The sequence below is a fragment of the Ziziphus jujuba genome, chromosome 1 (genome assembly GCF_031755915.1).
Source record: "Ziziphus jujuba cultivar Dongzao chromosome 1, ASM3175591v1".
NCBI lineage: Eukaryota > Viridiplantae > Streptophyta > Magnoliopsida > Rosales > Rhamnaceae > Ziziphus > Ziziphus jujuba.
This window is the reverse complement of record NC_083379.1, coordinates 33,240,122-33,312,210: the sequence shown is the minus strand read 5'-3', so window position 1 is coordinate 33,312,210 and position 72,089 is coordinate 33,240,122. Positions and strand designations below refer to the sequence as shown.

General features: G+C 31.6%; 4 protein-coding genes across 4 annotated transcripts; 2 read left to right on the top strand and 2 right to left on the bottom strand.

Moving 5' to 3' along the window:
* The first annotated feature begins 28,214 nt into the window (after positions 1-28,214).
* LOC107405023 (uncharacterized) lies at positions 28,215-29,949 on the top strand. The gene is made up of 3 exons (XM_016012031.4): positions 28,215-29,053; positions 29,208-29,380; positions 29,554-29,949. The coding sequence occupies exons 1-3, from the start codon at positions 28,427-28,429 to the stop codon at positions 29,738-29,740; spliced, it is 987 nt and encodes a 328-aa protein (XP_015867517.3). The 5' UTR covers positions 28,215-28,426; the 3' UTR covers positions 29,741-29,949.
* Positions 29,950-30,482: 533 nt separating this feature from the next.
* Positions 30,483-33,529, bottom strand: LOC107405022 (equilibrative nucleotide transporter 8). Its single transcript, XM_016012030.4, has 2 exons — positions 31,870-33,529; positions 30,483-31,363 (listed from the first exon to the last, which is right to left on the bottom strand). Exons 1-2 carry the CDS (start codon positions 32,384-32,386, stop codon positions 30,669-30,671), a joined length of 1,212 nt encoding a protein of 403 aa, XP_015867516.3. The 5' UTR covers positions 32,387-33,529; the 3' UTR covers positions 30,483-30,668.
* A 2,806-nt stretch (positions 33,530-36,335) lies between these two features.
* On the top strand, positions 36,336-43,837 carry LOC107405024 (nuclear pore complex protein NUP1). The gene is made up of 8 exons (XM_016012032.4): positions 36,336-36,843; positions 37,389-37,450; positions 38,115-38,278; positions 39,528-39,738; positions 40,391-40,702; positions 41,369-41,452; positions 42,460-43,095; positions 43,251-43,837. The coding sequence occupies exons 1-8, from the start codon at positions 36,555-36,557 to the stop codon at positions 43,671-43,673; spliced, it is 2,181 nt and encodes a 726-aa protein (XP_015867518.3). The 5' UTR covers positions 36,336-36,554; the 3' UTR covers positions 43,674-43,837.
* Positions 43,838-51,949: 8,112 nt separating this feature from the next.
* LOC107405020 (axial regulator YABBY 5) lies at positions 51,950-56,789 on the bottom strand. The gene is made up of 7 exons (XM_048470551.2): positions 56,105-56,789; positions 54,869-54,988; positions 53,814-53,943; positions 53,648-53,696; positions 53,393-53,468; positions 53,238-53,306; positions 51,950-52,311 (listed from the first exon to the last, which is right to left on the bottom strand). The coding sequence occupies exons 1-7, from the start codon at positions 56,177-56,179 to the stop codon at positions 52,264-52,266; spliced, it is 567 nt and encodes a 188-aa protein (XP_048326508.2). The 5' UTR covers positions 56,180-56,789; the 3' UTR covers positions 51,950-52,263.
* Positions 56,790-72,089: the final 15,300 nt, after the last annotated feature.

Sequence of the window (72,089 nt, the reverse complement as noted above, 5' to 3'; positions counted from 1 at the left end):
TATTAAATTTATTTATGAAATGATGTGATAAATGATATAATAATATTTAATTAATTTATTTTTTTAATTTACTTATCTATTTAAGAATTTATATTTTTATATTTATGTTATATTAATATGTTAATCAATAATATTTAAGATGTATCATTTATTTAATATTTTAGTATATATTATTTGATACATAAATTTAATAAATATTTTATTATATGTAGCATTATTGTTTATGGATAAGAAGTTGGATAAACAAATCGATAAACTTAATATTTAACTAGAATCCATACTACAAAATTGTAAGATTTTTAAAGTATTGTATATAACAAGGAAAATGATAATGTAACCAAAAGATAATTCATTGAAAAATTGTTATAATAGTTAAATTAGAGAATTTAATTTGCACAAAATTGAGTGGATATTGATGTAATTTATTTTCATGTTTGGGTAAAAATATGTACCTTCCATTGTCGATGCCTATAAGAGAGAAGCTGAATAAGGGGCTTACATTGGTGGGGCTTACATTGGTGTGGTGCCAATGCGAACAGTCAATTCATTTTCATTTTCATTTTCATATACTTAGTCAATGCGAAAAGTCATTTTTGCATATTTTTAAGAAAATAGGGAAGTTAAAAAATAATGGCATAGAATCGAATTTTTACTGAAGGGTAAAATAATTCCATGCCATTATCACAAATATATATAAATATATATATATATATATATACACACTAATTTCAATAAAAGGTAAAATGTGAAATAAATATCTGGATAAGATATGGGACGGCTTGGAATCTTTTATGCGGGAATAAACAATCAACCATTCCAGAGTTAAAGGCAAGTGGTCTTTTTCTATGGTCTAAGGATTACCCCTAATTTATCCTTTAGGTTAGAGAACTACTCTTCTTATTTTCATAGATAAGTCCAACGTCAATTATAGACCGTTCAATTATATTATATCATTTTATTAAATAAAATATGTTATTCATGTTATTTTTGAAAATTAATATAATTAAATTTTAAATTGGTAAATTACTTGTCCTCAAGTCAATTTTATTGTTTAATCCATTTATTAATATACTTAGTTTCCTTATAAAGAATAACTATATCATTTATTTTATTTAAATGTTATTTTAAAAATAACAAACTTTATATATATATATATAGAAATATATATTTCATCCAAAGAATAAACATCTCAAGCTCTCTCTGGAACTTAAACACTACTCTCAACATTTCTCACTTGGGTGATATTGAGGTTGCACCGCTTGGCTTGGCTTGCATGCAACGGGATGGAGCCTATTTATAGGCTCACAAATTTGGTGCATGTCCTCCATTTTCGACCTCTTCTAACGTTCAGCATCAGCCTTCTGACATTGCTCACAATTGTTGAGCAAGTTGGAGTTTGGTGTTAAATGCAGCAATGGCCATTGTCAAAAATGGTGAGCTGCTGGTTTCACACTGTCGGCCGGTGCAGTGTGGTACGGCTGGACTTCACAATTCTCCCCCTCCAACCGCATTTAAACTGATGGTCATCTGCCATCCATTCCAGCTATGTCTCTGCACAGCTTCAGCTTCTCTTGAGCAACAACTTTTGTTAACATGTCTGCTGGATTCTCCTTTGTGTGAATCTTCATTAGTTTCAGCAACTGTTGATCTATTACTTCGCATATCCAATGATAGTGGATATCAATGTGCTTTGTACGGGAATGATACATTGAGTTTTTGCTCAAATCCATGGCACTTTGGTTATCACAATGTATCTTGTAGTCTTCTTGCTTGATGCCCGAATCTGTGAGAAAACGCTTTAACCACAACATTTCCTTACCCGCTTCCGCTACGGCAATGTACTCTGCTTCACTAGTGGATAAAGCAACACACTTCTACAATCTTGACTGCCATAATACAGCTCCCCCCGCAAAAGTGTAGAGATAACCTGATGTAGACTTTCTATTATTAGGGTCTCCGGCCATATCTGCATTTGTATAGCATTCTAAGATTGGATCAACTCCCCCACAGCACAAACACAGCTTCGATGTACCTTTAAGATACCTGAGAATCCATTTGACTGCTTCCCAATGTTTCTTTCTAGGGTTTGAAAGAAATCTACTCATAACACCTACTGCGTGAGCAATGTCTGGTCTGGTACACACCATTGCATATATCAGACTTTCTACCGCTGAAGAATATGGTACTGAAGCCATCTCCTCTATCTCTTCTTTGGATGAGGGGCACAATCTCTTGCTCAACTTGAAATGATTTACAAGTGGAATGCTGATCGATTTGGCTTTATCCATGTTGAATCTCTTTATCACCCGTTCAACATACTTCCCTTGAGATAGCCATAACCTTCTATTCTTCCTGTCTCGGATTATTTGCATTCCCAAAATTTGTTGAGCTGATCCTAAGTTTTTCATATCAAAGGACTTAGATAATTCTTTCTTCAGCTGACTAATCTTCATTGTATCTTGTCCAACGATCAACATACTGTCTACATATAGCAAAAGTGCAATGAAATTTCCGCCTGAAAATTTTTGAATATAAACACACTAGTCTGCTGCAGTCCTTTTATAGCCTTGACTCACCATAAACGAGTCAAATTTCTTATACCATTGTCTTGGTGCTTGCTTGAGGCCATACAAGCTCTTCTTCAGCTTGCATACGAGGTTTTCTTTCCCTGAAACCTTAAATCCTTCTAGCTGCTCCATGTAGATTTCCTCATGTAAATCACTGTGAAGAAATGCTGTCTTCACATCCATCTGTTCAAGCTCTAGGTTTAGACTTGCTACTAAACCAAAAATGACTCGAATTGAAGTCATTTTTACCACTGGTGAAAAAATCTCATCAAAGTCAATTCCTTTCTTCTGAAGAAATCCTTTGACCACCAATCGGGCTTTGTGTTTCACCGCCCTTCCGTTGCCATCTTTCTTGAGCTTGAACACTCATTTATTCTTTAGTGCCTCCTTTCTTGTTGGAAGCTTAACCAACTCATAAATATGATTTTTTTGCAAGGATTTCATCTCATCTTGTATTGCTTACAGCCATTTTTCCTTGTCTTGATGAGAAATAGCTTATTGGAAACTCTCTGGCTCCCCTTCTTCAGTAAGCAAAATATACTCAGATTCTAGAAATCTCTTTGATGGAATTCGGCCTCGCTCAGATCTCCAAACTTATAAACCACTGGTTTCAGGAGGTGTACCATCATCTGACCGCTATGATGGCCCTGCAGCTGCTTGAGAGGATCGAGTCTCCCCCTGCTCAATATCCTCTTCTTCCTCCTGGTCTGCTTCTGGTATATCCTCATGCACCTCATTATCCTCTGTGACTATTTGTGCTGGTGCTGGATTAGAACCAAAATTCTCAACACTAGAACTACAATTAGGAGACATTCTGGGCTTTAAAATGTCTTTCATTGTCTGGTTTTCATGGAATACTACATCCCTGCTTCTAATAACCTTATTTATTTTCGGGTCCCATAACCTGTATTCGAATTCTTCATCTCCATATCCTATGAAGATGCATGGAGTAGATCTTGCATCGAACTTCTGTCTAAGCTCCTTGGATACATGCACATAAGTTAAACAACCAAACACTCTTAAATGAGAGTAGGAAGGAATCTTACCCGACCACACTTTCTCTGGAATTTCAAAATTCAACGGTACTGACGGTGATCTGTTGATTAAATAGCAAGCGGCACGAATACTTTCTCCCCAGAATGGCTTTGGCAGCTTAGCCATACTGATCATACTTCTGACCTTTTCCATAATGGTTCAGTTCATTCTTTCGGCTATTCCATTATGTTGTGGGGTGCGAGGGACCATCTTCTCATGTCGAATGCCGTGTCTTCTGCAGTAGGCATCGAACTCCTTGGAAGTATACTCTCCTCCATTATCTGAGCGGAGACATTTTAGTTTCTTTCCTGTTTCACGCTCTACCATTGTATGAAACAGTTTGAAGCAATCTAATACTTGGTCCTTTGTTTTTAAGAAATATACCCACACCTTTCGAGAAGCATCATGAATGAAGGTCAGGAAATAGTTATTGCCACCTAATGATTCCACCTCCATGGGACCACAAACATCAAAGTGCACCAGACTAAGCAACTCTGATCTTCTCGATGCAGAGGAACTGAAGAAGACTCTATGTTGCTTACCAAACAAGCAGTGACTACAAGGAGTTAGCGCAGCATCCTTACAAATAATGATAAGCTTCTTCCTTGCTAAAGTGGATAATCCTTTTTTACTCATGTGATCGAGTCTCTAGTGCCACAGATTTTGAGACGCCTCTCCTTCTACAATATTGAGGCTATCTTCACATGAGTCTTGTACAGCATTCCACAAATATGTCCTCGGACGACAACTATGGCACGTTTTCGTCATTTTCCATGTGCCTTTGCTGAGGTAGTTGTCATAGCCTTGCTTGTCTAGGGCTGCTCCCGAAAGTAGATTAAGCCGAAGATCTGGAACATGACGGACATCCTTCAAAGTGATTGTACAACCAACATTCGTTTTTACCTGAATATCATCAGTTCCCATAATCTTTGCAAAACTAGAATTTTCCATCTTTACAGTACCAAAGTCTCCTACTTTGTACGTTTTGAAGAAATCTCTGTGTGGAGTGACATGGTAGGATGCTGCAGTATCGACTACCCACTCAACATCTTGGGTTGATATATGAAGGCATGTCTTTTCTTCGGTGGAGCAAAGCGCCACTTCTCCTGTAACAGTGACTAGTGTCTCTCCATCCTTCTTCGGCTGATTACCTTGGAGTCTCTGCTCTCTCAACAACTTCCTGCAGTTCTTTTTCATGTGACCCTCCAAGCCACAATGATAGCACTTATATGATGATTTTTTGCCGTTTGTAGATCTGCCTCTGCTCTTGCTCCTGCCTCTCCCCCTATCTCGACCACCTCTTTGCTGTCTTCCTCTCTTTGTGACGAGGGCATGTGACTGATCCATGCCAATGTCCTTTCTCCTGGCCTCTTCATTAAATAGGACATCCTTAACCATAGACATAGTAAGTTTGCCATTCGGAGCCGAATTGCTGAGAGAAACTACCAATGTCTCCCAACTGTTTGGAAGAGAGCTTAGAAGTAAGAGGGCCTAATCCTCATTCCCTAGTTGGTAATCCACAGCAGATAGTTGATTTACCAAGCTCTGGAACTCACTGGTATGCTTGGCTACAGAAGTTCCACTCTGTAATTTTATATTTACCAATCGCTTAAGTACCAGGGCTTTGTTCCGAGCAGTCTTGGCCTGATACACATCCTCCAATTTTGTCCAGAGGGCATATGCATCTGTTTCCTTCTCTACATGATGGAAGACACTATGGTCGATTCATTGCCTGATCTGACCGATCGTTTTCTTGTTTAATTTCTTCCATTCTACTTCTTTGCTGGGATCGGAGTTTTCTCCTTTAGCTTCTATAGGATCAAACAGATCCTTACAATTGAGAAGATCTTCCAACCGAGGTCTCCAAAGTGTATAATTTGTGGCAGTGAGCTTAATCATAGCTCTCGAAGATGATTCTTCCATTGACATTATGGCTTGACCAAAAATGGAGCCGAATTTGGCAAAACGGAGTTAACCGTTGCGTCTGGAACGTCTGAAAATGGTGGACTTGACTCTTCTGGGGTCAAAATATAGTTACCAGAATTTTTAGAGCAAAAATGTAATTTTCTAAAAATTTTGGGTCAACCTGTAAATACAGAAACTACAGAGGCTAATCTGTAATTTCCAACAATTTAGGAGCTGTTCCGTAATTGCAGAAACTTCTGATGATATGGCAGATTGGGTTGACCTGTCAACACGTGGCAGATGATGTGGCGATTGCGTGGCTGAGTGCGATGACGTGTCTGCTTACGTGGTCGTCTTCAACCTCCAGACGGAGCGTGAGGCGTGTGATCTGCTGCAGAAAATTTTAGACGGCGCGTGCGGGCGCGTTAGGCTCGTCATTTCTCTCCAACAAACTTGGTTGTTCTCGTCTCGTCGAGTACTTTCACTTGGTATTGTCAAATTATTGATTTGAGCAACTTTTCGAAACACCAACTTGAAGAACAGAAGCTCTGTTTCTTCAAATTTTGAGCACAAGCTCTTGACTTGGAGCTCTGATACCACTTGTTGTGGTTTTTTGACCACTTTAGAGAAGAAATGTGAGAAGAAAAATAAAAATTAAATCTATTACTCACTTGGAAATAGATTACAAAAATAAAAACTTCTCTCGTGGAGGATTCTCACGTGAAACCTCTCTCTACACTATCAAATTCTCTTTGGAATTGCTCACTCTTCTCTCAAGCTCTCTTTGGAACTTAAACACTACTCTCAACATTCCTCACTTGGGTGATATTGAGGTTGCAATGGCTTGCATGTAACGGGATGAAACCTCTTTATAGGCTCACAAATTCTATGCATGTCCTCCATTTTCAACCTCTTCTGACGTTCAACATTGGCCTTCTGACATTGCCCACAATTGTTGAGCAAGTTGGAGTTCGGTGTTAATACAGCAATGGCCATTGTCAAAAATTGTGAGCTGCTGGTTTCACACTATCTGTGCAGTGTAGTGTGGCTGGACTTCACATCCATGCCATAAAGCTCCATGGTGATTCAGTATATAGTTGCGATGGAAACCTTTCATGAGACAAGGATGAAATGGTGGTTATCGATTTGAGGTGATAGTGTTAAAAAGACTAAATGATCCTTAATTTCAGGGAATGATTTTTTGAGTATGCAAACAAAGTTCAACATTAGCTAGAATTGATTATTTTAAAAGATATATATTAACCTTTAAGGGTGAAAATTCAAGTTCTAATAAGCTCAATAATGCAATATTTCAATCGATTGGGGATGTAATTACCAAAAAGAAAAAATAGTTGAAGCTTCAAAATGCTAATTAGCAAATTGCATCATAATTTATGGACCATTAGTATATAAATATTCTTTAATATTTTTTGGTGCATTAGGTTGGTGATGATGATAACCAATAATCAATAAATAGCATTTGCCTTTATTTTTTATGATAAATTTTAATTCATCAAATAAGAGTAATAAGGAATATATAACAAAGCGAATCTATATATATAAACTATTCTATTCCCTTTTGTTTTTTAACGTTTTTCAAACGCAAAGTAACCAATTTTTGTAGTGGATGCTAGTGTCAGTCAACAAGGAAAACAGGTATTTTGTCAAAAAAAAAAAAAAACAATTAAAAAAGGAAAAGAGGTCAAACATATTTTTGACTTTTTCTAGCTGAAGAAAAAGTGGAAAAAGGCATTTTGGATGGTTAATGAAGGATAAAAACAGGAAAAGCAAATTCTTGTGGTGTTGTACTCTCCATGAAGGCAACTTCCCTTCCATGTCTATTATCTGATGAAACAAAATGAGCAAAATAATACAAGTCAGCGGAAGTCGGACGCTCCGGTGCATGCGAAGCATTTCGTACCCTTTTACATCTCATGAACTCGTGCACGATAAGTAATTGTATTTTAATATTTGTTTCCTTGGTTGGTACAATTTTGTATCTATATTTGGTACATTAAAAATTTTATGAGGATAAGAAGTTTATCAATAACAGTGCAAATGAGTATTTATGTTTAATCGTAGATTATTTTAATAAGGCTTCTAAAATATATTTTATGAATTAATAATATTAAAATTATCAAAATATTCATTAAATTTATTTATCAAATAATATGATAAATAATATAATAATATTTAATTGATTTATTTTTTTAATTTATTTATCTATTTAAAAATTTACATTTTTATATTTATATTATATAAATATATTAATCAATAATATTTAACATGTATCATTTATTTAATATTTTAATATATATTATTTAATATATAAATTTAATAAATATTTTATTGTACGTAGCATTATTGTTTATAGATAAGAAGTTGGATAAACAAATCGATAAACTTAATATTTAACTAGAATCCATACCACAAAATTGTAAGATTTTTAAAATACTGTATATAAGAAGGAAAATGATCATGTAACCAAAAGATAATTCATTAAAAAATTGTTATAATAGTTACATTAGAGAATTTAATTTGTACAACATTGAGTGGATATTGATTAAATTTATCTTCATGTTTGGGTAAAAATATGTACCTTCCATTGTCGATGCCTATAAGAGAGAAGCTGCGAATTTTTACTGAAGGGTAAAATAATTCCATGCCATTATCACAAATATATATATATATATATATATATATATATATATATATACACATACACTAATTTCAATAAAAGGTCAAATGTGAAATAAATATCTGGATAAGATATGGGACGGCTTGGAATCTTTTATGCGGGAATAAACAATCAACCATTCGAGAGTTAAAGGTGAGTGGTCTTTTTCTATGGTCCAAGGATTACCCCTAATTTATCCTTTGGGTTAGAGAACTACTCTTCTTATTTTCATAGATAAGTCCAACGTCAATTATAGACCGTTCAATTATATTATATCATTTTATTAAATAAAATATGTTATTCATGTTATTTTTGAAAATTAATATAATTAAATTTTAAATTGGTAAATTATTTGTCCTCAAGTCAATTTTATTGTTTAATCCATTTATTAATATACTTAGTTTCCTTATAAAGAATAACTATATCATTTATTTTATTTAAATGTTATTTTAAAAATAACAAACTTTATATATATATATATATATATATATATATAGAAATATATATTTCATCCAAAGAATAAAAATTTCAAGCTTTCTCTGGAACTTAAACACTACTCTCAACATTCCTCACTTGGGTGATATTGAGGTTGCACCGCTTGGCTTGGCTTGCATGCAACGGGATGAAGCCTATTTATAGGCTCACAAATTCGGTGCATGTCCTCCATTTTCGACCTCTTCTGACGTTCAGCACCAGCCTTTTGACATTGCTCACAATTGTTGAGCAAGTTGGAGTTTGGTGTTAAATGCAGCAATGGCCATTGTCAAAAATGGTGAGCTGCTGGTTTCACACTGTCGGCCGGTGCAGTGTGGTACGGCTGGACTTCACAATTCTCCCCCTCCAGCCGCATTTAAACTGATGGTCATCTGCCATCCATTCCAGCTATGTCTCTGCACAGCTTCAGCTTCTCTTGAGCAACAACTTTTATTAACATGTCTGCTGGATTCTCCTTTGTGTGGATTTTCATCAGTTTCAGCAACTGTTGATCTATTACTTCGCATATCCAATGATAGCGGATATCAATGTGCTTTGTACGGGAATGATACATTGAGTTTTTGCTCAAATCCATGGCACTTTGGTTATCACAATGTATCATGTAGTCTTCTTGCTTGATGCCCGATTCTGTGAGAAAACGCTTTAGCCACAACATTTTCTTACCCGCTTCCACTACGACAATGTACTTTGCTTCACTAGTGGATAAAGCAACACACTTCTACAATCTTGACTGCCATGACACAGCTCCCCCCGCAAAAGTGTAGAGATAACCTGATGTAGACTTTCTATTATCAGGGTCTCCCGCCATATTTGCATTTGTATAGCATTCTAAGATTGGATCAACTCCCCCGCAGCACAAACACAGCTTCGATGTACCTTTAAGATACCTGAGAATCCATTTGACTGCTTCCCAATGTTTTTTTCTAGGGTTTGAAAGAAATCTGCTCACAACACCTACTGCGTGAGCAATGTCTGGTCTGGTACACACCATTGCATATATCAGATTTCCTACCGCTGAAGAATATGGTACTGAAGCCATCTCCTCTATCTCTTCTTTGGATGAGGGAACAATCTCTTGCTCAACTTGAAATGATTTGCAAGTGGAATGCTGACCGATTTGGCTTTATCCATGTTGAATCTCTTTATCACCCGTTCAACATACTTCTCTTGAGATAGCCATAACCTTCTATTCTTCTTGTCTCAGATTATTTGCATTCCCAAAATTTGTTGAGCTGATCGTAAGTCTTTCATATCAAAGGACTTAGATAATTCTTTCTTCAGCTGACTAATCTTCATTGTATCTTGTCCAACGATTAACGTACCGTCTACATATAGCAAAAGTGCAATGAAGTTTCCATCTGAAAATTTTTGAATATAAACACACTAGTCTGCTGCAGTCCTTTTATAGCCTTGACTCACCATAAACGAGTCAAACTTCTTATACCATTGTCTTGGTGCTTGCTTGAGGCCATACAAGCTCTTCTTCAGCTTGTATACGAGGTTTTCTTTCCCTGAAACCTTAAATCCTTCTAGCTGCTCCATGTAGATTTCCTCATGTAAATCACCGTGAAGAAATATTGTCTTCACATCCATCTATTCAAGCTCTAGGTTTAGACTTGCTACTAAACCAAAAATGACTCGAATTGAAGTTATTTTTACCACTGGTGAAAAAATCTCATCAAAGTCAATTCCTTTCTTCTGAAGAAATCCTTTGACCACCAATCGGGCTTTGTGTTTCACCACCCTTCCGTTGCCATCTTTCTTGAGCTTGAACACCCATTTATTCTTTAGTGCCTTCTTTCCTGTTGGAAGCTTAACCAACTCATAAGTATGATTTTTTTGCAAGGATTCCATCTCATCTTGTATTGCTTACAGCCACTTTTCCTTGTCTTGATGAGAAATAGCTTATTGGAAACTCTCTGGCTCCCCTTCTTCAGTAAGCAAAATATACTCAGATTCTAGAAATCTCTTTGATGGAATTCGGCCTCGCTCAGATCTCCGAACTTATAAACCACTGGTTTCAGGAGATGTACCATCATCTGACCGCTATGATGGCCCTGCAGCTACTTGAGAGGATTGAGTCTCCCCCTGCTCAATATCCCCTTCTTCCTCCTGGTCTGCTTCTGGTATATCCTCATGCACCTCATTATCCTCTGTGACTATTTATGCTGGTGCTGGATTATAACCAAAATTCTCGGCACTATAACTACAATTAGGAGACATTCTGGGTTTTTCAATATCTTCCATTGTCTGGTTTTCATGGAATACTACATCTCTGCTTCTAATAATCTTCTTTGTTTTCGGGTCCCATAACCTGTATTCGAATTCTTCATTTCCATATCCTATAAAGATGCATGGAGTAGATCTTGCATCGAACTTCTGTCTGAGCTCCTTGGATACATGTACATAAGCTAAACAACCAAACACTCTTAAATGAGAGTAGGAAGGAATCTTACCCGACCACATTTTCTCCGGAATTTCAAAATTCAACGGTACTGACGGTGATCTGTTGATTAAATAGCAAGCGGCACGAATAGTTTCTCCCCAGAATGGCTTTGGCAGCTTAGCCATACTGATCATACTTCTGACCTTTTTCATAATGGTTCGGTTCATTCTTTCAGCTATTCCATTATGTTATGGGGTGCGAGGGACCGTCTTCTCATGTCAAATGTCGTGTCTTCTGCAATAGGCATCGAACTCCTTGGAAGTATACTCTCCTCCATTATCTTAGCGGAGACATTTTAGTTTCTTTCCTGTTTCACGCTCTACCATGGTATGAAACAGTTTGAAGCAATCTCTCTAATACTTGGTCCTTTGTTTTTTAAGAAATATACCCACACCTTCCAAGAAGCATCATGAATGAAGGTTAGGAAATAGTTATTGCCACCTAATGATTCCACCTCCATGGGACCACAAACATCAGAGTGCACCAGACTAAGCAACTCTGATCTTCTCGATGCAGAGGAACTGAAGGAGACTCTATGTTGCTTACCAAACAAGCAGTGACTACAAGGAGCTAGCGCAGCATCCTTGCAAATAATGATAAGCTTCTTCCTTGCTAAAGTGGACAATCCTTTTTCACTCATGTGACCGAGTCTCTAGTGCCACAGATTTTGAGACGCCTCTCCTTCTGCAATATTGAGGCTATCTTCACATGAGTCTTGTACAGCATTCCACAAATATGTCCTCGGACGACAGCTATGGCACCTTTCATCATTTTTCATGTGCCTTTGCTGAAGTAGTTGTCATAGCCTTGCTTGTCTAGGGATGCTCCCGAAAGTAGATTAAGCCGAAGATCTGGAACATGACGGACATCCTTCAAAGTGATTGTACAACCAACATTCGTTTTTACCTGAATATCACCAGTTCCCATAATCTTTGCAAAACTAGAATTTTTCATCTTTACCGTACCATAGTCTCCTGCTTTGTACGTTTTGAAGAAATCTCTGTGTGGAGTGACATGGTAGGATGCTGCAGTATCGACTATCCACTCAACATCTTGGGTTGATATATGAAGGCATGTCTCTTCTTCAGTGGAGCAAAGCGCCACTTCTCCTGTAACAGTGACTAGTTTCTCTCCATCCTTCTTCGGCTAATTACCTTGGAGTCTCTGCTCTCTCAACAACTTCCTGCAGTTCTTCTTCATGTGACCCTCCAAGCCACAATGATAGCACTTATATGATGATTTTCTGCCGTTTGTAGATCTGCCTCTGCTTTTACTCCTGCCTCTCCCCCTATCTCGACCACCTCTTTGCTGTCTTCCTCTCTCTGTGACGAGGGCATGTGACTGATCCATGCCAATGTCCTTTCTCCTGGCCTCTTCATTAAATAGGACATCCTTAACCATAGACATAGTAAGTTTGCCATTCGGAGCCGAATTGCTAAGAGAGACTACCAATGTCTCCCAACTGTTTGGAAGAGAGCTTAGAAGAAGGAGGGCCTGATCCTCATCCCCTAGTTGGTAATGCACAGCAGATAGTTGATTTACCAAGCTCTGGAACTCACTGGTATGCTTGGCTACAGAAGTTCCACTCTGTAATTTTATATTTACCAATCGCTTAAGTAACAGGGCTTTGTTCCGAGCAGTCTTGGCCTGATACACGTCCTCCAATTTTGTCCAGAGGGCATATGCATCCGTTTCCCTCGCTACATGATGGAAGACACTATGGTCGATTCATTGCCTGATCTGACCGATTGTTTTCTTGTTTAATTTCTTCCATTCTGCTTTTTTGCTGGGATCAGAGTTTTCTCCTTTAGCTTCTATAGGATCAAACAGATCCTTACAATTGAGGAGATCTTCCATCCGAGGTCTCCAAAGTATATAATTTGTGGCAGTGAGCTTAATCATAGCTCCCGAAGATGATTCTTCCATTGACATTATGGCTTGACCAAAAATGGAGCCGAATTTGGCAAAACGGAGTTAACCGTTGCGTCTGGAACGTCTGAAAATGGTGGACTTGACTCTTCTGGGGTCAAAATATAGTTACCAGAATTTTTAGGGCAAAAATATAATTTCTTAAAAATTCTGGGTCAACCTGTAAATACAGAAACTACAGGGGCTAATCTGTAATTTCTAACAATTCAAGGGCTATTCCATAATTGCAGAAACTTCTGATGATGTGGCAGATTGGGTTGACGTGTCAACACGTGGCGATTGCGTGGCTGAGTGCGATGACGTGTCTGCTGACGTGGTCGTCTTCAACCTCCAGACGGCGCGTGAGGCGCGTGATCTGCTGCAGAAAATTTTAGATGGCGCGTGTGGGCGCGTTAGGCTGGTCATTTCTCTCCGACGAACTTGGTTGTTCTCGTCTCGTCGAGTACTTTCACTTGGTATTGTCAAATTATTGATTTGAGCAACTTTTCAAAACACCAACTTGAAGAACAAAGGCTTTGTTTCTTCAAATTTTGAACCCAAGCTCTTAACTTGGAGCTCTGATACCACTTGTTGTGGTTCTTTGACCACTTTAGAGAAGAAATGTGAGAAGGAAAATAAAAATTAAATCTATTACTCACTTGGAAATAGATTACAAAAATAAAAACTTCTCTCATGGAGGATTCTCACGTGAAACCTCTCTCTACACTATCAAATTCTCTCTGGAATTGCTCACTCTTCTCTCAAACTCTCTATGGAACTTAAACACTACTCTCAACATTCCTCACTTGGGTGATATTGAGGTTGCAATGGCTTGCATGCAACGGGATAGAACCTCTTTATAGGCTCACAAATTCTATGCATGTCCTCCATTTTCAACCTCTTCTGACGTTCAACACTGGCCTTCTGACATTGCCCACAATTGTTGAGCAAGTTGGAGTTCGGTATTAATGCAGCAATGGCCATTGTCAAAAATTGTGAGCTGCTGGTTTCACACTATCGGTGCAATGTAGTGTGGCTGGACTTCACATCTATGCCATAAAGCTCCATGGTGATTCAGTATATAGTTGCGATGGAAACCTTTCATGAGACAAGGATGAAATGGTGGTTATCGATTTGAGGTGATAGTGTTAAAAAGACTAAATGATCCTTAATTTAAGGGAATGATTGTTTGAGTATGCAAACAAAGTTCAACATTAGCTAGAATCGATTATTTTAAAGGATATATATTAACCTTTAAGGGCGAAAATTCAAGTTCTAATAAGCTCAATAATGCAATATTTCAATCGATTAGGGATGTAATTACCAAAAAGAAAAAATAGTTGAAGCTTCAAAATGCTAATTAGCAAATTGCATTATAATTTATGGACGATTAGTATAAATATTCTTTAATATTTCTTGGTGCATTAGGTTGGTGATGATGATAACCAATAATCAATAAATAGCATTTGCCTTTATTTTTTATGATAAATTTTAATTCATCAAATAAGAGTAATAAGGAATATATAACAAAGTGAATCTATATATATAAACTATTCTATTCCCTTTTGTTTTAACGTTTTTCAAACGCAAAGTAAACAATTTTTTTAGTGGATGCTAGTGTCAATCAACAAGGAAAACAGGTATTTTGTCAAAAAAAAAAAAAACAATTAAAAAAGGAAAAGAGGTCAAACATATTTTTGACTTTTTCTAGCTGACGAAAAAGTGGAAAAAGGTATTTTGGATGGTTAATGAAGGATAAAAACAGGAAAAGCAAATTCTTGTGGTGTTGTACTCGCCATGAAGGCAACTTCCCTTCCATGTCTATTATCTGATGAAACAAAATGAGCAAAATAATACAAGTCAGCGGAAGTCGGACGCTCCAGTGCATGCGAAGCATTTCGTACCCTTTTACATCTCATGAACTCGTGCACGATAAGTAATTGTATTTTAATATTTGTTTCCTTGGTTGGTACAATTTTGTATCTATATTTGGTACATTAAAAATTTTATGAGGATAAGAAGTTGCAAATGAGTATTTATGTTTAACCGTAGATTATTTTAATAAGGCTTCTAAAATATATTTTTTGAATTAATAATATTAAAATTATCAAAATATTCATTAAATTTATTTATCAAATAATATGATAAATAATATAATAATATTTAATTGATTTATTTTTTTAATTTATTTATCTATTTAAAAATTTACATTTTTATATTTATGTTATATAAATATATTAATCAATAATATTTAACATGTATCATTTATTTAATATTTTAATATATATTATTTAATATATAAATTTAATAAATATTTTATTGTACGTAGCATTATTGTTTATAGATAAGAAGTTGGATAAACAAATAATATTTAACTAGAATCCATACCACAAAATTGTAAGATTTTTAAAATACTGTATATAAGAAGGAAAATGATCATGTAACCAAAAGATAATTCATTAAAAAATTGTTATAATAGTTACATTAGAGAATTTAATTTGTACAACATTGAGTGGATATTGATTAAATTTATCTTCATGTTTGGGTAAAAATATGTACCTTCCATTGTCGATGCCTATAAGAGAGAAGCTGCGAATTTTTACTGAAGGGTAAAATAATTCCATGCCATTATCACAAATATATATATATATATATATATATATATATATACACATACACTAATTTCAATAAAAGGTCAAATGTGAAATAAATATCTGGATAAGATATGGGACGGCTTGGAATCTTTTATGCGGGAATAAACAATCAACCATTCGAGAGTTAAAGGTGAGTGGTCTTTTTCTATGGTCCAAGGATTACCCCTAATTTATCCTTTGGGTTAGAGAACTACTCTTCTTATTTTCATAGATAAGTCCAACGTCAATTATAGACCGTTCAATTATATTATATCATTTTATTAAATAAAATATGTTATTCATGTTATTTTTGAAAATATTATATATATATATATATATATATATATTTCATCCAAAAAAACCTTAAAAAATATTATTATGTATTTTATTTCCCATCAAATGTATATTTATATATATACATACACATACTTTTGAGCTTAATATGACAAATTGAGAGATAAATCTTTTTATTTTTAATTTTGAAAATGAAAGGAATATTTTTTTTATATCCCTCTTTGTGTTGCTACTATTTTATAAGAAAAAAAATATGTATATACATATACCTAAACCAATTTTCCCAAAATGCTTATAAAATTAGAGCAACAGTATATATAATGCTTTTATTTTCTTTAAAATAAAATATTAATAATAATAATAAAAAATAATATTTGTATTTTTTTGTTTGTTTCAAATTGTTTGAGAAATAAAAGGAATAAGATAATTCTTTTTAAAAAAATTAAATATAATAATAAATTCATATTAAAGGAATTTGATTCATTAACAAATAACTTACCAATTTATTTTTTATCCAAAAATAATTTACCAATTTAGAGTTTAATTATGTGAAATTTTAAAAATAACATATATGGTATAATATAATTGAACAAGTCTTTGGGCTCATCTTACCAAATAATTTCTCCAGAGAGATAATGGTTGTCAAATTACTCATGACATGTATGTGTATAAATATAAAGATAAGGTAAGGTAAGGCTAATTATAACTATTGTGGAACAATTTGTGACAAACAAGAAAATGAGAACATTCAACTTTCTTTCAGTAACAATAATGCTTAATCAAAGAAAAAAACAATCAAATTATTATAATGTTTGCTTAAAAGGAGGATTTTTTGCTGGCCTAAAATTTTAGATCAGCAGAACAATAACGTTGAAGTTAAGTTATAGATAATATTATAATGACAAGACAATTTTATATTGACTATTATTTGTTAGTGGAAAATTTTCTTTAGACTTTTTAAAATTTTTTTTAATTACAGTTAGATCTATATTTTTCAAAAATTAAATTTAAAGTTTATATATCAGTTTTTTCAATTAAATTTTACAGTTAAAAATCATAAATAATATTATAACAAAAATATATAGATCTAAATGAAATTTATCTTATTTATTAGGAATATATATATATATCTAGCTATATGTATGTGCTAGTAATTATACCAAAAGAAAATGTGCTTAAAATTGCGAAATTGAGCAGCAGCATGGGAATAAGAGTATTATGAAATTATAGATACAAATTTCCAGGAAAAACACATTAGTTTCAATAGCTACCGTGTCTTCGTTTCCAAACACCTCGTCATGACAAAAGCAAGATCAATAAATGACTTTACTTTTTTTTTTTTTCTTTTTTCTTTTTTATAGCTAAAATTTTGTGTAGAAATAATAAGATTGTGTATGAATAAAGAACTTTGTTATGCTAAAATTTCTTCGGGGAAATTAGTATCATTGTACTTTAAATTTTATCAAAGCTAGTATATTTGCATTTAAAAAACTAAAATTTAACATTTTACATGCATTCCAAATTTTTATTTTACTCACATCCTTGATCCATATCTTAAAAATCTAAACATAATTTAATTAGTATAACGTGCATGTGATAGTTTTAACAAAGATAAGCAAGATCATTTCATTTGCATCTCCAAACTCTCTAACCTGAAATGGCTGACTTTCCAATATGTCTGAAACTACCACCACCATCTCTAAAGCTTTTTAAAAGAAGTTATTTTGGGTATTAGCTCTTCAAAAAGAAGGTTTTTTTTTTTTTTTTTTTTTTGGCTAAAACTCTTTAAAAAGAAGTTTGGGTACCATAAAGTTCCCCTCCAAAAGGCCTTTCTTAGCCGGAATAAATATAATTATTTAATTTAAAATAAAATAAAAATGATAGATTGCTATTTCGCCGGAGAAAGTCTAGCATGTGACGGTCGCATGATTCTAGGTTGTGCAACCACCAATTTATACATTGACGTGTTTAAGATTGACATGTTTTTGCATCCATGAACATGTTTAATATTATTTTCTTTTCTCTTTTTTTTTAATTTTTTTTCTTTTCCAACACAGCTCCCTCCCTCTTTTATTGCTTTCGTTCCTTCTCCGTTTTTCTTTGCTTTCACCTCCCCGTTACTCATCTGTGGCCATCAGATCCCTTTAATGTTTATTGTTTGATTTCTCTTTCAATCTTGCTAGCTATAATTAAATCTTAAACTATTATAAAATAAAGTGGAAAAGCTTCAAAGAAAGATGAGAAACCATGAGCTTCTCCCTAATTTTTGAAATCATTTTGTTCTTTGTCCATGTGCTGTTGGAGAAAAATTTTGTAGGTGTATGCGGTGGAGTTTTTCTTTTCTCATTTTTTTTTAAATCTTTATGCAAAATAGTTCCGTTGTGATTAAAGAATAATAAAGAAAATTAAGAGGGGGGGGGGGGGTGTAGTAAAGAAAATTTGATTTCAAATAAAAGAAAAAATTTGATAGAAAAAATCAGAAGAGAGAATCGAAAATGATATAAACTTCTTCAAACTATTTACAAACTTAATTTATTATTTAAGATTGGTTAGTAAGCTTAATTTCTTGTTCAATATTGATTTTTTTTTCTTTACTAGTTGAGTTTGAACTTGCCAAAATGCATCGAGCTCCAGCCGAGCACAAGCTATTTGAGCTTTTATTTATAACCCTACGAACAAAATAAAGGAAGTAGTTCCTCTTCCATAGTTTTGATAAACTTTATAGATCAGCATAAATAATTTGGGTTTGAATCTGAAAAAATTCTTACTACAATGGAGAAAAAAAATAAGAAAAAAATTATGAAATCTATGGTATGTTTGGTTAACTGAGAAGAAAAACAAAATAATATTTTTAGGGTCGATGGTTCGTTTTAAGTTGCAATGGTTGATGCACCAAAAAACCATCCTAACACGTGGCACTCTATGGTTAGCCATTCACACCATGTTATTTGGTGCGATTATCCTTATTTAAGTTTTTTCTCATTTTGCAGGGTTATAGAGCTCTACAACCCAGCACCATCATCAAAGGCAAAGAGAGAAAATGAGGGTCCTAAATTCCAAATCTAGAATTCCAAATCCTCCTTTGTGTTCCCCACTTCAGATCCAAACACAGAACCTTAAACTTTTTAGAACAAAAATACTCTGCAAACATTTAATAATAAAGATAATAAACATTTATTATATGTCTTATAAAGATAATAAACATTTATGAACCGCCTTACTTTTGGTCCTTCCCCATTGCTTTCCCATCCTAATTCTTATCCGATCATTTTCATCTTCTTCTTCTTTGTTCATGCCTTAGGGTTAAAAAAAAAAAAGGGAGAAGGAGAAGGAAGAGAATAAACAGAATGGCTTCCAGAGGGAGTAGATCAGAGAGAGTGAAGAGGATTTTCCAACAATTTGATGCTAACCATGACAAAGATCTCAATAGAGAGGAGATGGCTGTTCTTGTTGTAGCTGTTAACCCCAGGTCAAGTTTAGCAATGATTAGATCAATGCCATTCTCAACGAGATTTTTTGGACATATGGTAAGTTCATCTACCCTAAGAAACGTCTAACCTATAAGAAGCTTTTGTGGATCTATGACGACGATGCCTGAAACACTGACCATGACTTAGACATGTTGGAGCATGAGCTCAATTTGGACAAATGTCAATGCTAATCGTAGGGAAATGAAGGGAATGTGAAATGACCTATTGTTTACTGTTGTTAAAACATTAGTGCATGTCACATGATCAATTTTGTTTGGCTTTTTAACAAATGGACCAAAAATGCAAGTAAAATGAAAATTTGCAGTGCAAAGTGTCCAAAAAAAATCATTTAAGGTGCAAAATATCAACCCAACAAGGTTTAAGGTGCAATCGTGCCAATTTTTAAAATTTTTTTGTAAAGTTTATGTGATTATCTTTTTTAAAAGTTGGTTTGTCATAATAAAAGTTTATTATACATCTCAATTAATTACAAAATTAATGGAGGAAAAAAAACATATAAATATCAAATTCAAATTATGTTGTTTTTTTTTTTTTTTTTTGGTTTTTTTTAATAAACTTTACTAACTCCTACTAGTTAGTACTACAAATATTTTAAAACAAATAAATTATACATAATTATATAAAAGAAAATTAAAAATTAAAAACCAACTATGTTAGAAAATGTTATCTTACTGATTTTTATAATAGGGACACCTTACTAGTTTGAATATGATCTCTTATATTCATAGTTAATTTTCACCAAGACATTATTTAAGAAAAATCAAAATTTCAAAAGAAACTAATTTCCCAAGAATGTCATGAAATTAGTTTCCTGAAAAAATTATTTTGTTAATATATTAAATTGATTTGTGTTTTATAATTATAAACTTGAAGAAACTAATTAGATTATTTTCCTCCATAATCGATTTGTGTATTGAATTGATTTGTGTTTTAATAATAATTAATTCTTAAATAATTAAATAATTGATTTGTAATTAAATTATCTTTGAATCGACAACCACCCTTCCTGACGTAACACTTCTAAGGATAATGACAAATCTCAACAATATTTGACTTCATAGAACCCTTCTCCTCTTCTTACACAACCTGTCCCGCGGCTGCTGAGCCTATGTCCCTCTCACCATCACGTCTCTGTAATTTGGCTCGACCACTTATTTTCAGTCTATGAAGACCTTTTATTTTCTTCTTACCTAATCTGATGTAAAAGAAAATAATTAAAGACGACTTTGAATTGTAAAATGACTTGCATATACGCAAAAAATTTTCTCAAAATGGATGATATAAAATTGTAAATTCATTTTTTTTTTCCTTTAAAAACTGACAAACACAAATTTTAAGTATTAACTGATTTTGCAATTCTTTATATCTGGTGGCACATCAAACACATTTGAAAGTAAAAAAACAAAATAATAATAATAATAATAAAGAAATAAATAAATCTTAGAATATATTTGGTATGGAAAATATATATAGGAATAGAATAGTTATTGTGTAAAATTAATTATTATTATATTTGATAAATTTTTAATGTTATAAATATTTATTTTTCTATTTTAAAAAATAATTATTCTTTTTAAAAAGTTTAGTATTGTTATTCCTTGCACTTCTAAAATATTTTAAATATATTTAAAATAATATTGATTTTTCTAAATTAAAAATACATAAATAATTATAAATTTTAATTTTGTAATTAATTTTTATCAAATGTGATATTTTTGAAAAGAAATTTTATTTTTACGATGACTAAACATTAAATGTAATTCAAGATAATAACCGAAACATATTAAAAGGAATATCTATTCATTTTCTTATTTTAATTCCTATGAATACATTTTTTTTTAGGAACAATTATTATTATTATTATTATTATTATATATATATATCAAATATTATCTTATTCATCTATATCACTTTTTTTTGCTTCTCTCTTTTCTTGAATTGCTTTGTCAATCTCCCCAAATGTTATTTTTTTTTGGGTCAAATGATTAAAGATTTTTGTTATTGAGTTTGCAACCTCTTGTTCTTTGTTAGTATTATATATGATATTACAATAAATTTGGAGCATGATACCTCTATTTTAATTTTTTTTTATTATTGTTTTTTACAACTAAAGAGAAAAGAGGGATTTTCTCTCAAATTGAGGTTTAAATTTTGAATGTGAAAATGAATTTTTAGTGGTTTTATTAATGGACCAAGCTTATCAATGCCATGATACCCTTTTTTTTTTTTTTTTGAATGAGTATGATACCCCTACTTGATTACCACCTAATGGATTAAAAAAAAAAAAAATGCCACAGCAATTTTTCACAGTATTTTTTCAAAAGTAAAATTTTGAAACGCTGCCTTATCTTACATATTCGAAATCTCACGCCAAACCCGAAACTCTATATCTTATCAAGAGGAAGTAAAACCAAATAGGTTAATTTAGATAGTTTTGTTTCTAAGGGATTTTAATGTTCTACATGGCTCTGAAAGATTAACCTTGCTATTGTGACTGTCAATCTTTTGTATTACAGGATAGATGTTCTCACAAACAGTTCAGCACATTTGGTGTTTTTTTTTTTTTTTTTTTTTTTTTTTTTTTATATTGGGGTAATAGTAAATATGTTGATCGTTGGATACTAGTCCAATTGGAGCAGTGAATCATGAAAGTTGGGACTGGATCATGGTCTAGATTTAGACCATCCTTTAGATTGGATTGGGTTGTTTCTCATGTTTGGGCTCGTTTAAGGAAGGCAAGTATTTTGGCCCAGACTATTAAACCCATAAAAGAAAATGACAAAAGTAGGACCAATGGTTGAAAGACGTTGGAAATCTCCTTTCAAAATGCCTTGAAGATACAACTAAATGGGACCCAATTTAAGAATTTTCCCATTCTGATTGGAGAAAGCAAGGAGAGGAAAGATATTGATTCTCTAATGGCGGTCTGTTTGTATTAGCATGAAAATGCACCTTGAGGCTTGAATTAGACCATCAATCACATATGGAATTTTCCATCACACAACTTGGTTACAAAATTTGATATCCTTTTCACTCGCCATAGCTATAAGAAACAGACAAAAAGCTTTTCCTTTCCCTGTAGTATATATATCTTTCACAGTGTTTTCTGACATCAATTTTTAGCTTTTAAACAGATGAAGATGTTTTCAGCTATATATCCTTCGCTCGTCAGCTTTATTCAATTTGTGAGAGTTGGACCTTTTCATTTTATTGGTTTAATTATTGTGCTTCAATTATTTTAATGGAAATTGGACAACTTCGAAAACTATAAAGATAATGACTTCTTATCCTTTCACCCTTGGAAAACAAGCTCCACTTTTTTGTTTCATTTGCCAAAATAATTGATGTGTGTATAGAACACAAGAAGTCATGCTATTATTATATTTAAAACCATGAACAATTTAGTATGTATATTATTCTAGAGGGACAAAAATGTCTAATAAAATACTTTATTAGGAGGACATCATTTTTGTTTTTGAATAGTGAAAACCAAAAATGACTATTGATAATTTTTTTTGTTTTTTTTCAAATGATGATTGACAATTGCAACTGGGAGAATTGTCAGACTATCTACTTTGATGACATACACCACCATCTAATGGTGTTTCATTTAAACATTTAATCTAATTCAATTACAGTGAAGTAAGATTGTTCTTTTATATCAACATTTAAAACATTGTAAAAATTATGAATTAAAAATTTTATAAATGATTAAAAAAAAAAAAAAACCTCTAATATATGTATTTATGCAGACTACGTAATGATAAAATGGAAATGCAAAGTTTGAATTTTCTTATGTTCAATATCAAATAAAAAAAAAATGACAAATATTGAATTTTCTTATGTTCAATATCAAATAAAAAAAATAACAAATATTGAATTTTCTTATGTTCAATGTAAAATAAAAAATAACAAAGATTCAATTTTGACATGAGAAAAAAAAAGAAACAACGCTATAATTTATTAGCCGACTTTTACACTCGAGAATGCGTAAGCCATGAAATTTTGTTTTTTTTCCTCCTCAAGGTCTTCTCAATTGGACCCAAGTATCTTTATTTCAACAATACAGGGAAGGGGGAGGAATCTTTATTTATATGGCAAAGAAAAAAGATCTCACATCAAATAGCAACTTACATCGACAACTATCCATGGACAGCCGAATTCCACACATGACTTCACATTGAACATGTATGTCTACACATATATATATATATATATATATATAGATATATATATAATTAAATTCACATAAATTTTAGGAATTGATATTAAGGATTTGTATAATTTTTTTTTTTAATGTTTCAAATTTATAATTTTTGATATAAAATCAAACTCATATAAATTTTAGAGATTAATATTAAGGATTTATATAATTTCTCTTTCATTCTTATAAATTGATATTAAAGATTTATATAATTGCCCTTTGTTTTAACGTATTAAATTTATAATTTTCTAATTCTAGATGTGAATAACTTATCAAATAAGTTAATTTTGTTTGACATTAAAAATTTAATTTCAATTTGATTGTAGTTAGGTTCACATCAAATCGTCTTGATGTTTTTAGTATCATATTTTATTTTATTAATCTTGAATTATATTAAAACTATAATTTAATATTCAAAATTTCAAAAACATGGATTTAATAATATATTAAAATTCCATTTAGGAAAATTGAATTTTATCAAAATTCAATAATTAATAAATATAATTTTAAATTTCACATTTAATAAAAATAATTTTAAATCTCAAAATTTGATGTGATTTAAAAGCTGAAAAAAAAAAAACCTAAAAGTAATCTTGATATTAAAAATCTGATTTAAACTTACTTGTATATATATATACATTTTTTTTTTTTTTTGAAAAGTTCTATTATGTATGTATAAATACTTTTTTGTTTGAGAGAGGAAAAAAAAAAAAACCTAGTTATAGATTTGGTAAAAAAAATTAGAAAGTGTTTTTAAAAAAAAAAAGCACTTTAAGATTGCTTCTAATATTGATGTTTCTCTAAATAAACACTATAAATTTTTTTAAAAAAGAAACATTTAATGTCGTAATTAAAATATAAAGATATTAAAAATAAATTTAAAACTACATCCTATTATATATAAAAAATAAGCACTTTAGAAATATGACTGTTTCACATTGAATATGTTTGCCTATGTGTTTATATATAAAATTAGATTCACATAAATTTTAGGAATTGATATTAAGTATTTGTATAATTTCTTCTTTCTTCTAATGTCTCTTATGACCATCTGTATATATGTATATATATATATATAATATCATAAATAGATTTTAAGGATTGATATTAAGGATTTATGTAATTTTCCTTTATTTTGATGTCTCAAACTTATGATTTTCTAGTTTTAAATGTGAGTGTTTTATCAAGCAAGTCAATTTCGTTTAGCATTAAGAATTTGATTTCAGTTTGATTGATATTAAGGATTTATTTAATTTTCCTTTGTTTTGATGTTTCAAACTTATGATTTTCTATTTTTAAATGTGAGTGTTTTATCAAGCAAGTCAATTTCGTTTAACATTAAAAATTTAATTTCAGTTTGACTGTAATCAAATTCTTATGAGATCATTTTGATGTTTTTAATATCATATATTCTTTTATTAACCCATGGATTACGTTAAGATTATAATTTAAAATTTAAAAATGATAAAATATAAATTTAATAACATATTAAAATCTTATTTAGAAAAAATAAATTTTATCAAAATTTAACACTTAATAAATATAGTTTTAAATCTTGTGTTTGATAAAAATAATTTTAAATTTCAAAACTGATGCAATTTAAAAAAAAATATCTAAAATTAATCTTGATATTAAAAGTCTGATTTAAATTTAGATATATATATATATATATATATATTTTGAGAAGGTCTATCATGTATATATAAATACTTTTTTAATGAATGGTAGGGAAACCTTTATTGATATGATATAGTATTAAAATCTAAGACGCAAAAGATTGTAAGATATGTGGAGAGAGTTAGACCTTGTCGAGAGAGAGAGAGAGAGAGAAATAAATAAATAAGCACTTTAAGATTGGTGTTTCTCTAGATAAACACTATAAAATTTTTTAAAAAATAGACATTTAATTTCTTATTTAAAATATAAAAATATAAAAAATAAATTTAAAACTACTTCCTATTATATATGACCAAATATTTTGCCACTTATTTTATAAAGTATTTATTAATAAAAGCACTATAAAAAATAAATAATATAGAAAAAAAAAGGTATTTATAAATGAAAAAGTATTCCAACGTATTAAATAGGACAACCTTAAATGATATTAATTAATTTTGATGGTGAACAATACTTTTTTTTTTTTTTGGGTAATATGGTGGACAAGGAATTTAAATCATGATAAAATAGACAAAATTATACTTCCGTTAATATTTTAAACTAAGTAAATGATGTTAATAATTGGGGCAAAAATTTTAAAAAAAAGGAAGAAAAATAGAAGGAAATTTGGGCAAAGAAATATCAACGGAAATATTGAAGGTTGGAAGCATGGAAATATTAATAGAAATATAGAAACTTATCAAATATCGATAAAAATTTATGAAAATGATGAAAATTGATGGAAATTTATTTTGAAAGATGGAAAATTTTTATTGGAATTTTAAGATGAATTTATTCAATCAATTAATTATTAAATTGACTATAAAGATTGTAAAAGTATTGAATGAATATAAATTAGATATTGGTTGACTTTTTGCACAACTATTATTTTTTTATTTAGTTTACACATAATATATTCTATCATATATTTTGATTTTTGTTTAATTTTAATTTTTATTGATTTTATAATATTTATATAAATATTAAATTTATTATTATAAAAATATATATATAATATTAGATAGGAAAATTTGTGACTTACAATGCTAATTTTTCCTCAAAATGGAATAGTTTGACGCGTTTGATAAATTTTTAAATATTAAATTTTATAGTTTTATTTGTTTAATTTTTGTAAGGCAATTAAAAAAAAAAATTTCTATCAAAAAACTTATTTGAATAAAAATTTTTACTAAATATTAATAATATTATTAAAAAAATTTAAAAATGAAAAAATAAATTTAATAAATATTTTTCAAATTTATATCGAAATTATGAACTTGTTAATCAAATTGATTTTTATAAAAATTATAAAAATTTTATTTTTATTTGAAAAGAACTTCTATGTTACGGATATTGTATCCTAAATCACATTTTTTGAACAGCCCGTATCTTAAAATTATTCGTATTTGAATACTAAATTTTATTTACATGTGATCAAAAACAAAAATTTCACCAAACTTTTCCGATTTTTCCAATTTGTTCAAACCTTCTTGTTGGGCATTATAACTAGACTAGACTATAACCATGTCCGTCCATATCAGAGGGACACATGCGCCAAAAACCAGTTGTAGCGTGTGTCACTTTTTTTCCTAATCAGTGAAAAAATCTCGCATCTACGGCGCACACACATTTATAAAATAATCATTGCATTATGATCATGGCCAAAGGATAGATTAAATTATTAATTTTTAAGAAGAAAAATAAAAAGCGGTTAAAATAATATCTCCACTTGAGGAGATGTAAAATGACAATACTATCCCCCACTCAGCAAGTTGATCCATTCAGTGACAAAACCACTTGCTACAAAACCCACAAAAATCTAGGCGTGGGGAAATGGCTAGATAGTTACGACTTGATGGCACGGCCAGGCCACGGCTCACCGTTGAATCCAGCCATGGGCTCCACACCTGATGCAAGTTGGGGTCCCACGGAGCGAAAGGCCAGCCGCTCATTCGCACCAGTGGCAAAATCGTGAAATTTTTGTAGAACCGAGGGTTTTTAGCGAGTCGAATTGCATCATAGGAAAAATCGTCGCTTTCGTTTTCAAAGGCGCCAAGGAAGCGCCACTGGTTTTTGGGAAGGAAGGGAGGAGAGGTAAAGGTCTTCACGTGGCGAGAGTGATTGTGAGCCGTCGAAACTCTGTCAAACTGACAATCAGACGGCTTGGATGGGTCCCAATTCACGCCAGTAGTGGTTGGGGCCTACCTTCTGTTGGAATGTCAAATTTGTTACCGCGTACTTAGAGGGAGAAGGAGAAAGTAAATCTTTATTTTGTAAGTCCTGTTTGGCTAATCCTCATTTCATTTTTTTGGCCAAAATGTGTTTTACAAACCATCTCTCTAAATGTTAAACGATATTGTTTCAGTTGATATTTGAATTTGAAACATTAGAATACAAAGGGAAATTATTTGTAATTGACCCAAAAAAAAAAAAAGGAAAAAAAACCATCCACCTAATGGATTTGATTTAGAATTATTTTTTCAACATTTTTGCCCATTTGTTATACATTTTATGCAATCGATCAAAATCTTCTGCTTGTTTAATCTCATATGATATTTGATTCCCGGAATAGTTTGTGTAAAATTTTAATTTTAATCCTAATTGGATAACAAAGTCATGAATCATTCATTAGGCATTTTGATCAATTTTTTTTTTAATGGAATTATGAATCTTTATAATTTAATTTTCATTTGAATTTAGAATTTGATCAGTAAGTCATATAATTTAATTTTATATATCAAATAAAAGAGGTGTTAAGAGAGTAGCATGCAAAAGGAAAATTGCATTTGGTTTTCAAAATACACACAGCCAAACACGTCATTAGAGGAGGAGAATTGTATAAAAAACCACGTGCGTCACAGAATATTGGATTCATTCACTTTGATCAACCAAAAAGATAGACGGTTGTGATCTCATTCGTACTTCGTGACTTCTCTTTGCTATAAAAGAAAGAAATCCTACACCTTCATTTCTTTCCAATAGCAGAGACTGAGACCTCAGAAAAAACCTTCAGGAATTTATTGCTGAAAATTTCACCAAACAAAAACAAAATAAATAAAAAAAAAGTTTTGCAGAGGGTTTGAACAGCAATCAATCAGATCCATCATAAGCAATAATGCTTTTAAGAAGCTCTTCAACGCCGATACTGAATTCATGGCTACCCCACGCAAAGGACTTGTCCCCAGAACCCGAAATCTTCCACCAGATTCCCAGAACCCATTCCATTTCACTCTCGGCTTCGTCTTGTTCCTTATGCCCCATCTGCAGCGATTCCTCCAAGAAGATGACTCGGGCTCTCTCCGAGTCTGACCTCAAGAACATCTCCGTTCCCAAAGCGAAGCCGTCTCCTTTCAACAATTTGCTCAATGGGATTTCGGTGGAAGAGGAAGAGGAAGAGAAACAAATGGGATTCGGTTATCCCGCCAGAACGGTGTCTTTGGATGGTGGCTTGGCGTTGTTTTCGAGTTCTGGTTTGGACGAGGGCTGCGACGTCTGTGTGAGGGATGGTAAATTGGTTAGTGTTTTGGTTGAGGGTGGTATTGGCGGCGGCGGTGGGAAGATTTGTGGTGGTGCCGGTGGAGATGGTGGTGGTGGTCGATCGGACAGCGGAGATGATGGGAGCTCTGAGTTTTCGGATTCGAATCGTGGGAATGATAGCACTGATGTGTATTATCAGAAAATTATCGAGGCCAATCCAGGAAACCCGCTTCTTCTAAGCAATTACGCTAGGTTCTTGAAAGATGTAAGCTTTTTTGGGTCGATTGTTATTTTTTTTGTGTGTGTGTTTGTGTGTGTGTATATATATATATATATATATATGTTTTCAGAAGCAAGCAAATAGCCAGTGTTTGAATATATTATCCCTAACTTTATATCAATTTTGGAATGAAAAACAGGTACGTGGAGATTTTGTGAAAGCCGAAGATTACTGTGCGAGAGCAGTTCTGGCCAATCCAAATGATGGAAATGTTCTATCAATGTATGCGGATTTGATATGGCAGAGTCATAAGGATGCCTCAAGAGCTGAGAATTACTTCGATCAGGCTATAAAAGCTGCCCCAGATGATTGGTAAGAATCAGTGAATTTTGGTAACCCATTAAATCTGTGTCTTTGTTGGAAGGTCTTATAAGTCTTAAATTTGATTAAGTAGCAAAATGGTTTTAGAGGTTGATGTTAACTTCATTCAGTTTGAAGAGGGGTTCACTGGATTAATTGAGTTTTGTGTTGTTTGAATGGTGCAGTTATGTTTTAGCATCTTATGCTCGGTTTCTTTGGGACGCTGAAGAAGATGATGAAGAAGAAGAAGAAGAAGAAGAAGAAGAAAAAGAAGTAGAGGAAGTGAGAGAAAAAGTCAATACAATATCACAACCACCCAGTTTCTTTCATGGAATTCCTCCAACACCCCCTCCTTTAGCTGCTGCTTCTTGAGCTATCTCCCTGGTCCCTCCCCTGTTTTCCTCTTGTATTATAGTTTGGATATGACTTCCCTGACCTTTTGTTTATATCCCCCACCTTCTCGGTCCTTTCCTAGTAAATTTTGCCTTCTCTGATGAGATGTCCTTAACCGATAGCCTTGGTACTTCTTGTAAAAATTTTAAGGATGATAATAAAGAGATTAAATGCTATTTGTTCTTTCAGTCATTCTTTTAATTTTTCATGATTCCTCTGATGTAGGTTTTCCCCCTGGCATCACAAAACTTGTTGGCAAATAATCTCGGCCGTAGCTTAAAAATATCAATTAGTTTGGTTTAATTCTATAAGAAAAATTAGTTTTTTTTTTTTTTTTTTTTTTCCAAATGATTTTGGCGTTCAGATGTTACAGATTGTTGGTAGAATTCAGCGGAAATAATATTCATGATTATGGTTTGAAAGTCTTAATGCAAGTAAAAGATTATAACATGAAACTACAACCCAAAATTGGCCTTGATAAATTGACCTTCTCTTCCCCTGTGTTTGCATCAGTATGACAATATCTTAGATATTTCTTTCATGATTTTTGTTCGAACCTTGGTTCGTCAATCTTCAAACCCTCTCGCTTCTTTTGAAGTATTTGAAATGTCCAAAACGATATTTTCTAGTCTATTTACAACCTTACAACCTGCATGTTTTTCTTCTTTTCTTCTCCACTCATTTAGAACGTGCAAAAGAAAAGTATTTTTAGAAATTGGTGGTAGAGAAGAAAGTTCTAAGATTGATTACTACGTTTATTGCATTACAGATATACAGACAAACTCCCTGATTGGATTAATCTGTTTCTGACTAAAATTTATCGTCATACAGGCTTACCTTGAAAGAATCTAGCATTTCTAAATTCCAATAATGGGAAACTAACCTCATTGACACCAAATGGCTAGACTCAAATGATCCAGAACCAGCCAAAAACCGAACCAGAAACCAACCCTATTCCCAGGAAAACAACCATTACAATTGCTGACAGCTCTGCTTCCGAAACTGGTACCGCCTTAGGAACGAGGATCATCAGTACACTTGTCAGGTACCCGTTGGTAAGTCCAAGCATGAATGTGAGAACTATTATAGGAGTTTCAGTTTTCATCCATATGGGGCCATGGAGGCAAGCAGTGAAAAGAGGGTAGAAAAGGAGTCTGGCTAGGCTAGCCCAAGTTGCCTTGTTAATACCCTCTAACACATATACTGCAGTCAAAGACTTACCCACTAAATCTGCAACATTATAGACAGTGATCAGCAATATGGGGTACCAGTCTTGGAAAAGCTTGGAATGCAGATTTTCAGCTATAAATCCTGGGAAAATTGAGAGAGTCACAGTATAGATTGTGAAGATCCCAAAAGTTGGCCACTTGATCTTTCTTGCCACACCCCAAATTTGCGGTCTCGAACACGTAGGGTAACCTTGGAGAAGTCTGCAATGGTGCTGCATGACTGGTAATTTGTGCAGCAAATTGCAACAAATTATGCAGCATAGCAGGATAATGGTGCTGACCATGAAATACAAGTGGGCGCTTGTACGAAGACCCTTTGGTGTCTGTGGAAGCACTGCCTTTGTTAAAATCCTCAGTGAGGAAACTAGAACACCTGTGAAAAGCAGTGAGTGTTATCAGGGTAAAGAACATTTTACCTTGGTGATATACAGAAGGAATTTTGGAATTGAGATACAGATTTTAGTACCAACAAGGAATTTCCGGCTATTCAATTATTTATTGATGGTTCTGGTGAAGGTAGTTTGTTTGCAAATTACAAAATTTTTCATAATATGCCAATCAAAACATGCCACATCAGTAGGAATCACTTGAACAGTAATATTGCCAGCAATTTGCATAATAAAAAACCAGTGTGATTAGCAGCCATTGATGTTCTCCATATTTTTATTCCAGAGTCCTTAGCCTGTTTTAACTTGACATTACTAAATAAGGAAGGCAGTTGATCTCTTTTATCTTTTTCAACCTAAAAAGTTGCCCTCTTAGATTCCAATTTCAGTAAATTGATTTTTGGAAAAACAGTTTCTCTTGCACTGTGTTTGTTGAATTGAGGAAAGCAAGACAAAGTCAGGAAAAAAGGTATGTGGGTGTACAAAAAATTACCTGAAGAAGCAGTTCCTGCAAAAACTGCTTGCATATACTCTTTTGGAAGCCTGCCAGCTGCTCCCATCAAGCTTCCACCCACCAGGCCATCGGCTAAACCGCAGATTACAACCGAAACGACTGTCACAGCATAGTTTCCATTGTCCCTGCCACTTGATTCCCTGCTCCACCATACCCAGTCCATTAGAGGAGACACCATTAAAGACATAATAAACATAGAAAATCCCAGGTTCAGTGTCAGCCTGGATCTCATCTTCCCACACCAGCCGCCTCCACGCCAAGTCATGAAGATCATCACTACCAAAACTAGCAAAGAAGAAGCCATGTAAGCAACAGAGAAAACCTTCTCAACGTGTTTGTTGGGATAGAGAGAGCCAAAGTAATCAACAGCAGTGATTAAAGCATTCCATGGAAGCAAATTCCCAGCACCCAGCAAGAAATGGATAATGTAAGCAATTCTATATGTGTCTCTTGCTAGTTCAGGTTGGTCATCTCCAGGAACTTTAACACCTCCCATTTTCTAAATCCTTATCTATCTCTCTTCTAATAGTAGTTCTGTTGCAACTCCAAGAACATATATATCATTTAAGCGGTAACTCTCAAATGGGAAGTGATTTTTGATAAGAGAGGCATATTCAAGCTGAATTATAAGCCAAAACTCAGGCCGGCTTGCTGAGGCCTAGGCTTGAACTTTAATATAACTAAGTTGTTTACTAGAAGATCCGCATGAGTTGGCTATGGGAACAAACTAGCTAGAGCCAGGTGTGAGAGTTGACGGCTCTGCTTGCTTGGTTGTGATTTGATTGATGGTATAGAACTCGGAACCAATATTGCTCATGCATTTAGAAAGATTTGTGCCGAGTGGGAACAAAAACGGATGGGCCTTATTAGAAGAGGGTGCTTTTTTTTTCTTTTTTTTTTTTTTTTTTTTTTTTTGCTTCTACACATGGGAAAGCTGTCCAATCTATAGTTAGCTTCAAAATTTACCAGAAAAAAAAAAAAAAGTATGATTTGAAGTAAGGAAACTAGTAAAGGTCTCTCATAAAGGTCTCTCAATCTCTATCTTATGCCTCTAAAACTTTACAAGCTGACAAAAATGGCCAGCTCTTTGAGGATTAAGATCAAGAGGGAGGGAATAAGTTTAATCTTGTCAGTGCATGGAATTTTTAACCGAAGTTTCTGTTTGAGAATTCCAAAAGGCTCTTATGTCTAGCCTGCTCGTGACGCGATTACATGTCATCGATCATTAAAGCTAACCCTTGAAAGAAAGATGCAAGGCAGATGGAGAAGAACCCTCCCATAAAAAATTCAAAAAAAGAAAAAGAAAAAAAATGGTTCCTGTCAAAACCGATATGTTTGTGACATGAAAGAAAGAAGATAAGGCGGTGGTTTTTTAGCTGTGTCCCAGGTGGTCACTTTGTTTAATAGCCATCATCCGCGTGTGGAACTTGATTCTGTACTTGTTTTTGTCAGGGAATTTCAAGTTGTGAGAAAAATAAAATCTGCCCATTTGTCTTCCTCTACATGTCATATCAACCATGATGAAAATGCCTAAATTCATCCTTTTGCTTCCATTGTCTGTCCAGCTACTATACCTTTTTATTTTATGCCTGCTTGATCTTCAGCAATAAGCAACCCACCGGTAGTGGCGCTACTAAAATTTGTAACTTTCAAGAAGATGAATATTGTAGTTTAAGATTCTTCTTTTATTTGTTGCCTTAAAACAAAACTAAACAAAACTAGTTTAAGATCTAGTGCGGCTTCTTAGTGTGGGAAGTTGATGTACAGTAGTATAAATTAGTTTTTGTTGTTCTGTTTTGTCGTTTAGTCTTGGATTGGAGAATTGTTGGTTTACTATTTTGTCCTTGTTTTGTGGCTGTTACTTTTTGGTTGAGTAAATTGCCACTTCAAAAAAGGCTATTTGTCTATTTGCTCTGTTCATTCAGGTTCTTAGAAACTCAATATGGAAAAGAAGAGACAGGGTTTAATGGCTACAAGACTTGAAACTAACAAAGTGAGACATAAATAGCAAGCCAGCCATGCACACACCAAAAAATGTCTCCAATACAAGGGTACCATTATATACAACTTGGAAATAATCAGGGAATGCCTGGGTTTTAAAGGAGATCTTTTTAAATTGCCGTAAAAAACAGCCACAAATTTTGGTTTATACAGGGACAGTAACCAATTTGGGTGCCTTAGTTTCAAAAAATTTGAACAAAAAAACTATAAATGTGAGAAAGATTGCATGCTTTTTTGAAATCTTTTACATTTGCTTCATAACCCACTAGTCTAGTCTATAACTCTTCAAAACCCAAAATTTTTGAAATATTTGTAGAATCCTGCAATTTCTTTCATAGAACTTGTATTTGAACCCCCAGTTCTTACCTTATATATACATACAAAAATTCTATCAAGATCTTTAGCCATATAGGTATAGGTTTATTTTGCCCTATTTCTTTTTTTATATTTCACTATATCTATGTAAATCTATAATATATATTTAAATCTTAATATTTTAAGTAACCAAATGGTTTATAGTATGGATATAGCTCACCAAATGAAGAAAAGCAATAAATTTCGAAAAGAATGAAACTATTAGAGCATCTCCAAACCTGCCCTAATATAGTGCAAAAACTAAAAATTTTGGTGCAATTTTGCTTCAATCACCCACCATTTGGCAGAAATGAACAGCATTACCCCACGCATCAAAGTTACTGTTCATCACTTTTTTTTTTTTTTGAAATTTTAAATTTTTAAGTTTTACAAAACAATACTTAATATTATAACAATTTTATAATTTTTAACCTAAATGCATACTTTCAACAAAATTAATTAATTTTTGGTACCAAAAATTAAAAATCTTCCATTTCTCCCATGTTTTAAATTAATATTTAAAATTTTATATGGAATAAAATTAATATATAAAAAATATAAAGATGTTAATATTAAAATTTTTAATGACATAAACTGAAATTGCAATTGATGAAAATTTTTTTAGAATTAAAAATAATATAATAAATTAAAGAGAAATTAGTATTTAACGTAACTTTTGCACCAGTACAAACTACAATGGTGGATTGGAGATGCTCTTGCAACAATTCGTCATCTTCTTCAATCGCTCGGTGGCTTTAGTGGTAGATATTTTATTGTAAGTTCGTGATCATTGCATCTTTGTCTTATCCAGCATTGACAAGTACAGCAAAATATCCTTAGTGTTCTGAATACTGCATACGTATATATATATATATATATATACATGTATATATTTGTCGTTCAAAATCAATGTTTTTGTATGTGATAGTATCAGCTTTGATATAGTATATATCAAAACGAAAATTTTATAGTGAAGACCATCCACATAAGGACCACAGTATTAGTGATGCTGTTTTATAGTATTAACGACGGTTTCTTAGAAAATCGTCACCAATATTATAAAAAACCATCATCAATACTGTGGTCCGTATGAGGACCATCCGCACACACCATAAACGGACTGTATATCAAAATTGATACGATAATATTAAAATATCGATTTTAAATGTCATCTATATGCAAATTATTAATATTGTAAAATTCTTCTATAAATATACATATACAAATTTATTTACTTAACAAATTGTAATAATATAACATGCGTTAAAACTTTAGAGTAAATACCAACCAGAGGAAGTAGCTGAAACTTTTAGAAACTTGAAATACATATTAAATTCCTCTTTTTGACCTTTTATTATTCTTATTATTATTTTCTTTTTCCTTTTCTTTTCTTTTTAGTAAAATCTTTTTAGACGGTGATCGGTCTAAATAAGCATGTAACTGTACAAATATGGAAACACATAGCACCATGAGCCTGTAATGTTTGTAGAGGAAGTACCGATGGAAGATATACAGACCAAGGAGGAGTTTTTAGACACCTTGGAGGTTTTTTTTTATTTTTTATTATTTAATTTTTTGACACCTCAGACTCTTCCGGTGACCAAGGAAGAAATATTTTTTATTTTTTTATTTAAGACACCTCAAAGTAATAAGAAGGATATTGATTATTTTTTAATTGATTATTTTTTGTAAAAAATAGTATATTTTATAAATGTTTTTCAGCTGTCCCTAAGAAATTTTTTGTTTTTTGTTTTTTTAAGGAGTTACTTTCAAAAGATGGTACTTCTAACTTTGAAGTTTTGTAGTTATCAAACACATTTTCCCATAAGGATTGTAGTCTCATGTTAACTGTTTGATAAATGATACTTAAAAATTAAAAAAAAAAAAAAGTTTCCAATATTTTCTTAATTTTTTATTACCCTAAATTCTCACTGCAAAACCTGATTGGGCCACGTGGCCAAACCCGGTTCCAGTTCAGATATGTAACTGCGTGGTCCCCAGACTATGGAAACATGGCCAATTATTTCACTTTTTGTCAAACAGTTCAGTTCAAAGCTAAAACACTTCACCAAAAACAAACCCAAAAAAGAAGAAAAAAAAAAGAAAAAAGAAAAAGGTAAAACACTACAAAATAATAATAAAAAAAAAAGAAAAAGAAAACGAAACCCCAAATTCTCCGCTTCTCACTGGAATATGTAAAATTAAAAAAGATTAAAAAATAATAAAAAAAGAGTCAAAAAGCGTGCTGCACTCCGAGGCAGTGAGAGCACAGCAGCCGTAGTGTCGGGGGGTGAGAGAGACAGAGAGGGATGGGGGCGGATGCGGATGCGGATACGACGCCGTCGCTGGACGGAGGAAGAGAAGGTAGAGGAGCTGGCGGGAAGCTTCGTAAGCCGTCAGCTAGGAAGCCGCCGACAACTCCATATGCTCGTCCAGCGAATAGCCTAGTTGAGAGGGGCCAGCCTCGCCGCTGGCTTTCCAAGCTTGTTGATCCGGCTTGCCGGCTCATCGTTACCGGCGCCAACCGATTCTTGCCCTCCTTCTTTTCCAAATCGACTTATTCTACCGCCTTGCCTGAGACCAATGTGGAAGATCACGGTTCGTCTCTGCTCTCACTGGCTATGGCTCTTTGAATCTCCCTGCTTGCTTTTTTTATTTATTTTTTATTTTTTGGTATCAAGCGTGATTGGTTAGGGTTTTTGCGCTTAATGCTTTCTTGGTTGTTTTTCTGTATTGAAATTGTGGAAAATAGTGTCAAACATGGTCTTTGTTTTGTGACTTCTTGAAAAGGAATAGGGTTTAGGATCTTTCTCACAGTGTTTTTCTTTTGAATTCGCTTTCAATTTTTTTTTTTTTTTTTTTTGGTTGGGGTTCTTCCTCTGTTTTTGGTTTAAAAAAAAAAAAAAAAAGTTTAATAAGGCTTATGTGTACGTGGTTTTTATTTGTGCATTCATTAAATGTTCAGTCTTTTGCTATGGTTTTGAAAGATTATTTGGTGTTTTATAACTTCATATATGGTCTTCAGGGTACATCCCTCTTATCCCCTTTTATGATTTGTTGTTAGATTTTGCATTTTAACTTTGAGCGGTGGTTTTCCATTATTCTTATTTTAATTTTAACTCAGTGAAATTTATGGGGAACAGATAAATGGGACACGGAGGTGGAACCAAATGCTTGTGGTGGGGATCATGATTGCAGCTTAAATGTGAGGCTTTTAATAATTTCTTTATAGCTTTGTAACACCTTCTAACAACTTATGATTTATGGTCAAAAACTTCATCATAGCGATTTAATGCATAAACCTGTCAAATTACTCTAACAAGGGGCTTCTTCTAAATAATTTGTCCATTTGGAATTATATTGTTTATGTTTAATTTTGTTTCCATGGTTACTCTTAATGTTGTGGCTGCACTACTTATTAGGTACATGAAGTTAATTTAGAAGAATTGTTATTATTATTATTATTAATTTTTTTTTTATCTTTGACATTTTGTTAAAATATCTAAGATTAGTTGCGAGCATCTTTTACGCTTTACTAAATGTACTTGAAATAGTTTTTAATATATGTGTCTGTATATGGAGAGGTGATGTTTAACACCCTTGCATTTCGCACACAAGTGGACCTATATATTATTATTGTTTTCTTTCTTCCTATTCTTTTTTTTTTTTTTTTTTTGGGTGATTGTGTCATTGTGGCATACGTAGAGAACCATTATGTTTGGTTATTTTTCTTAGAGAATGTAAGACATCTAGTTGTTTGACATTAAGTATGGTTTTATGAACTATATAATTTGTTGTTTATGCTTTACTCAGTCAATAAAATAATTACCTTATTTTTCTTTTCCTCTTCTGGGTATAATTTCTTGTAGCATGAGTTGCCCACAACAACTGAATTAGCAGGTCCTAGCAGAGCAGATAAATCAGAGAGTGCTTCTGACCTTGATTTACACAAGCAAGAAAAGGATGGTGACCTACCCAATGACAATGGACTTTTTGAAATAGAGCAGCTGCTGAAGGAGAAACATTTTTCAAGGTAAGTTATGGCTATTTGGTTCTGAAGGGGAAACATTTTTCAAGATAAGTTATGGCTATTTGGTTATCTTATTATTTTTGGTGTTATGAACCAGTGATAACTGATGGCTCTGCTACCATATAGGAAATTAAGCTACATGTTGCTTTCAATGATAATGATATGGAAATAGCTCTAGCACATGATTTGCATGGTCAAGGAAAGCCAATCTACTATACTTGTAGAATCTAAAAGAAGCTGAAGCTGTATTCATTAATGCAGAGAAAATTTGAGGTCTTATATATGATTGAGTATGGCTAGGACCCTGTGACCTCAAATGTAAATGGATTCACTTTAAGCAATCATCAAAAGCAATTAGAATTTGAAAGCGGCATAAAGAGATTCTACTAGAACTTTTTGTTAAAGCCTTTAAATTTCTTCTCTTGGTAGATGCCTTATTTTCCAAGAATTTATATTAAATTTTGGCCTAACTCTTCATTTGATGATCGGTTTCAACCTCTGATACAATATTATACCTTCCTTTCTTTTAATCTCTTCTACCAGTTCAGTGAGAGGGGAGCTTGAGCAAACATCAAGAGATTTCTCTTGGTTGTTATATTGGAGTTCCTCATCAGGATGTATCGGCCTCAAGCTGACAAAAAATGTATACTAATGTTGGGACTTCTTGCAAGAGCCTTCAAGTTGAGGAAAAGAAGCAAGCCTCTTTCACTTCTTTTAAGTGTTGGATGATGTAGTTCAAATTTTTTAATGTGCAAAAGCTAGGGCCAAAGAACTATCTGCGTTGAGTGTGTTGAGTAAACTAATATGTCACTAAAATAGAAAGTCATACTATTCTGAACGAATTCTCTTAGATCTGGCAGCCTGATTGTAGTCTAACATCTGGTTCTACAAAAGAGCTTCCTTGTGATATGGGAGCTCTTAGGCCCTTTTGCTAGAGTATAATCTACTTGCCTCACCTATAGAATGAATAAGAAGGGCTATTGATGACTGAGCCATGTGTACAACATTAATATTTTTCACATTTTACCACAGATGTAGATAAACATGAAAGGGCTTTGTGTTGGTCCGTATGAGTCATTTTTGTCTTTTTTCTTGGTTGGAGATGTGCAGATATGAATATTTGAAGAGCCATTTTCACCTACATCTGATTCATGTACATGTACTATTATATCGCATGCTGTCAGTTTGTGACATTTTAGTAGTTAAGAGATTAATATGCCACCCTTTCTAAATTCTGTCTGTTCTTTTTCAGGGGCGAAGTGAGTCGTTTGATGGAAATAATAAATTCAAAGGCTGTTGAACTTCCTACATTGGAGCATGAACAGAAAAATCAGAGTATGGCTGCAGGAGGAGAAGCTGAGGGACCTGTGGTATCCCATGAAATTCAAAAGATGTCGTTTGAGAAAAATAAGGAAGATAAAAGTGGAGCATGGGATTTCTCAACTCCTCTTTGCCAGTCAGTTGTGAGTATCACAATAGTTGCTTTATCGGTCAATGACATATGCCTAGAAAATGAATTTATCCATTTATGGACCTTGATATATGACTAAATAGTTTTGCTTTTCTGGGAAAAATAATATATTTTTGTCTTCCTGAAGTAGCAAAAACACCAACATTCAATAGGTGGTTTTGTTGAAAAGTGCCTAATTGAGAACAGTATCAACTGCCAACTATGAAGTTGCTGTCCTGTTAATAGAGTCCAGAGTAGCAAAAATATGTTGCCTTGTTTTGCTTTTTCACTTGATTCATGATATTAAAATCCTTACTCTCAGTACTGGTGAATGTCCTTATGAGAGGTGATGGATTTGAGAAGCATATTGTTTATGCCCCTTTGCAAATAGGCACTCTATTGTATTGTAACTTCAGCCACTCTGTTTAAAAGCCTATGGTTTAAGTATTCTTCTGCTGCAATATGAAAAGTCTCTAGTCGGAGCTGCCAATGTTTAGGAATCTACATGCTACACTTGTTTGCGGATAGGCTTACAGTTTTGGATTAAACTACTGAGAATAGTTGTATAGTAATTGCATTTTGTTTGATACATTAGATAGTATATGGGCTTTGTACTTGTATTTGTATAATAGTTTTGGATAACCTTGCTTCACACAAAATTTCAGATGGCGGATAAAGTTGGTGCTTCTCCAATTGAGATTGCAAGAGCATACATGGGAAGCCGAACATCAGAATTAGACATTTCTTCTAAGAGAATAATATCAAATGATGAAAGGAATTTGTTGCTTGACTCTGAAATAGCGATAGAGCCGTTTGTTCCATCACCTTTGTCTAAGCCATCTGCATGCTGGCCAGGTGCTGTATTGCAGGATCAACGTGGTTATTCAACACCTCTAAGTCAGAGAGGCAGATTTGGGCTTCATAATTTTCCCCGAACCCCTTACTCTAGAAGTATCTTTTCAAAGTCCAAGTCCAAGGTACGCGGCATTGGAGGTTTTGGATTTGAATTTTTAATATTCTTGTTTTTGGCTGAGTACCATGTTTGAGGAGCCTGCTTAGAAGACATCATTTAAACTGTTAAAATCTAATATCTGAAATTCAAGAATATGTCTCCATCTTCCTGTTCATGTGCTGAATGTCCCTGAAGCAAGTACAGCCAAAACCTGATCTAGTGTCCTTTTTTTCTTTGCGGTTCGGTTTTGCTGGCTTCTCAATCCTTCATTTTAGACAACAATGATAATGGTGCGTGATTGGATGGTGGAGGGTATTTCTGAAGCGTCTATCTTTGTGGATCATGTTAGTTTTGAGAGCAGAGGAAGGAGCTAATGTCAGAGGAACTCGATGGGTGTTCTAGGAACTTATTTTGCATTGAGATAAAAATTAAATTCACAAAACTTAAAGAAACGTTTGGTGGCTGAAAACCAAACAGTTATTGTGGAAAAGTGAAATTTGATATGTTTGCTTTTTGATCTTCATGACGCTGTTTTCAACCTTTTACTCGAAAAAGGAGTGTTGATAGTGACAATTTCAAAACTTCTTCATTAGTTTTCTATCCTGGGTTCTCAAACATGCTTGTTGGCCATAGAACCTTTCTGGTATGCATTCTTTATCTGGAAAAATGATTTTATTTTCTTATATGTCAGTTATCCCAATTACAAGGTGATAAAGATAAGTTGCTGATCCCTTCTTCTTCCCTGCAACAATGTCAGACTCCTACATTTGGACAGGTAATTGCTCATAATAATGATCCTTGCAATGGCTTTGCCTTCATATTGATGCTTCTATATAATTATTTTTGTATTATAAAAATGGAAGAATGATATATTAGTAAAAGAAATGATAGGTTTTTGGTATTTTTAGAGGGAACTGGTTCATTTGCAACTTCTAATAGCAGTTTTCTTTGCCAAAAAAGAACTTCTAGTGGCTGTTTAAGTTTTCTCAATTAGTTTAAGCGTTTGATAAATTACAGATGAGTTATTAAGGTGGTGATTTGCATACAGACGTTTTACGCATGGTTGTTACTTGTTAGCTCATCTCTGAAAGGAAATTGAAAAGAGATAGCTAAGACTTTCTACTTGACAATATATTTAGATATAACATATAATTTTCTTGGTTTCTCTCAAATGCCCTTGACTTTTCACTCCAATGATGTCACACTGAGCATTCAAACCTTGATCTTGGAAGAACCTGTTTTTCTACTTTTATCTGGCCATTTATTGCTAAATGCTCGACATAACCATGTTAAGCTTGATTGAACGTTAGCAGTTAGGTTCATGTACATTAGCTCCTTGCAACTGACAGGCTGGTTATGTAAACGAGCTGATTTAGCGGATTTTGTTGAGTGGTTTTAGTAAGTTTTTTTTTTTTTTTTTTTTTTTTTTAATTTTTTTATTCTAAATAATTTATATGCTTAAACAAGGCAATTGAAACTAACTTTATGGGGGCAAAGTTAGATTTTGCCTCTTCTTGTTTTGTACTTGATTTTATTTATTTTATTATTTATTTATTATTCTCCGCTCATGCATAAGCTCAGCTTGCCAAGCACTAGGTACAAATTTGTGGCTTAGTTTCCAGTATGTATTTCTTATAATTATTTTCAATAATAATTACTACGCTTGCTTGAGGCTGAAAGTTTGTTGAACATTAATTTGTAATACTACCTGAAGAACAAGAGATATTATAAAGTAGCTTTTTTGTTGACTTCATTGCTTTATTTTCTGTCTTTAATGCATAGGTTAATTTGAGGAGTGATGCATTGGATGATCATTATGGATCGGTGGGACCAATTCGTAGGCCTAGACATAAATTTGTTGCACAAACACCTGCTAGAGGATCTATCTTTGTTAATTCTTCAGTTGGGCCTTCAAAGGTTGAAAACACAAATCCTTCCAGAGCTTTTTTGCCTGCTGTCAGGAAAAATTTTGAACATGGTGAAGCAAGTAGCAGCTCCCAATTTCAGTCAGTAGAGAGAAAGCAACGAAGTTTTGAAGGCGTTCCAACTGTTCATCCACAGTCTACTCAGATTGCTAGGAAAATCCTGGAGCACATTGATAGAAAGACACCAACTCCTAAAGATAAGTCAGAGGAGTTAAAGCTAGTCACTTCATGGAAGAAAACCCCATCTTCTGATTCTACTTCAATCATTTCGAATGGATATGATAGCTTACTGCCTGTAAAAGGGTTTTACTCTGATAAGATCATGGATCCGGATAACCCGAAAACGTCTGCTAAAGAGAGTGCTGATAAGTCCAATTCTCTTATGAAGAGTACTCTTGAAGCTACTGATACTGTAATAAGCAGAGTTCCGGGTTCTGATGCCTATATTGGCAATGGGGGTGATGGAGGTTCTGTAAGCAAGAGTTTGCTTGAGGTATTATGTCCTATTTAAAATTGGTTTTTGATGACCAACTCTGCAATGAATTATCTTGAAGTAATGCTAGTGTTGTGATCGTTAAAATAGTTAACATTTTTTGAAAAGAAAAAAATAAAGTAGCTAATGCAAATTTTTTTTATAAAAAATGGCAGGGTGTCCCGAAGATCACCTCCTCTCAGTTGCCAGATCTTCAGAAGAAGCCTCCTCTTTCTTCGTGGGCTAAGCCTGCTTTATCTAATATCGCCATTGACAAGCCAGAGTCGAAGTGGAGATTTTCTTCAGATAATAGCTCCGGGTTTTCCTTTCCGGTTTCAACATCCCCGGAGGTGCTCTCCGAACCACCTACGCCATCAATCATGCCTACATTCTCAGGAAGCAGCCAACATCATCCCAACGATGCTGTTCCTAAATACACTTTTGGTGAGGCGAAGTCTGGTCCTGACCTTGTATTTTCTTTCCCGTCTACGACCAACACTGCCATTCATAATGATGCTTCAGATATTAAGTTCAGCTTTGGATCCAACAAGACGAGGATATCTTTCGGTTCAATAGGAAAAAATACCATCTGCTATTAACTGAAAGGAAAATTTGCTAATGTTTTTCCTTTTTTCTTTATGATTTTTTTTTTTCAAGGTGAAAATTTCTGTAAGAATTCTTAAATAAGTTGTATTCTCTCTTGGTGCAGTTGATTTTCCTCAGTTTCAAGTAGACCTATATAAAATTGTTGAGTTTTGAGAGATTGGAGAAGTGTTTTTAACACCTGAATATCAAGATAGCCTAGTTTTTAATGACTTTTGAGAAAGAAAAGGTGGATGATGGGATAATTCAGTTCAACCTTCTCAAATATAGGGCAGTCTTCCTATTCCTTCATACCGGTGATATTCTATATGGGGATTTGGATCCTCTCCTTTTTCACGGTTAAATGGTAAAGTATCAAACTAGTCTTATGTTGTTTTATTTGTTTCAAATCAATAATTAAAGTGCTGTAAGTCTTGTATTTTTATTATTATAAAAATTATATTTTTTAAAAAATCTAATAATAAAAACTTTGTAGCTTCGGTATAATAATAATTATAAAGGAGTTGCTGTTCTTTTTTTTTTTTTTTTTTTTTTAGTTAACTAAAATTTATTTTATCAAGTTTAAATAATAAATTCATTAATGTAAAGAATGTAAGTATTGACCTTCTTTACAGTTTTTCAAAATTGTTAATCAAATAGTTTATAATCGGGATATGTGAACTGGGATATTGACATTGACAGTTTTGACACAGCTACTAAACTGCATGGAGATTTGCACTTTGGTCTCTAATGTATATATGTATATATATATATATATATTTTTTTTTTTTTAACATTTTGCAAACTTTTATAAATTTTATAAACATTGCACCCTTGGTTCTTTTTACAGGGGCATTGTATGTCTTTTTTAGACCATTGTGCGCCACAAGGCATAGAAGCCCTTTCCTGCAACAAAGCCAATAAATCCATGAATGCTAAAGCGAACTCGCTTGAGCAGATTCATGGGTAATTCCCATTGGTCTTCCTCTTTTTCTCGGCAATGTTCTTGTTGTCCTCAACTGCAGAGTCACCATGTTTGCCCTGTTCTAGACTCCACATATTGGTTTTCATGTGTTGGAATTGGCAGCTTAAGACAAGAAGAAGAATAGGATAATCCCAAGGCACATATTGTTGGCGGTGAGGAATGATGAAGTACTTGGGAAGCTTCTTGCTGGAGTGACCAATGATCATGGAGGTGTCTTCAAGCATCAACCCAATTCTTTTACCCAAGAAAACTGACAAAGCTACCAAGGAACCCAAATATCTGTCCAAGGCTACTAAATCCCCCTAGAAAGCCTAATTCCCCCAAACCCTCTTCGTTAGATTGCTCTCACTCTTCATGATTTGTGTGTAATCTGGGGATGGGGATTTTCCATGTTTCTGTCGATTGGGTAGTGCAAACTTAACAAGCTTAATGAACTTTTTTTCTTTCAAAAAGGGAAAAAATGGCAACCTATTCTACCTTCTTTTTTTAATTGTTTTTTGGGAACTTCTCTATTAGGATTTAATGAAAGAAACAATTTGTTTCTATTATTTGGAACTTCGTTGGGTTTATCAGTTCTGTTGCAATGAGAAGGGCTTCCATGCTTGGTGGTGCACAATGGTATAAAAAGACATACAATTCCCTTGTTTTATGATCATGTGCATAGCATTTAATTTGTTAATATATTGGATGGAAAGTGTTAAAATATACCAATGGTGCACAGCATATAAAAGTTTAGGTGTAAAATGTATGGCAAAAAAAAGGTTTAGGTGCAAAGTTTTAATAGTTTAGAGTGCATCCGTGCTAATATTCATTTATAATTTTATTTATAGTTTAAATCATATATAAGATTCAAAATTTTGATATCCATAAAAATATTTTTATCAAATATTTAAAATATATAAATATTTATGAAAACATAGAAAATTATTGAATATCGATAAAAATTTATAAAAATAATGAAAATTGAAGGAAACTTATTATAAAAAGTGAAAATTTTTATTTAATTGATGGGATTAACTTATTTAATTGATTAATTAATTATTAAATTGATAATAAAAATTGCAAAAATATTAATTAGGTTTTATACGTCTTCTCTTAATCAATTAATTTATCATAAACATTAATAGTTATAAATAAGTTATTATGAATAAAAATTATGCACAAAAATATATATTTAATGAAATTATTTATTAATTAAAATATATATAACAATTATATTATATTTCATGAATGTCATTTTAATATCATAAAAAATTTTCAATTTAAAATGTTAAATGTAATAAATAAATATTAAAAGATATATCTATTTAATAATTTTATATATAATAATTAATATACTAGCAATATGAATCTATGATAATTGAGTTTGCAGAGAATATATTTCCTGTATATTTTTCAATTTTTGTTTAAGTTCTAAATTTTATCTATTTTCTAATATTTATACAAATATTAAATTTATTATTGTAAAAAATATATATATATATACATATAATAATAGGTAGGTAGATTTGTAACTTGTGATACTAATTTTCTCTAAGAATATGTTTAGTGTAATTTTGGATAATATTTCTTAAATGTGAATTTTTTATTTTTATTTGATGATTATTAAAAGAAAATTAAAATGTAAAAAAAAGGAAAATATCAATAATGTTAATTTGGTAAAAGTTTTTACTAAACATCAATAATATTCATATATTTTTTTGATAATTTTATTTTAAAAAATTCATAAAATATTTCTAAAATTTCTATAAAAATTATAAATTTTTTAATTAAATTATGAAGGATTTGATGTGATTATAATAGAAATTTCTATAAGAATTATAAAAATATATCAAAAATTTTGGAAATATTATAAAAATTATATTCGTTTCTATTTGAAAACTAATTTTTTTTTTTCAGATATTAGAATAATAGAAATTTTACAGAAAGTTTTGATTTTTTAAATTATGAGCATGCGTAGAATCAGAAACTGAAAAACTAGTTCTCTCATATATTTGTGGTCCGCTATCATCTACCTACAATTATTTCAGTTTTTCAAATTTTCACTCCAACCTAGTTCTGACACTTCCATTACAAAGTGGACAACGAAGGAATACTCCCAACTCTTGTTCCTGCATTTCATTTTTTCTTCCTTGTTTTGGTGTACTGAATTGGCTCAAACCAACATCTCTGATTAACTAGTTTTTTTTAGTGCTTTTGGTCCCTCTACCCCATCTATTTTCAACATTCATTCAGATGCATGAATTTAGCAAAGAAGGAAAAAAAAAATAATAAATAAAAATTCAGATGCATGAATAACAGTACAATTCGAATTTCTCATTTATAGTAGAAAGATTTGAGTGTACCCAAAATACTGTAAAAACATGTGTTTCTCCTCCTTTAATCTATATAATTTAGCTCAATAATATATAGAGTTATGCTGTCGCTAGCATAAATTGATCATATCGTCCAGTAAAAATTACTATAGGTAAAGTTATAATCTATTGAGAACAACCAACAAAAAGTGAAAAATGTGTTGATCTGTACCAGTGTTGATAGTATTATTATTCAATTAATGATTTGAAAATATTTTTTTTAAACAATTAAATATCTATTCGCTTATAAATGTTTATAATGCTCATCACCTTAATAGATTTTCATGATTGAAACTATGTTTAGATTATAGCAAATTGGCCGATGGTAAAACTAATTATAGGATTTCATTTTTTTTTTTTATATCATATGTATACTTCTTTTTTCTTTGTTTTTTAAGAAAAAATTTAATATATTAATAAATTTGTACTAAATTACTAGTTGAATTTTAAATCTTTAATGTTAATACGATCCAAATATTAATTGACAGAGCTTTAATATAAACTTGATTCTCTTTCCGTACATATTTCAAAACAACAAAATAGATACCAGCCCACATCATATATATATATATATATATATGAAGATTGATTTGGATTAGTAGAGTGACACATGGCGGTATTAACTATCATACATTGAGACGAATATTGAATCCCCAAAATGCAAATTCAGAGAACATGATGCCATGGGAATCACATGTTATTGGCTTCATATAAGTTGTTGTAAAACAAGGGAACTTATCCCCTTCACCTTAGCCAGTCTGTATGTGGGCTCTACGTACCTCCAATCCATGATGATCAATGTTTCAAGTTTAATCAAAATAGGTCCCACTTTTAGCTTTTGGAAATGGTAAACACTCGTCTGCACATGAAATAGACCCACTTGGAAAGTGTTGTAGGAACACCTTGAGAGGACAACAACACTTGTGCCAAACTCTCCCCCAAATTCCCAAGGGGAAGATAGAGAGAGAGAGAGAGAGAGAGAGAGAGAGAGTTGAGGGAGCGGAAGGGAAGGGGGGTGAGTGAGTGAGTGTGGGGAAGGAAGTCAGTCAGAGATGAAATGACTTTGAAATGAAAATGAATGCTTAAGCCAGACATCTATTTGACGTTTCAGATTCTAATTGTCAGAACACCGACCCCCCTACCCCTATTAGGCTATTACTTCCCCTGCCTATATACATGTATATATATATATATATATATATATATTTTCAAAATACATATAATAAAATAAATGTTTGCCAGCTCGTGATCTAGCACCACTCACTTGAAGATCCCGAGGACATTCACTGATTATTCGTTTTATATAAGAGCTATTTTTCCCAATTACTTTTCATATTCAATTTATTTCTTTTTTCTATTTATATTCTACCCCTTCACTTTTCCAATGCTTTATTTTTATATTATCCTAGCAAGCAATCTAGCACAATCTTTTCATTCTATTTTGTAAATTGTGGGGACCCATTTTCAATTATTATCCCAAACATAACCTAGTTACATGCTTCATCATTAATGGATTTATAGAAATAACATTGTTTTGTCACTCATAGTAGCGCACATGACAGTTTACGTGATTTAATTGATGGTTTTTGCTATTAATTTTGTTGATCTTTAATACCACATAAGATTTAGTATACGTATCTCTTTACCACGGCGTGATAGAAAATAATATTTTTGTTTCATATATATACATATATGCATACGTCAAACTAGGGCGTCCCATGATACAAACTATAAAAGTCGGTGATGAAAATTGGAAGTTTTGTTGAAAAGTATATTAGCTTGATACGTATTAGTGACCCTATTAATTATGGCATTGAAGCTTTACTGACAAAAACGTCTTGAGTTATAGTAAAATTATATATGTATGTATAACCAAACTGATATCAGATCAATTTGATAGTTTCATTTACATGTTCAAAGTCCATTAGCATAGTCTATGTTTATACAAGTTTATGTATACATTGCACAATAAGCAAAGTTATATAACCAAATTCACAAAATTGTGGATTAGATGGTTTTACCGTAAAGATTTTTTGGATCTTTTTAAGGGTGGGATTTAAAAGTTTACTTATAATTCACAAAATTTCTGCGTGGTTAACTTTTTCTAAAGATTATAATAGATATTACCAAACACTAATAAATAAAAATTTGATATTAAAATTATTTGATTGACTTGATATGAATCTAATTTATATGTATATATATTTGATAACCATCGAGGAGATTGTGAATTTTTATCTGCATCAAATGCTAGGAAAACTACTATTTTTCATGATCTGGTTCTCTAAGTATTTCTTTAATTTTGTTTGTGAGAACCATAAATGTTCAATGGTTAATTTACAGGACTTTCAGGATAAGGAGACCGTTACATTAATTCATTTGAAATGCTTGTTGTTGAATCTTAAAGACAAGGTTGCGGATATGGGTTAGCTAAATCATTCTTCTACGCTAATGAATTCCTAAGTAGGGGTGAAATTAAGCATTATTGATATATGCGTGTGTGTGTGTGTGTGTGTGTATTTACAAACAAACTAAGAGATAAATTCAACAAAATGAAAACTGGAATCCATCGCAAACAAAAAGTGTTTGGTTAGTGCTTCTGTGAAGGATTCTGTGGATGCTGAAATGGGATACCACACAGAGCCAAAATGGTGGTCCATAAACTCCTTTTCACAGACCTGATGTTTGATTTATGGGTTGCAGTCTATATATATGCTTGGACAGACCAAGGCTTTTCTTAGATATTTACTTGCTTTTATCTTTTTTTTTTTTTCTCCCTGCAAAAGTTAAAAAATAAGAAAGAAGGAAACACCTTTTCTTTTTCATCCAATGTTTCGCAGTGAAAATAGATATTGCTCATAAAAAGTCATGCTAAGGAGTTTTTGGAAACTTTAAGATGGCAACAACTGAGAAAATTTAGATCATGTATACCAAAAGCTAGCTATGCATTGGTAGGGGAAAAATAACTTAAAAATATTTAAATAGTTTTCTAATAAAAATATTAAGCATAGATGTCTCAATAATGTGGATTACATTTAAGTGAATTGACAAAGCTAAACTATTTAATTAAAGCATTAGCTATTATACATATTATATATATTATGAGCATTTTGATTGGTTAGCAACATAGTTTTAACTTTATAACGGAAATCTATTAATGTGATAAGAAGTAATGGTTGTCAGAAATTTAATGTTATGAAAAAATATTAATGGGTTGTCTAACCAACATTAATTGAAATGACATGCATGTTAGCACATTCTCACATTATGTGGAACAAGTAACAGCTAACTACTCAAGAAGTTTTCTAAACCCAATTAAAAAGAAGTTTCAAGTTAGAGTTTCTACCTGAGGTTTTTGTTAACCTTAGTTTGTGTTAGATAAACAAAAGAACCTTTTAGAGTGCAGTCAAAGTATCTTGTCAGTTTAATTGCCAAAAGTATGGTTTTTATACAGAGAGTAAAAATGCTTTTTAAGCAGAAGCTATGCTTGAGGAGCAGCCCCATGTCTCAAGTTTTTCTGACCAACGAAATGTTATTGCATAATTAAAATTATCCTTATTTCATCTGGTGGCATGCCTTCTAGTGTGTAATAACTTTAAATAAAGGGCTTGTTATGTTTAAGGGGAAAAAAAAAAAAGAACTGCAAATTTTCTTTTTATCTGTAATAATTTTTCGTCTTTAAAAATTTTTTTCCAAGAAAAAAAGTAATGCTTGATTTGTAATAATTAACAAAAATCATAACGTACCAACAATCAGTACTGCCAAGTGCTTTGTGGTTGGGATCAGTGAGGTGAAAGAAACATGACACTCAGATATGAAATTCAACATGCTGGTATGTACAAGAAAGTCACAGACCAGTCACGGGATGATTGTAAAATTCTCAAACACAATTTGTGCTTAGGCTTTTGCAGGCAAAGACCCACTCAAAACACTTCTTTATTTTATGGTCATACAAATAAGCTTGTATTATATTATATTAAATAATTAAATTCCACTCCTCATTTATATATATATATATATATATATATATATATATATATTTGTTTTTTCTTTATCAAATTTCACCTCATTACAGTTGAGGAGGTGATTTCATCCAGGTTAAAATTTGAAGCCGTATGAGAATAGATATTACCAATGGCCATACCGTATATGTATATACAATATAAACAGTTGAATTAACACTTTTTCTAAAAATTTAACAAATACTGCATGTTCTGTAGAATAGTTCAATGTAACCAACTTTACACATGTGCCATATGGATGTCAACTTTAAACCACAAAAAATCCTGATTAAACGTGTATTTATATAATCACAAAATATACAATTTGTTATGAAATGCGGGCAGCAGGTCCAGATACATATATATATATATATATATAGATATATGTATATACAATTCGTTTATGGTGCGGACGGTCTTCATGCGGACCACAGTATTGGTGACAGTTTTTCATAGTATTGGTGACAGTTTTTCATAGTATTGGTGACGATTTTTTGAAAAACCATCGTTAATACTATGAAAAACCGTTACTAATACTGCGGTCCTCATGCGGACCGTCCTCACCATAGAATTTCCGTATGTATATATATATGTAGATATATAAATGTATATATATATAAATAGTATATAATAATAATAATCTTATATATTAAAAAGGTATGCTTGTTACTTTGAAGTGTTATCTATGCTCTAGCTTATAATTCTGTGAGAATTTCACATTCATCGAATAAGGAAAACAAGTTATCTTATATTTGGATTTCAAATTGTTATAAGAAATAATATTTAATACAAAGTTTGGAGTTCTTTTCCAGAACCATTATAATATCAAGAGAGTTAGTATTCATATGTATATGCGTGTGTGTGTGTGGACGATGAATGCATGACAATGTAAAGCGACCCACAACAGGAAGCACTCTTATCCAAGTTATCCAAAATGATGAAGACGGAGAAAATGGAAGAACAAAGTGGAATTTATTATAAAGTGTCATTATCTTCACTAGGAAAGTGGAGATATTGATGAACATGACAGAGGAAATTGAAGTAGCTTAACAGTAATAATAAATACTTACTTCAAATCATGCACGTAGGTAACATTCCCTAAGCAACTAGTCACAAAGTACAGAGAGATGACGACGGATATAGTTTATGTCCTTAAGTAAAAACAACATAGTCGAGGCCTTGTTTTTTTGGTTTCCATACACTCCTGAAGAAAACGCTGCAGAAATCATCAATCAAACAAGTTGTCTTGAAAACACAATCAAGATCTTCATTTGTTTAACAATGGAGTCCTTGACAGATGATGCTTCCCAGAGCCCTGCTAACAAATAAGTTTTTTTTAAAAGAAGAAGTATATTCAGGCAAATTTACATGGTGTTGCTGCGAAAATGGAAATTCTAGTTCATTCTTTCTTCCTTATAATGAACTTACAATTTAGAATCTCTAGTATTTAAATTTCAAGTCAGAAAGAAGAATAAGAAACGAGTATGATCGGTTCTAACAGTACAGTAAATGAAAGGGAAAAGATAATAAAAGTAATTCTCATAACTGTTCCAACTAATGAAACCAATCAGACATAAATAGATATACTCAATCTTTAGAATACACCTCCAAATCTTGGATTCAACCAAGTCTCTGAAATTCCCTCTCCCTTTTAGCTTAGAATATATTGTAATCCTTGATATATATATAAGAATCTTGGAAGGCACAGCAACCTCCCTTTATACCATGTACTACCTAATTAGTTAAGTTAAATTTGAAGTATCATTGTGTAGGGTTAAAGGACTAAAGGCCTTTAACAAAGCAAACTTATAAACCAGACTTTAGAAAGTGTACTTAAAGTTGGGATTATAATTCTTAAAGTTGTTATTATAATTTTATGTTTCTAAAACTTTATATTTGCAGAAGATCAAATTTATATACAATAACTTACTAAGTCATGTAGTACTGCATGCCTAGTGGAATTGAGTCATAAGTTTTTTCACGGAATTATTCTGATCCCAATATAACAACATAACACTAATATATGCACACATAAGTTTTCTCTTTCTATACACTCATATACCACACATAAACACAGCCATTTCATGTGTACAAAAACAATTGACAGAAAAAAGAAAAAGAAAAAGAAATGAAAAGAAAAGGAATTCCACCTCACCTTGTCCTTTTGATTTTTGGTTTATTGCATGCATTATTGTAATTAAGAAGAAGGAAGAGAAGCAGTGAATGCAAGGAAGTACTTACATTGTCCAGCTTAGTCTGATTGTTGGTCTCCAACATCAGCCCAAAATGAATATGAGGGAAGTGCGCCCACTATAAAAAGACAACAAACTATGTCAACACCAACATAATTATTAAAATTCACCATACAATATTTGTACCATCTAACGATTACTTACATTTTTAGCAGCAGTACTAAATGCTTCCCTATGGCTAATATCAGGATTATTAGCCTTGATTCGTTGTATCTCCTCCCTACCAAAAAATAACAATAAAAAATAAAAAATGTTCTAACATAAGCACTGGACCGCTATATACATAAAAAGCCAAGATACTTTGCTTTTATCAGGAAAAAATCAAAAATAAAGAAAAGAAGATACATATATATATATATATATATATATATTTAAGAGTGTGAAGACAGGTTTGGTTACTTTATAAACTGGTTATACGCAGAAGGTACTCGCTGCCTCTTCTCGGGAGCTGAAAAAGAAAATTACAACTCAGCCAAATATCATAAATACTATATATATATATATATAAAAGATAATAAATTATATATGTATATAATTATATGAGGCTGATAATGAGTTTGCTCACGTCGATTCACAACCCTTTCCTCTGTGACATTTGCAGTTGGAGCTCGCACTGCAATTTTGTTGCTGCCTCTGGATGACGATCCCGAATCAATCCGGTAATCTGTCGGTGCAGTGTAGCCGTAATTTTGAGCCTACAATGTGTTTGAAAAAATGTTTGAAGAAAAAGAACAAGATCGAGATCAGGATCAAGATGTAATAGACTAAAATATAAAACAAAAAATCTATCTTTTTGCAGTTAAAATAATTATAAAAAAAGAAAATTTTTGGGGTTTCGGAAGCTATAGCTAGCTAGCTAGCTAAAGACAGAGAGAGAGAGAGAGAGAGAGAAATAGGTAGGAGCTGAAATAAGACTGAAAAAAAATCAGTTAAAACACTATCATATCAAAGAAAGCATATATAAGACCCAGATTGACAGTTTGTTAAAAGAAGGGACTTTTAAGGATCTGAAAGAGAAATAAAATAAAATAAAATTATAATGTGTTAGCACAGTAGAAGACAAACATCTCTCATCAAAAAGAAAAAAAGAATCATTTCATTCATTTATTAAAAACTATACTAAGAACCCTAACATATGTACATACCTACATGATGTCAATCAAATCACACAAACCCAAAAAAAAAAAAAAAATATAAACAATAACTAGCTATATAATAGCCCTTGATGGATGAGACCCCTCTACAAAAAAGCAAAACAAAATAGGTGTTTGTTTTTTTCTTTTAGGGGTGGTTATGGCGGCTGATATAGCTTAGGGTTTTCAGTAGTTCTGAAACACCTCCCAACAACAACTTCAGAAGTAGAGCTTTGAAATGCTCGATCTATGTTTGTGTGAGAGAGGAATACAGATAGATCATCGATTTTTGAACCCTTAGATTTCCTCAAACCCCAAAAAAAAAAAAAAAAAAAAAGCTCGATCTATATATATCAGCGCCCTGAATTTAAGCTGAAACTTTGTAAAGGTATTTTCTGGTGCGTGTGGGAATAAGTATATATATATATATATATTGATACAATTATATATATTATATATATTCATGTATATATATATATAGCACCACCTGAACATCTTGCCATGACATTGACTGAAACGCGGCGGCCATGTTCACGGACCACAGATTGGTGCAGTGCCCGCATCGGACGGTCACTATGTCGAGCAGGCTGCTGCATGGAACACTCACCTGCACATCCAATCATAATCATTGTCCCTCTTCATTATTATCTTCTGTATATATATAATTATTACCATTCTAACTCGTATCCCTGATAAACTTCCCAATTCTTCTATATTCTTTCCTATTTATAAATAAAACAGAAAAAAAGAAAGAAAGGTAAATTGGTTTACAAAGCTTAAATCAAATCTTAAAATTCTAATTACTGAGAGAGAGAGAGAGAGAGGGTCTCATATCTTGCGTACTAGCTTGAAAGTGCTTGGTAATGGGTGTTTTTTTTTTTTTTCTTTCAATTTACAGAAATATGAGATTATTTAATGAGAAAAAAATTAAAAAAAACGTAAAAAAAAAAGGAAGAGGAAGAAATAGAGAAGATACTTGAAATGGTACTTGTGGTTTGGGAGATTTTAGGAAATAAAAACACAAAGAGAGATTTTTTTTTTTTTTTCGGTTTCATTTGATTTTCCCCATCAGCAAAAGCAGCTTGGTTTGGGAACAAGAGCCAGATAATGCAGTGTTCTACTTCTAAGTAAAAGGAAAGGTAAGTTACACAAGGAAGAAAAACAAAGGCAGGATGTTAAGGACTTGTCCTCATCATAATTGGCATCAACCTATCGCTGCTTATTTCTTGCTTTGACCTTTTATTAAAAAATAAATAAATAAATAAATAAATAAATAAATAAAATAAAAACTATATATTTTCATAAAAACCACTTCTTAAACCCAATTCTCTCTCTCTCTCTCTCTCTCCCTCAGTCTGTGGTCTGAGCTCCTCAGAACCTCAAGGTATGACTTTTTTTGACTGCAAAAGGAGAAGAAAAAAGGAAAGTCCAACGATGGAGACCTGACCGTAACAAAAACAATGAAACCCTTCCCCCAAAACAAATTTATTTATTTATTTTTTTAAAAATGAAAATAGATTTCAGTGAAACTATAACAGCAACAAAACCTGATCATAGAAAGCATAGACTTTTGCTTTTTTCAGGATCTAAAAAATTAAAAAAGAAAAAAAAGAAAAATAAAGAAAACAAGTGGAGAGGTGGGGGAGATGATAAGGAGCTGAAAAGCAGATCTCCCCATTAAAGAAAATAAGGTTGTAAGAAATAATAATAAGATCAGTGATACCGCGAGAACGATATTGCAAAAGTTGCAGGGGATGTAGCAGAGTTGCTCAGGCGCAACATCGATGCAGCTCGACATGTCTCTCAGGATAAGCAAGCAGTCAGAGCAAACTCTCCCACTACCCTTAACTAAGAACAAAAACCAAAAACCAAAACCCAAAAAGAAGAAAGAGAGAGAGAGAGAGAGAGAGAGAGAGAGAGAGAGCTAAGCTCTTTGCAAGTTTTGCAATTTGCAATACAACAGGCTTGTAGCACAAAGCAAAAGGCTTTTTATTCTTCTCTTTCTCTCAACTGCTTGCTTTCAAGACGGGCTATGAATCACAACGGTAAAACTAAATGGCCCAATTATATATTTATAGAGAAAAAAAAATATTTATACAGACCTAGAGGGAGAAAGAGAAAGAGAAAGAGATTCCAAGGACGAAGTTGGAGAGAGAGAGAGAGAGAGAGAGAGAGAGAGAGAGGGGTAAGGTAAGGCTAGGGGAAATATAATGATAAAAAAAAAGTGGGTTTGGGTTCAGTAGTGCCCACGGCAGGCAGGAAATGCTGGGACCGAAAAAAAGAAAGGGGAAAAAAAAAAAAGAGGTGGGTTTTATTGAAAACCGGGTTTGTTTATTGGACAGGAAAAGCGGTTCAGCTTGGTAGCCATTGCGAGTGGGAAGAGAGAAGGGTTATTAGGGTTTGAAGGAAGAAGAGGGGTATAGGCTTTGGCTTCATTACCAAATCTATCCACCTGTTATGGTAACCATTTATGATCATCTGACTGTGACTACACTCTCTCCAACCGGACGAGGGGGGCGAAATTTTTACTGCCCTTTTTATTTTTACATATGTATCTTCTACGTGTATATATATATATATATATTGTATTTTTGTATATATTATATATTAAATCATTTGAGTATATATGTATTATGTTTTTGTTTCTTTTTTGTTTCTTTTTTCTTTTTTCCTTTTGCTTTGTATAAAGTTATTGGTGATGATCATATTAATTTCCTGGTAATGTAAACTATATGTATAAGAGATAGAGAAATTAATATACAGATATAAAGAGATAAGAAATTATGAGCTGTTTGTTTGAGTTTTAGCCTCAATATATATATGGATGTGTGTCACATAAACATATATGGATACGTCCCACAACATGAGATACATGATGATAGGACCACCGTTCGTGTAAGATAAGAATGTTCAAAAGTAAGATCAAATTTTGTTGAAAGATGCAGACCATGAGCTGGACATGTTTCTATAAAGAACTAACCACTTTCCTTTTGTTTTATCAAAATTTACCATACACACAAATAAATATTAACTCCACTTCCCCTCTCACTCTCTCTCTCTCTCTAAAAATTCTTTGTTCCCTTGAGAATAATGAGATGGTAACAACCACTAATGTTAATTCTAGGTTTTATGTTGGATCAGATCCGCAGTTAACCAAAAAAAAAAAAAAAAAAGCTCTTTTTCCAATTTATAATGGATATTTGTTGTCCCAATTTTTTTGTTTTCTTTTTGACTAGTAATACAATCTTCACCGCATATTAAAAAGTAGATATTTCATCTCACCAAAATTTTTTCATCTCTTTGTTACTATTTTTAAATAAGGTGACATTATATCAATGATGAATAAGAATTGAGATTAAAAATATGGAATAGATCTGGATTCTCCAATTTAATATGGGACAATTCTACTCACACTATAAAATTTGTTGGATACACTACAATTTTAATGATTTTTTTCATACTTCAACGATTCTCATTGATAAAATGTCAAAAATAACTGTATGCAAAATACTAGATACACAACCCCTATTGGAAAATCCAAACCCAAGTCTTTATCTAAACAATTATCTAAGCCACCTTGCCTCCGCATGTAGCACCCAAAGGTCATTAGAACCCACATTTTCAGCATCATTATTGCCAACGAGTGTAGTTACACCTCCCATGTCAAGAGCTTCAGGGGATGCCAATATGTAACCGTGGTGCTTCCTCACGCCAGCTCCACCATATTTCTTCCAACTTGAGTTTTAAAATCTAAAAGCGTTGATGATAAGTGGGCTCTCACCACCCACAACAAAACGTTCTACTCCTACTGGTCTATGTGATGGTCTTGAGCTTGTGGCACATGGGCAGTTCAACACCCAAATGATATATATATATATATATACACATATTTATTTGGTGAAAAAGAAAAATAGATTGCTTTTTGCAAAAATCTTTTTTAAGATCTTTGAGTCCTAAAGGATGTAAGATAAAAAGAGTAAGATTAGTGAGCAATTCCACATCATCCGCGTAGGAGTTAGAAAAGTGACATATATATGTGGACACTAGGGGTGGGCATGGATTGGGTTGGTTCGGTTTTGGATTAAAATACAACCCAATCCATACTTATCGGTTTTACTAATACAGAATCCAAACCAAACCATTAAAGCGTTAAACCCAAACCAAATCAAACCATTTATGATAGAATTTGTTTAGATTGGTTAATCGGTTTAAAACTTACTAATTTATAAATATATAATATAAATAAAAAATTTTCCAAATAAAAAATATAAATAAAAAATATAAATATAATTTAGGAACAGATGCTGAAGCTGCTGTGAGTCTTGAAGCAGAACAGATGCTGAAGCTGCTGTGAATCTTGAAGCCATGAGTCTTGAAGCAAAGGAGCAGATGGTTGAATCAAAGCTTGGCGTGATTAATAGTTATGGTGATGGATTTGGTGGACAGCAACAGAGGTAAATGTTTAGTTTAGGGTTACAACTTACAATTTGATTTGGGATTTGTGATGTAAAAATATATATATATATATATATTAAAAATAATATATAAAAAGGGGAAAAAAAGTTAAAAATTGATATATAAAAATGAAAAAAATATTAAAATTAATATATAAAAATGAAAAAATAAAAAATATATAATTTTTTAATTATATAATATATTATATGGATTGGATTGGATTTATATTTCCAATCTATACAATTTATAATATTTTGAACCCAATCTAAATCTTTAAAAATGGATTGGATTGGACGGATTGAACGGATTGGATTGGATTTTGCCTATCCCTAGTGGACACTTCTCATGCTAGTATGAGACCTTCTTGACAAGTCAATGGAGCTTGGACCAAGGACAAAATCATGCTTGTAGTGGCTCAAAGCAACAATATCATACTAGTGGATCTGGATTAGGATAGTATGGTATCAAAGAAACAATTGAAGATGAGCTAGTGAAAACACTGGGCTCCAAAGGGTAGATTATAAGACATATGAGCTCTAAATGATGCAAGGTAAAAAGGGACAAAATTAGTGAGTAATCCTACAAACCATGCGGTTAGTGTTCTAAAGCGAACAATCATACTAATGGATCTAGATCATGACACCTTTCTACCTTAATGGCTATGGTTTCTCCTTTCTCCATGGCCAAAGGAGGACATTGGCAAGAATAAGCAGAAGTTGTGAGGTCTATTGGATATGATGAAAAATTTAGGGTTATGAGAGTGGAAAATGGTGTTTTGGAGTTTTGAAATTGGAGATATCATTGAAAAAGCAAAGAGGAAAAATTGTACGGTGAAGGCGATGGACATGATGATTCTCGCCTTCCTTTGTTTCTTATGAATCGGAATTGCTTAGATTGATTGTAATTTTCTAAATTGTAATGGGCAAACCATATATCAATGAAACCATAAGATGGGTAACATGATTGTATGCTTAGGCAAACCATATATCAATGAAACCCATAAGATGGGTAACATGATTGTATGCTTACCTTACTCGATCATCGTTGGTCTTTCTTTCACTTTCTACATTTCTAAGTCTAAGAGAGAGGTAATTTTTTGATGATCTATATTCTAGATGCAGAGGAAGAAGACAGTTCCATGGTATGGAAGACATTTTTTTGAAGTTTTTAGGAAATCGCTTATAATATATTTATATTTATTTTTCATTTAGGGCAAAATGGTATAACTTATTAGTATAGATAACAAAAATAAGTTTTGATGTAGGTGTATGTAGAATGCATAGCATTTTTATAGTGTGAATTGAACTACTCTTTATTACATGTCTCCCAAAAAATCCTATGTTTGAAATTACCAAATTACCATTTAAAAACAAGCAAATGAACACATGTACCTATTTTCATATAAATAATTGGCTTTTCCTTACGAATATATAAATAACAGTTATAATGCTAAAATAAAAACATCCCATTTATAAATAATTTGTTTAACTTACATTGCATTTATAAATATCCATTTAGATTGAATTAGGAATATGGTTGTTGTTTTCCATTCTGGTTAAAGATTGTTTTTTAATCTTAACCGTGAATTGTCAATCTAATCCAAAAAAGAAAAAAAAAAGAAAAAAAGAAAAAAAAAAGAGAGTTAATTACGTTCTAATACCCCTCTAGTCTATAAAGTTGCACTTTGTCCATCAAATTTAAAAAGTTCTAATTTAGGTTCTCAAGTTTCAATTTATATTATTTTGATCCGATTGGATTTTTTCTGCAAACATTAATACATGGTTCAATCATATTTAAAAAATATTAAGATACAACTTATTGCAAATTAGACCCTCTCATTTTAGTTTGTTGCAATTTAAATAGTCTTTTTTTTTTCTTAAAAATTGCATTTTAATACGTAAAACCATTAACCATTATTTGTCAAAAATTTAATTGAACCAAAATATAACAAATTAAAATTTAAATATTTAAATTAGAATGCTTTAAATTTGAGGACTTGAAAGTAGAGGTATAAATAAGTCGAACTGAGTCGAGTATTGTGATTCTCAAGATCCGCTAAGTTCCTTAATAACAAGCTCATGTTTAACTTGGCCGACCTCATTTCAAAATATAAAAGTCTAAACATTTTGAACATTTAGTTTCTTAATTTTTTCATCATTAAATTATTAATACATTCCATTTGTTTTTTTTTAATAAAATTAAATATTTATAATATTGTTTATATATATTATCACTATCTCACTATATTAAATCAATTTGTAAACATTTTACACGATTGAATTAAGAATAAAATTTATAAATATGTATATAAATTTAAATTTAAGCTACTCAAAATCATAGATTTGTATATTATTCAAGCTTCATTTTTTGTTCAAAATTGACTCATATTTATTACGAACCAAATTTAAGCAAGCTAAACTTTAGTCAACGATAGAACCATCTTGAACTATTTAAATCTATTTACAATCCTATCTAAAAGTGTAAGTAACCCTAACAATTAATTTGATAGTTAAATTTAAATTAAGCATCTATATTTCAGATATAAAATAAACAACTATACATAAGTATTGAAGAAAAATAACCTAAGAATCCAGGCTTATCCAGATTTATGTGGGTATATGACGATTTTAATTATTTTGTGTGAGATAATTTTTAAAATCTACAAAAATAGCATTGTTTGGTTACACCTATAAGAAAAAATACAAATTTATAACTTTGAAATAGATAATTAATGTTAACAAACGAAAAGTAACGTTGAAATATATATGTTAATAAAAAAAATAAAATCTAATATGTTAAATATATAATTTCCAGAAATACAGAGGTCGACCCCTAATACAAATCAACTTAAGATACTCCCCTAATAAAATGCTATACCTGAAGGCTTTTTTTATTTTATTTTTTTTAACAAAAATTAAAATATGCCTGATTTATGTGCTATAGGTATGTATAAGGACCATGTTATTGTCCAACTGGAATACTCCGAAATGGTAAAATTCATATTATACATATGGGGCCAGGTTAGAAAAAATTATACATGATATGGTTTAATTAGCTGGAAAGTCCTTTAATTATGCATGAAACTTTAAGATTAAAAAGAAAAAAAATTACTTACTTAACATATTGAAAATTTCTATTTCAAGGTAGACAAACTATTTATTATGTTCAAATAGATGTACTACAAAATATATTAATCAACATGAGTGCGTATTTGCTCGTGTCCACCTGCAGTACACTGATGTCCTACAAAAACACATAACTGATGTCTTACAAAGACAAATATCTTGCATGTGTATAAATGAAAATTCATGTGCATCTAAAGTATACAATACTTCCTTAATCTAGAAAGTTTATACTAAGATGTTATTTTGTATAAGATAATGCATATATATTTTTGTCTATATTTTGCTAAAATATTTGTTATGTTAATTGAGATGAATATCATTGTGTCTATTATACATTTTATCCCTTTACAAAATTATGTCTGTTTAATTTTTTTTTCTTTTTTTTTTCCTTTTTTAAATCAAACTATAATCAATTGAGCATTTGTTTTAGTACAGATTAGTTTGGAATGACCTTATATTTTAGAATGTTACTATTTATCATCACTGTTTATCGAATATTATTAGGATCCACTATAGAAATGATGAAAATATTAATTAGATGCATGTAATTATGTTTTAAATTTTCATGCTCAAAATCTAATATGAGATTGAAAAAGTGAAGTTTTTAACAGCTAATTTAAATTGCTACGGGCATATGAATCTTATTAGTTATGATCATCAGTTGTAATAAATAATATTTTTGTATATTTCAACATTGAATCTGGATTTAATAATGCTGCTGAAAATTAACTTCATTGCTTTCCAATTTAACATGTCTTTTAAAAAAAAAAAAAAAGAAGTTCAATTTGACATAGAAAATCAGCTTTTTACTGGAATACCCCCAAATTTATATACATTAGTACGTACATGTATATGATTTTTCAATGGTCATAATTATCAGCTTGATTTTTCTCAATGAAAAATTTATCACTTTTTCTTAGAATTTTTTTTTTTTTTTTTTTTTTTTTTTTTAAATAAAACCTTTGCTTGTATGTTATATGTTTCAAGAGATGCGCAAGCCCTAAGTTAGTTGAAAGTTATTCCAACGAATATTTAAAACATATCTTAGCTGAAGCGAAGCATCTCCGGAGCCATTAGATTCTTCGATTCCCTGCTCAGCCAGTGGAATACTAAAGCCGTTTGGAATCTATTACTATTAGCGATATAATGCTTGGCAGCACGATTTTGTCATTTGGAATCTGTTACCAATTATATCTCTTCCTCTTTGTTAATTCCTAGTCTTTTGTTACTTCACAATAAAATTTTCGCGTATGATTTATGCTAATTAGAGGTGAATAATATTATTTGCAGTTGTCCTAGGAAATCTAAATATTTAACAAATAATAATAATAATTAGGATTAAATCATGCACCTTCCAATGTTTTGGAATTTCAAGCTGGTATTATTGCTTGGTTAAAATTAATAATTTAAGGTTATTCTAAGTATGTATAGCAATAAATTAATTAACCAATTTTCTTCAACATTGTTTGGTAGCAAAATTATTGTTTACCCATACAGTTAACCTATATTTGAATTTCCAAATTAAAATGGAAGACATGATATTGTTGCATGTGTTATGATACCAAAACCTAATTGGATACATATTATATCTACAAATTTTCATATCAAAACCTTCATTATCAACTTTTGAATTGTTTTAAATGTTGAAATCTAAAGCTGCATGTTTAGAGTTTAAATGAGTTTTTACAGGATTTATTTTACTCTCATAAAGTTTTACTATGTCATTTATAATTGAAAATTATATTTTCAAATCTTAATCTTGGACTAATAATAAATGTTGTAATAGTAAATTCATCATGACGTTCTAATAGGAAAATAATTAATATATATATGATTTTACATTATGTTAGAATCTACTAATGTGAAAGGTGCTAACTAATGTTACTTAATTAGCTTCAAATCATTAATTAAGATCTTATCCATAATACATGTCGTAAACATGGTTTTCATGATATTTTGGGAATATATTCCAAACATACATAATCCCGTATGTATATATATAGTTAGTCTTTTATCATTGTTCCTAATCTAATAATTAAGAATGTTTATGAATTTTCTTAATTGAGTTGTGCGGACTTTTTAAAATTAAATTTATTGGATTAATTTTATATGTTTTTAAGACAATATTATCATATCGGATTAATAAAAAACTGATTGCATATCATATATATACAAATATCCAAACACGGCTAAATAAGTACATACACATGTTATATGTAACATGTCATCTCATTCAATACGTAACAACTTTATCTGAAAGTTTACAGAAAAAATGGCTATCATAAAAAGTATTTTCTTGATTGATGGTGAGGTCAAAATTATTGAAGAGGATAAAATAGAAAAATAAAAATAGAAAAGAAAAGAAAAGAAAAGGCTTTAACACATGAGGACAGAGAAGAAGATGAGAAAACCACAATATTATGAGGAAGCTCTACTTGTCGATTAGGCCAAGTTGATAATGGACTGCACAGTGCCTGTTGGAGTAAGGTCCTTTTCCATGTCTGGTGTAATAAATAGTCATGAGACATAGCTCTTATTTGCTGCAACACTCTGCTTCTAAGATTGTTGATGACGCCACCTTTTTGTACTCTTCTTTTATTTTTATTTTTATTTTGTTTTATGTTTTTCTGCACCCCATTTATTTTCCTATTCCCATATATATTTGTTTGCCTTTCATACCGGGATCTAGCTGTACGACCAAACCTTGTATAATTAATGAGATATTATTAATTATCGATGATGTGTATATATATATATATATATATATAAATTAAGGAATACAAATTAATTTCTCTTAACATTAATCCTTATTTTAGATATGAATAATGTATTTTGATAAATGTAATGGAATTATTACATTTGTATGTCAATATTTTTTTTCTTTTTAAATTTGGTAAGGTTTGGCATGTACATAGTATCTCCTAGATGTTACTTTCTTTTTTTTTTTTTTTAAATAAATTATCTAAATTACAAACTATCAAAATCTTCTGTTTCTTGTATGATTTAAACTTATATGTTCATGGGTACAAATAGAAATGCTCAACTATTGAAGCTAACCTGCTTTAATATCTTCTAAATATTACTTGTAAATTAATAAATCAATATGAAAGTTAAATAAGATTTAATAATCAGTTACAGTTCATTTAAAAAATAAAATATTTAAAAATTATAGGTAGATCATTAAATAAAAAATTTAAGTTTCACATTAATTACAAACAGTAAAAGTTGAAGTGATTGGAAAGTGGGCCCACCATTTATATTAGGCCCTTCTGATGGGCTTTCTATTAATTATCTTAAACCAAATTTTTATTTTTTATTAACATTTTTCAAATTAAATTACTACTAATTTTAAAAATTTTTGTTAATGCAGTTTTACAATATTTTGATATAAATTTTTTTTTTGGTTAAAATATAAAAGTTATTTTTTTAATGATAATTTTTTTTTTAATTTTTTCACTTTAATTTGGATATGCTTAACTCATTATATTAAATGATATGGTTTAATTGCTATATTTATCAATATATGGATAGACATTAACATTGGTCCTATCTTTGGAGGTACAAGGATTTTTTTTTTTTTTTTTTATAAATTTTGTTTTGGACAATGGAAGCATGAGGAGTTGAACTCATTATTGTTGAGAAAAGAATGATAGTGCCGTTAGGTTGTCCTAAAACTAAAGGATGAATTCCCTAATCAATCGTATCAAGCAAAAAAGAAAAGAAAAAAAAATCGAGAGGACTCAAATCATATTTGACTTTTTATTTATAAGCCCCATATATACAAACATGCTAATTATGTATGATTTCTGTTGTATTTATTTATTTTGGATATTGACGGTGCGAATTTAGATTATTATTCAAGCAAGCAGTTATTATTGCCACTGGGCTGTTGAGAATTTTCTATTGTATTTGTATGCTGAATATTCCCAAATTCAAATTCCATTAGTTAGTAGCATAATCGAACATTTCATAATCATTGATTCAAATATGTGAGGTGAACCAATAAAAATATGTGAAAAGGATACAAGATATATTAACAAATAAATAGTATTCATAATTTTTTTATTTCAGTTATTAATTATATTTTTCTGGCCAACAAAGATGGACATATCATGCTCCATATCTTTATTAAATAATCTGGGAGATGGCTATAGGCTATACAGCCAAGTGGAATAGGAAAATTGCCTGCTTTCTAGGGCATTGCATAATTTATACATAAATATAGAATTTTCCAACGCGAAGTAGCTTATGAAACATATATATTTCACGAAGAGCTTGACTTTCTTATTCTATTGGGAGACTAGCTAACTTTTAAGGTACTGATTTCTCATTCCTCATTTTGATGTTTAAATACATATGTGGTGTACAATTGCTTTTTTTTAGGTGAAAATGTGGCGTACAATTGCGTCGTAGTATAGTTTGTGAAATAACTAGGAGCTTGCTGACCATGAGCAGAGATATATTTGAAGAAATTAATATATATATATATATATATATTTGGATAGCGAGTCTTTTAACAACATTTTTTAAGGATAAACTTCTATGCTAAAGTAATTCACCTTTTATCATAAATAAATGATTTATTTTCAGATATAAATACCTAATCTTAGAATGGAGACATCTACATATCTAGAATTTTGATGGGCTATATAGCCTGTTTTATGGTACATAATTGTGATGTGATACAATTTAAGAGTGGTAAAAATGAAAATGTAAAAAAATTTTATTTATTTATTTATTTTTTTGTTAAGAAAAATTTAATGGGATTTATATACCATGTTGACTTTTATTTGACACCATTGATTTACATTTGCATATTAGTTTTTGTACTAAAAATTAAAAATAAATGTAAATATTATAAATTAATATTGTCGTGACTAAATTCTATCTTTATGTTTTCAATATAAGATAGAAATATGCTGACATATTAAATATTAAGAATGCTACAATAATTAATAATTTAAAACTAAAACCTTAGCTGGGTAAGTGGCAATCTATAGCACTTACCTTGTTACTTGGTGTCTAATATGAATTGGAAACTAAGTTCCTAACAAATTAAAACTGTAAATATATATATGTATATGTATATATTTATATACATATACAACTAAACTCACATAAATATTAGGTTGAACTTATGGTTAAACCATTAAGACTTTCTTTATTATAAGCCTTTAAAGTGCTTTAAGGGATGGATTTTAAAAATGTATTAATGATTTTTGAATTTATATAGAGTGCATTTTATAAAATAATATCTTAACATTTAACTAAATCCATATTAAGTTGCCTATTTACTTTTTAAGTATCATCATTCGAAATAATCTGAGAATTAATAAAAAATATCTCTTAATGCTAAAACTATCAAATCAATCTAATATAAATCATGTTTGGTGTCAAGTCCCACATCTGTTAGAAAGGGAAACGAAGCATGGCTTATAAGCGTGTGGATACCTTTCCCTTGTAGACTCGTTTTAAACCCTTGAGGGCTGGATTGTAACAGAATTCTCTAGGTCCAAAGAGGATAATATCTGCAAGCGGATGGATGGTATCAGAGCCGGATCCGGATTGGTGTGCCAGTAAAGACGCTGGGCCCAAAGGAGGGATGATTGTCATGTCCCACATCCCTTGGAAAAGGGGAACGAAGCATGGCTTATAAGCGTGTGGATACCTTTTCCTTGTAGACGCGTTTTAAACCTTTAAGAGCTGGACATCCAAAGAGGACAATATCTGCATGCGGGTGGTTTGGGCTGTCACATTTGGCATAACATTTAAGAAATTACTTTTGGCTTTTAAAGCTCAAAAACTTCTTCTGAAAATATTTGAATAATTTTATAAAAATATATCATATATTCAAAAAAATTTCTAACCAAAACTAATAAATAACAATGTCTCATGTTGCGTTCATGAAAAGTCGAAAACAAATGTAGCAGAAAAACTATATCAAATAGGATTTTATTATTATCTAGCAACAATAAGGGTACTATACATAAACAAACAAATTCATATGTTTAATATGAAGCAAGCCACGTTTGCTTTTGACCTACATGGTGTAGAAAAATGAATGGAATGTAATTATGCAAGAGCTTAAGAAAAGGCATGGTAAAAGTGTGATAGAAGAATTTATGAACCTCAAGATTTATTAATGATTAAAAAGTTCCTTGAAAAGATTATCAATAATGTTGAATGAATGTGTGGATCGAATAAGATATTTTATTGAATTGATAGTCTCAACATGAAGTTGCAACGTGTAAGAGATCAATGCAGATTTTTTAAGTTCACAAAATCACTGAATTGATAGTGTCATTCTTGTTTAAGGTAAGGACATATTATCGTGTAATACTCCACATTATCAAAATAATGTAACATAATTTAAATTTATTTTTTTTTAAAAATAAAAACTCTGAGTACATCAAAATTGTATAAGATCCAACGGTAATTATTATCAATTATTGATTGGATTTTTTTGCACTTGATTAAAATTTTTTTTCCCCTATATGGGACATATTGTAACTAATATAGGTTTTGATAATTTTTATGGAGCTTTACCATATCAAAATTCCCATATATATATATATACACACACATTAAATTGGCTTTTGCTTGTGTGTTAGAAATATACAAAATAATAATAATAATAATAAGTGTTATACTAGTTTTATATCTATATATATATATTAAATTCCTCTCTCTCTTTCTCTCTCTCTCTCTCTCTCTATATATATATATTAAAATAAGTTTTATATTGTTTGTACCAATACTTTCGGCTTAAGAATAAAGAAGTGTAAGGAAAATTATCCCACATGGATTAGGAGAAAAAAAAAAAACTAATTGGATTTTAGAAATACAAGTTTTTCAATTATCCCATATCAAAAAAGTAAAAGATTTGTGGGTGACTTTTCTTATTATATATTAAAACTTCATTTGCTCTATGAAGGACATACCTGAACTTCTATTACATCTTTTTACATAAGAATATTCCTTTCATTTTTAATTTTAGTTTTTAACATAGAACATGTCTTCTAGCTACATATTATTTAATTTTTATTTAGTATTGGTCTTAGGCTATTTATTATTTAGTTTTAGTCATTTAATTTTGTGCTGGTCCTTAAGCCATCTATTTTATTGGCATATATTATTATTATTATTACTATTACTATTAGTATTAGTATTATTATTATTATTATCATTATTATTGGCATTGTTCTTATTTGTTTTCTTAGTTGATTAAAGTCTTTTGATTATTAAAGCATTAGAACCTCCATAATTGTTTGTTCTCTATAATTAAATACAATCATATAATTTTATTTTATTTTTGCAATTGTTATTATTATTCTTATTATTTTTTCTATTTCATTCAATCTAGAAGGAGGCACGCTCGCATAATTAGAGATGCCTAGTGTTGGATTTTTTTTTCAACATTATTTTTTAGCACTCTCGGTGGGACCCATTAAGTAAGAAGTTAAGATGACTTCAAATGATGATAAAGTCATTCTAGATATTTTACGTCAGATAAGTAAGCATTGTTCAAATTTATGCACCAACAGTTGCAAACCCTCCAAGCTGCACTGGAAGGCATGTAGCCAATTTATGATCAGAATGAGAATCAAATGCAGGCATGCAGGGTCACCTATGCCTCGATGTTGGCCAATCAGGTTGCATTTATCCCGATGCTGACCCCCCAAGCTGCATCCATCTAGTTGCAGGACCCTCAAGTCATATTAACACCTATAGGAATGCTGGCCTCCATGACTGCCTTTGCCCCGATGTTGGCTCCTTATGCCATATCTATCCAGTTGCAGGCCCCTCAAGCTGCATTGACACCTACAAAAGTGCTGGCCTCCAAGGCGACCTTTACCTCAGTGTTGGCTCCCCAGGACAGATGAATTCTGATGCATGCCACTCAAGCCATATCAACACCTATTAGAATGCTAGCCTTTAAAGCTACATCCATTCCGGTAGCACTTTTAGTCACATCTACTATAGTGCTAGCCCCTCGGGCCATATCCAGAACAATGGTAACTCCACGAAGTGCATATACTAGAGTGTAAGCCTTTATGGTCACACCAATAATGGTGAAACAGGTTAAAAGCATGGGACAGAAGATCCGACCATATGTTCCTCCATCTGCCAGAAAATTGAATTTAGGCTAAGAGGCAACTGTTTATGCACTAAGGCTGTAATCCGAAGTATTGCCCATATGGAATCCTTTAATCATATCAGGCCAGACCCGACAATTCTAGGTGGAGGAATGAGCATTATAACCTTTAGACTAACCAAGACTGTGGACAATCAAAGATCAAGAATAATATGAATAAAGGCTTGAGCATGGATTTAGGAGCTGCTAAAAAGGTCATTTTAAAGATGACTAGTTGTTCGACAATGAAGCATGATTAGAAGGGATTCTGGTCCGGACAGAAGACCAAATGCCATAGATGAAGACAATCGAAGATCAGCATGATCATATTGATGGCTATCGTAGGGTACAAGTACGAAGAGCTGAGACCAAAATTGAAATATTACATATTTTATCAAATTATTCTAATTTTATAAAACATGGGGGGTAATGTTTGTATCGATATTTTCTGCCTAAGATAATAAGGAAGCATATGGAAAAGTGTCCCAAATAGATTAGGAGAAAGAAACCCAATTGGGTTTTAGAAATATAAGTTTTTCAATCATTCCGCATTGAAAAAGTAAGAGGTTTGTGGATGACTTCTCTTACTATATATTGAAACCTCATTTATTCAATGAAGGACATGCCTCAACTTCTACTACATTTTTTTACACAAGAATACTTCTCTCATTTTCTAGTTTTTACTATAGAATAGGCCTTCTGTACGCTTATTATTTAATTTTTATTTAGTGTTGGTCCTTAGATAATCTATTATTTAGTTTTAGCCATTTAATTTTGTGTTGGTCCTTAGACCGTCTATTTTATTGTTCTATATTATTATTATTGGCATTGTTCTTATTCATTTTTTCTTAGTTGATTAAAGTCCTTTAATCATTAAAGCATTAAAACATTTTTAATTGTGTGTTCTTTGTAATTACAATCGTCTGACTTTATTTTATTTTTGCAATTTTTATTATCATTGTTGTTTTCTCTATTTTATTCAATCTATAAGGTAGCACTTGCACAATCAAAGACACCTAGTGTTGGATTTTTTCCCAACATATACTAAATAATACAGTAAAAAAATATAGAGTTTTATTAAAGAAACACAAAATATAAAGATAATGATAGTAATAGAAACTTACCGTATGTGTGAAATGCAAATAAAAATAGATCAAGGCTAGAGTTATACATTGCTTTCTTGAAACAAATTTTGCTACACTCAAGTGATTATTGTTTGATGATAATTGTTTTCTAAGATACTACAATATCTTCTTGCAGGTAGTAGTACTTCAAACCATTAAGAAAAACTAACCAAACTTGATTCGAACTCTCACAATATGTACAACACTCATATTCTCTAATATGAACAACCAATTTTGTGAATGAATATCAAATTAAATTAGCAGTTGAAAGGATATATACTAACTAACATATTCATTTAGACACCTTTTAATACAAAGGTACCCTATTAAATATAACTGTACCTTTAAATAATGAAAATATATCTTTCTAAAAAAAAAAAGAACTAATTATGAATAAATACTATAAAAGGTAGCAAACTATGTGAAAAAATGCAACCTTTAACTTGTGGAAAGGTACCTTTAAACTTTCATTCAATTCTGAAAAATTGACTAATGTCAATCAAATTTTTCCAACAAAACTTCTTTGCAATTATCTATATTTATGGAGCATAATCAAAATCCGTTGATGAGGAAGATGAACTAAAATGTGTTCCCAAAGGAAGATGCCAGAAATCCCAAATTGTGGCTTTCTAGTTTGTTTGTTTTTGTTCTTGAGTTTATTTATTTATTTTTTCTTCACATCAATCGTAATGCATTGCAACTTTACTATTTAAATTTATAATTTTTGAACATGTATTAAGGTGACAATTTTCTTTTCCTCAAATGATATAGATAAGGCAAACTCAAATTAAAAGATAGGAATATTGTTAATTCAACTGGGCTTGCATATTCCATGTATAACTTATCATTAATATGGACTTTTATTAGGGA

What these genes read in the sequence shown, in the direction of transcription:
- LOC107405023 (XM_016012031.4), top strand. Translation starts at nt 28,427, where the DNA reads ATGCTTTTAAGAAGCTCTTCAACGCCGATACTGAATTCATGGCTACCC. An exon ending in ACGCTAGGTTCTTGAAAGAT is followed by an intron (nt 29,054 to 29,207) that starts GTAAGCTTTTTT and finishes AATGAAAAACAG; the next exon opens with GTACGTGGAGATTTTGTGAA. An exon ending in AAAGCTGCCCCAGATGATTG is followed by an intron (nt 29,381 to 29,553) that starts GTAAGAATCAGT and finishes TGAATGGTGCAG; the next exon opens with TTATGTTTTAGCATCTTATG.
- LOC107405022 (XM_016012030.4), bottom strand. Translation starts at nt 32,386, where the DNA reads ATGGGAGGTGTTAAAGTTCCTGGAGATGACCAACCTGAACTAGCAAGA. An exon ending in TGCAGGAACTGCTTCTTCAG is followed by an intron (nt 31,364 to 31,869) that starts GTAATTTTTTGT and finishes TGCTTTTCACAG; the next exon opens with GTGTTCTAGTTTCCTCACTG.
- LOC107405024 (XM_016012032.4), top strand. Translation starts at nt 36,555, where the DNA reads ATGGGGGCGGATGCGGATGCGGATACGACGCCGTCGCTGGACGGAGGA. An exon ending in ATCATGATTGCAGCTTAAAT is followed by an intron (nt 37,451 to 38,114) that starts GTGAGGCTTTTA and finishes AATTTCTTGTAG; the next exon opens with CATGAGTTGCCCACAACAAC. An exon ending in AAGGAGAAACATTTTTCAAG is followed by an intron (nt 38,279 to 39,527) that starts GTAAGTTATGGC and finishes GTTCTTTTTCAG; the next exon opens with GGGCGAAGTGAGTCGTTTGA.
- LOC107405020 (XM_048470551.2), bottom strand. Translation starts at nt 56,179, where the DNA reads ATGTCGAGCTGCATCGATGTTGCGCCTGAGCAACTCTGCTACATCCCC. An exon ending in GCGTATAACCAGTTTATAAA is followed by an intron (nt 53,469 to 53,647) that starts GTAACCAAACCT and finishes ATTTTTTGGTAG; the next exon opens with GGAGGAGATACAACGAATCA. An exon ending in ATCAGACTAAGCTGGACAAT is followed by an intron (nt 52,312 to 53,237) that starts GTAAGTACTTCC and finishes ATTTGTTAGCAG; the next exon opens with GGCTCTGGGAAGCATCATCT.